Source organism: Lotus japonicus, chromosome 1 (genome assembly GCF_012489685.1).
Source record: "Lotus japonicus ecotype B-129 chromosome 1, LjGifu_v1.2".
Taxonomy (NCBI): Eukaryota; Viridiplantae; Streptophyta; class Magnoliopsida; order Fabales; family Fabaceae; genus Lotus; species Lotus japonicus.
The window spans coordinates 67,785,359-67,857,447 of record NC_080041.1 but is presented as its reverse complement, the minus strand read 5'-3'; the positions used below and the strand labels follow the sequence as shown (position 1 = coordinate 67,857,447).

At 38.6% G+C, this 72,089-nt stretch overlaps 4 protein-coding genes across 6 annotated transcripts; 1 reads left to right on the top strand and 3 right to left on the bottom strand.

The window, feature by feature from the left end:
• Positions 1–8,315: 8,315 nt before the first annotated feature.
• LOC130741642 (uncharacterized) lies at positions 8,316–12,480 on the bottom strand. 2 transcript variants are annotated; one of them, XM_057594418.1, is made up of 4 exons: positions 12,294–12,480; positions 11,995–12,204; positions 9,325–9,517; positions 8,316–8,895 (listed from the first exon to the last, which is right to left on the bottom strand). In XM_057594418.1, exons 1-4 carry the CDS (start codon positions 12,300–12,302, stop codon positions 8,777–8,779), a joined length of 531 nt encoding a protein of 176 aa, XP_057450401.1. In that variant the 5' UTR covers positions 12,303–12,480; the 3' UTR covers positions 8,316–8,776. The 2 variants fall into 2 exon arrangements, with proteins under 2 accessions (XP_057450401.1, XP_057450400.1); XM_057594417.1 differs by having other exon boundaries at positions 8,316–9,517.
• Positions 12,481–25,282: 12,802 nt separating this feature from the next.
• Positions 25,283–31,428, top strand: LOC130741600 (hydroxyproline O-galactosyltransferase HPGT1). 2 transcript variants are annotated; one of them, XM_057594414.1, is made up of 12 exons: positions 25,283–25,597; positions 25,671–25,734; positions 26,333–26,382; positions 26,520–26,713; positions 27,584–27,641; positions 27,725–27,797; positions 28,356–28,479; positions 29,680–29,767; positions 29,863–29,913; positions 30,401–30,472; positions 30,551–30,663; positions 30,938–31,428. In XM_057594414.1, exons 1-12 carry the CDS (start codon positions 25,482–25,484, stop codon positions 30,958–30,960), a joined length of 1,026 nt encoding a protein of 341 aa, XP_057450397.1. In that variant the 5' UTR covers positions 25,283–25,481; the 3' UTR covers positions 30,961–31,428. The 2 variants fall into 2 exon arrangements, with proteins under 2 accessions (XP_057450397.1, XP_057450396.1); XM_057594413.1 differs by having other exon boundaries at positions 25,301–25,597; positions 27,578–27,641.
• A 7,808-nt stretch (positions 31,429–39,236) lies between these two features.
• On the bottom strand, positions 39,237–43,508 carry LOC130741583 (uncharacterized). Its single transcript, XM_057594412.1, has 5 exons — positions 43,229–43,508; positions 43,015–43,067; positions 42,707–42,880; positions 42,400–42,501; positions 39,237–39,647 (listed from the first exon to the last, which is right to left on the bottom strand). Exons 1-5 carry the CDS (start codon positions 43,398–43,400, stop codon positions 39,513–39,515), a joined length of 636 nt encoding a protein of 211 aa, XP_057450395.1. The 5' UTR covers positions 43,401–43,508; the 3' UTR covers positions 39,237–39,512.
• A 2,079-nt stretch (positions 43,509–45,587) lies between these two features.
• On the bottom strand, positions 45,588–49,795 carry LOC130741567 (uncharacterized). The gene is made up of 4 exons (XM_057594411.1): positions 49,637–49,795; positions 49,155–49,198; positions 47,060–48,703; positions 45,588–46,269 (listed from the first exon to the last, which is right to left on the bottom strand). Coding segments are annotated over exons 2-4 (2,052 nt in total). The 5' UTR covers positions 49,156–49,198; positions 49,637–49,795; the 3' UTR covers positions 45,588–45,862.
• Between the last annotated feature and the right edge of the window lie 22,294 nt (positions 49,796–72,089).

Sequence of the window (72,089 nt, the reverse complement as noted above, 5' to 3'; positions counted from 1 at the left end):
GAAATGATTATGCATGTTGTTTAAATTGACTATAATGTAGTTTTGTGTTATTTTAAAAAATAATTTTAAATTAATTTGTGATTTTTCTTAATATTGATAGTAATAAATGTTTTTTGAACGTAATGATAGTAATAAATTATTGATGAATATTTTATGTTATTAACTATATTATTAACTATTAATTGTCAACTTTTCATTTTCTTATACAAAAGAAAAATTTATTATGTAGTACTTAAAAATAGTTAGAATATTAACTATCAATCATAAATTGGGAGAAAAAAAAATTAAGAAACATATTTATATGTAGACAATATTAATAATTTAAATTAAATAATAGTAAATATAAAATTTATTAATGAACAATCTAGAAAAATAGTTTCAAAATTAAATGAATGTCTCTGGAAGATATTTACTATTAAATATACTGCATGTGTGTATTATTTGAAAAACATAGTAGTAAAAATATTTTCTCAAGTTTTCTTATGTTATTAATAATATTTTCTTTTTCAATTTTTTTTATATTTCAGTAATATCGTTTATTTACATAAAGAGAATTCGAATACCAAGGTATCCCCACAGCCGATAGCCGTGAGATTAATCTCTCGCCCAAAAAAAAAAAGAATTCGAATACAAGTAATTTAATGCATCAAAAAAACTGTAATCCTATCTATTTCGATGTCTAAACACAATAATTTTTTCTGTTATATTTATATTTAAGAAATATTTTAATATTTATTATTTATATAATTACACTATAGTAATTTTCATATAATATTAAAAAATATCGTAAATAAACCTGTGCAACGCACGGGTATAATATCTAGTTGGTACCTGTTTGAGCAGCACCTCTTGTGCTTTGTGCTTTATATATTAATTATGGCTTATCCACAAAAAAAAAATCAAAGCTTCACAGGCAGCACCATGGAACCTTACATTCTTTTCTCCATTAAATAACCACAAATACCTTGCACTCCTAAAATGAATAACTGAGGTCAATGAATAGATTAAGTGAATGTTTATTTATATAACAAATATACGAAATATATCATCGTTTGAAATTTATGTTAATTTTTTTTTGGATAAACAACAAATTGATTAAAATGGCACAAGGGGTGCCCACCCAGTTACAACAACAAAAAAAAATAAGTAAATAAAAGAAGCTACAAAAGACATAAGAAAGAGTAAAGAACAGGGGAGAACAAACAGAAGGAACAACTCAAAAACATGACAACAGTACACAGGAGGCTTTCTAAATAAGCGACTATAACACCCTCAGCTAAGGATTAAGAAGGTGCCAAGAAAAGACAATCCTAAACGGTATCCATGGCTGATCGGTGACAGTCGCTTCGATAATGTGGGAGGCTGAGCCATCAGTGACGGCGAAGGTGAGGTTGTACCTGATGCCTGCAACTACTTGGCTTTCCCCCTTGATGACCCTTTGTAGTTTTAAATATTGACCACAACGCTTATCGTGTTCTCTGACGGCAGATTCTGCAATCTGCCTCACGTAGGGGTCGTTGATATTCTCGATGGGGGACCAACCGCCAGGAATCGCTACTGCCGAGGCTATGAGAACAACGAGCAGCAAAACAGCAAACGTGACAGAGCTCATAGCTGGGCAAACGGGGAAGAATCAAAAGATTGTCGGCAGATTGAGCTGACGGGGAAGTGGCACGGGAGCCTGAGGTTGAGCTGCGGGCCTGAGTCGTTTGTGAAGGCTTCCGGTGTCGGCGTGCTGGTAGAGAATTTCTAAGGGAAAGGAGAAACCCTAGCAGAAGAGAATAGGCGAGAAAAGAAATAGAGAGAGAAGAGATTTCTGAATAATATTCTTCTTACCACTTCCATTACTGTTCAGTACATTTAAAGGAAATGATACCAATATTTTATGGGCCAAACTTACAATGCATCCTATGTTTTCTAGGCCCAAGACAATATAGCCTAAGTGCTATTTAATTGAAATATAAACTAATAATATAAACTAATATTCTGCATAGTCTCTCAAGTACTTTGGTTTAATTGTTGCCCTTTTAGGCCTCATCCGTGGCCCAATATTAATGGGTGCATCAATACCTTCCCCTTGGGCCAAATGCTTGTCCTCAAGCCTTGAGGAATTGTGTGTTGACCCGGGCCCGCGTGAGTTGTTGCAAGGTTGAGATGAAGCATTGGATACTGCTGGAGCTTGGGGGAAGCGGCTGGTAGGTGGCAGGTGGGGTCCAGTGGTGCAGGTGGGTTGAATGACAAGGGGGCAGGTTTATCTAGGGAAGGTGAGCATGGGGACCCGCGTGTTGTTTGTGGTCCATTGGATGATGGGGTGGGGAGATCCAACGGACATGATTGGAGATCCGTTGGGGGGAGGCCATGTGCGCGCCAGCTGGCTACGCGATCCCCTGCAGCGCGTGAGTTGCACGCGCACGCACGCGCACGCACGCGCACGTCTCATTGGTTGGTCCAGGAGCTAGTGTTGACTGATGAGGAGGAGAGGGGCCCGCGAGAGGAGTATCACGTGAGAGATTAGAGTCAGAGGCTTCAGAATTTATCTCTAGGAGTTGGGTCTTGGTATTAACAAGTGCACTTGTGTCTTCTTCAACCAAATTGGAGTTCCTCTCTCTTTCTTCAAAGCTTTCATTAACACTAGTACTCCCTTGCTCAAAAGTTGAGTTCCTCTCTTTTTCTCCTGAACCATCATTCACGCCAGCACTTCTGCTCTCACAAGATGATCTCTTTTCTTTTCCTTTCTCAGATAATGAAGTAGCCTTCATCCCTGTGGCTGGAAGGGAAAAACCTTCAATGACCTGAGAAGCTGGTTCCTGTGGCTTGGGAGCTGGTGGCTCTGGGTCTTCCCAAGTGACTTCACTATAGTCAGCATTGATTGGAGGGAGAGGCTCGTAGTGAGCATGAGGATCTCCAATGAACCTTTTCAGCAAGGAAACATGGAACACCGGGTGAATCCGAGAAGATTATGGGAGTGATAACTCGTATGCCACTGCTCCGATCCGTTTGAGAACCTGGAAAGGCCCATAATACCGGCGGGAAAGCTTCTGAGAAGGACGTTTGGCCACAGACAACTGCCTGTAAGGGCGCAAACGCAGCAAAACCCAATCACCTGTGGCAAAAGATAAGTCAGTCCTCTGTTTGTTCTTTTGTTCCTGCATTCGCTGTTGTGCTTTTGCAAGATTGGATTTGAGAGTGCTCATGAGTTGTGTTCTGAGTTGTAGGGCTTCCTCCAAAGCTGGGACCTTGGTGCTGCCAGAAACATAGTCAAGCAAGCCTGGAGGGTCACGACCATAGAGGGCCTTGAATGGGGACATCCCAGCGGCAGAGTGGAAACTGGTGTTGTACCAGAGTTCTGCCAAGTGAAGGTAACGAAACCAGAGCTTAGGTTGTTCAGATGAGTAACATCTAAGATATGTTTCTAATGTTCTGTTCAAAACTTCTGTCTGACTATCTGTTTCTGGGTGATAGGCTGATGAAAAACGAAGCTTTGTGCCATGTACTCGGAAGAGCTCACGCCAGAAAAGACTGAGGAATATTTTATCCCGATCGGAGACAATGGATCGCGGTATTCCATGAAGACGACAGATTTCAGCAGAGAAGCGGGTTGTCAAGGATTGAGCAGTAAAATGTGTTGGTAGCCCGATGAAGTGGGTGTATTTGGACAAACGATCAACCACCACCCAGATCACAGTATGGCCGCAGGATGAGGGTAAACCTGTGATGAAGTCCATTGCTATGTCCTCCCAGACTTGTGTTGGAACAGGTAATGGTTGGAGAAGACCATATTTCTTTTTAGGTATATATTTATTGAACTGCCAATTTGCACAATTCTGAATGTAATTCTTTGTGTCTGTGGTCAGTCTTGGCCATTGAACAGATGCTGCTAGCCGAGTAATTGTGGGTTTATACCCTGAATGGCCTGCGCCGGGGGAAGCATGGAACTCCCAGAGTATCAGCAGACGAAAATCTTCAACATTTGGTATGAACAACCGACCCTTGTAGTGCAATATACCATGCTGCTGTGTGAAGTGCTTTTGGGTTTTCTGTTCTTCTTCTAACTTCTTCCCTGTTTCTGTGGTGTAGAAGTGTCTCAACCTGTCCAGTATGGAAGGAATTGAGGAAGAAATAGACGCCAATAAAGGAGGATCCTTCATTTCTTCTGTCCAATAGCGGGAGAGTGCATCAGCCACGCGATTGTCTTTCCCCGGTTTGTAAAAAATTTCATATTGAAATCCTAGTAACTTAGTAGCCCACTTTTGCTGCTCTGGGGTTTGATATGCCTGGCTCATGAGAAATTTTAGGCTCTGTTGGTCTGTGTAGATCCTGAAAGTATTTCCTATTAAATACTGCCTCCATTTTTTAACTGCCTCAGTGACTGCATACATTTCCCTTATGTAAGTGGACTGAGCTTGCATCCTAGGGGAAAGTTTCTTGCTAAAGAAAGCCAGAGGGTGACCCTCCTGAGAGAGAACTGCTCCAACAGCCAACCCTGAGGCGTCTGTTTCTATGTCAAAGGGCTGATCGAATTTGGGCAAAGAGAGAACTGGAGCACTAGTGGTCAAGTCCTTCAACTTCTGAAATGCAGTTTCTGCTGAATCAGTCCAAGAGAATTTGCAGTGTTGTTCCTTCAGTAAGTCTGTCAACGGTGTTGCATGTGCTGCATAGTGGCAAATAAATCTTCGATAAAATCCAGTCAAACCTAAGAATCCCCGGAGAGCTGATAGGGAACGAGGTGTAGGCCACTCAAGAATAGCTTGCACCTTGGACTTGTCAGGCGCGACCCCGGCTGAAGAAATAACATGTCCCAGGTATTGTATAGTTGTTTCTGCAAACTCACATTTTGACAACTTGGCAAAAAACGAGTTAGAAGACAGTAAATCCAAAATAAGCCTCAAATGTTGTAAATGAGAGTCAAAATCTGCACTGTAGACCAATATATCATCAAAGAAAACTAAGATAAATTGTCGTAGGTAGGGTCTCAATAGGTCATTCATAGCAGATTGGAAAGTTGATGGTGCGTTTGTCAAGCCAAACGGCATGACTAGGAACTCATAGTGCCCGTCAACTGTCCGGAATGCTGTTTTGTGTGTGTCGGAGGGTGCAACTCTGATTTGGTGAAAACCTGAACGCAAATCTATTTTTGAAAATATTGTTGCACCACCCAACTCATCGAGGAGCTCATCAATTGTTGGTATTGGGAATTTATCCTTAACCGTAATTGAATTTAAACTTCTATAGTCAACACAAAACCGCCAAGTCCCGTCTTTTTTTTTTTTATCAAAAGGACCGGTGAGGAATATGGGCTAGTACTAGGAATTACAATTCCCTCCGTCAACATATCTGATAGGATTGTAGACATAGCCTCCTTTTGGGTGTGAGGGTAGCGGTATGGGCGGACGGAAACTGGGGAAGAGTTGGGTAGGAGGGTTATGTGATGGTCATGAGGGCGAGGAGGTGGTAAACCATGAGGGGTAGAGAACACATGGGAGTAGGACTGAAGAAGTGTCAATAAGGCAGAGGAAATTGTGGGGGGCTGGTCGGTGAGGTTGTCCAAGTGAAGGAAGGTGGAAATTGGAGTAGGGTCTGGTGTGAGAAATGTAACAGTGTGGAATTCTGATATTGCATCTGTGTTAACAAGGCGACAGATTTGATGAAAGGTTGCTGGTTTGGGCGGTTTTAGTGGTATCCCAACAAGAGTGCAAAGGGTGTCATTAACAGTGAAACTCATAACGGGAACTGAAAAATCTGAAGTAACTGGGCCCAAAGTCTTTAGCCAATCCAACCCCAAAACAACCTCAACCCCTTGGACATCAAAAACATAGAAAGGAACCTTAAAAGTATGCCCCTCAAGTTTAACCAATGTGTTAGGACAATACCCTTTGCATAATATTCGGGCTCCATTGCCCACCATGACGGGAAATGGAGGGGCTGGTTTGATGGGCAGATGTAGGAAGTGTGCCATGCGTGGGGTAATGACATTGTGAGAGCTTCCGGTATCCACCAAAATAATCACGGAAACCCTGTTTATGCTGCCTTCAAATTTAAGGGCAGTAGGTGATGGTGTGCCCTCAATAGCTTGGGTAGACAATTGGAAGTGGAAAACCTCTTCCTCAGTGGCTGTGTTCTCCTCCAATAAAGGTACTTCCTCACTAACTTAACATTCTTGTAATGTTTCTGAACTGCTGTTTGCTTCCTCATCGACCAATAATAAGAGAAATGGCTTTGTTTGACAACGATGGCCAAATGTATATTTCTCATCACAATTGAAACATAGGCCCTGCGCCCTACGCTCTTGCATTTGAGCAGAATTGAGTTTCTTGATAGGCATGTGAGTGGTTTTTGGTTGTGATATTGGTTTTGGTTGGGTATTTGTTGGTGGGGCTGTTAGTTGTGAATGGGTGGTTGTGTTTGTGGGATTTGAGGGTGTAGTGGTTGAGGAGTATGTGGGTGAGCAATTATAGCGAACAGGTGGTGTGCGTGAGTCCTTAAGCTTAGATTCAACTAGCTTAGCTAAGCCAATGGCTTGTGTCAAACAATAAGGACGTAAAATAGCTAATTCATTCTTGATGTCATTATTCAAGCCAGAAATAAAACAATTCAGCAGTACCTCTGGTGTCATGCCAACCACTTGGTTGGAGAGGCGCTCAAAGCGGTTCTGAAATTCTGCTACTGTAGATATTTGCTTTAATTTGAACAGTTCTTGCTGTGGATTTTCATATAAAGAAGGTCCAAACCTAGTAGTGAGGGCTCTAGTGAACTCATTCCACGAAGTGAGTTGTGAGTTATGAAACATCCACTTAAACCAACTTAATGCCTCCCCTTTCATGAAAAAAGAGTTGTAGTCTAACCTCTGTTCTTGTGTTATTTGATATAGGGAGAAGTATTGCTCAGCTTGAAATATCCAGTCAAGGGGATCTGTGCCATCAAAGGTGTTAAGCTTCAGAGATGGAGGTTTTGGAGCCACAACAGGAGCAGAAGGCAGTTGCAGCATGTGTAGCAGCAACAGGAGTGGAGGTAGAAGCCTGCAGGCCGTGAAGGACTGGTGGTGGGCGGCCAAGAATAGATCCAGAACCAAGGGTGGGAAACCCCGGCGGTGGTTGAGGAGGGATGGGTGGTGGCTGTTGTACTGACAGCTGCTATACCTTGTCCATCAACCCAGAAAGCACAATGGCAAAAGCATCTTGTCTGGACTCCATGGAAGTATGAAATTCTTGCTGCCTCTGAGAAATAGAAGACAACCGGGCATCCAAAGTCTCAAACAGATCTGAATCCATAACTGGGAGGAAGAGAAGCAAATGAAAGCACCAAAAATTGGTAGAGAATTTCTAAGGGAAAGTAGAAACCCTAGCAGAAGAGAATAGGCGAGAAAAGAAATAGAGAGAGAAGATATTTCTGAATAATATTCTTCTTACCACTTCCATTACTGTTCAGTACATTTAAAGGAAATGATACCAATATTTTATGGGCCAAACTTACAATGCATCCTATGTTTTCTAGGCCCAAGACAATATAGCCTAAGTGCTATTTAATTGAAAAATAAACTAATAATATAAACTAATATTCTACATAGTCTCTCAAGTACTTTGGTTTAATTGTTGCCCTTTTAGGCCTCATCCGTGGCCCAATATTAATGGGTGCATCACGTGCAGAGACAAAGTAAAAGAGGACCCAAACCCGTTGGAAGGGAAAAAGAAGACAAAGTAAAGAAGCTGCAGAGATTGTCGGCAGATTGTCACTAGTAAACTTAAACTTGTGTACCCTTGCTGTACTGTTGGGGTTATATATAGGGAGATATTGCTGTCGTTGCTGTGATCTTTGCTTTCAATTCAATAATCATCTTCATCTTTGTAATGGGATCTGTGTCACTGCTTGGTAGTTCCTGAGTAGGATACAGGGAAATACACCTAAGCAGCTTACTTCCACTACTAAAAAACGGAATCAGTGACGGACAAATTCCGTCACAGAGTGTTAAAATTTCCGTCACAAAGCATGTTAGTGACGGAATTTATGACAGAATATCAACCATAGCAGAAAGTCTCGCTAATCGTTTGTGACGGAAATTTTAGTTCGTAACAAATTAGTGACGGATAAATTTCGTTAATAAACAGTGACGCCGTGTTCCGTCACTAATTTTGTTATGGACGGCTTTCCATCAGAAATTTGTTACGGGTATCTCCGTCATAAAATTTGTGACGGAAAATTCCGTCACAAATTTACAACTTTCTTATTTTGGTATTTATTTGTAATTATAATTATACTCAGTTAAGAAACCTGTAAAATTTGAAAGTGAATCAACAAAAATAAATTTCTAATAGCCATCTAATGTGTAAGTTTAACAATTCATTCAAATAAGCAAGTTCAACACACTATTTGCTATGTCATCCAACACAAAGGTAAACTCCATTAAAGTACTTAATCAACTAAAAACAAGCGTAAGGTGTCAAAATACTCTTCCATCAAGTAAGTCAGATCTAACACAAAGTTAAAAACAAGTGTAATGTATCAAAACAATGCTCTCTTCATATATGTTGGTGCTGCTTTGTGCTGTGGAAGACCCTTCAGATTTCTTATGACCTTCCCATTTGTGGCTCAAATAGTAAGTTCAAAACTAAAATAACATTTCTTATGTCATCAGAAATCCTTCAGTAAATCCATACTCAGTGCACACGCCAGCCAAGGCTATACATGAAATTAAGTTTAATGTCTAACAACATAAAACAATTTTTTTAATATACCTAAACAATGAAATCTGTTTATGAGGTACCATGGAGATACTCATAAGTCATATGAAGATGCTCCCAAGTAGGAAGAGTATCTCCGGTCTAGGTTGCAGCATACCTTTGGCTTCATATAAATCCAGCTTGCCATAAGCATGCTCATTCCATGAAGAGAAAATATAAACTATAACAGTAAAAGATGGTCAATAAAAAAAGCAGAATTCTTGGTTTGCATAATTTAGGCACAAGAAAAGTACAGGAATAGTAATTCAGTGCTACTTTGTTTCTTGCATGTGCATTTACAGCATCCTTCAAAGTAATTAAAATCTTTATCTTCACTTCTAAGAAAAAAAGTAACACCTGAAAAATCAAGTTTTCGAATCCACATTCTCCAAACAATATGAAAAACTGAGCTCTTTTCATTGTCACATTTTGCAAAAAAGAAACACAGTTTGCTTTTTTTATCTGGTTAAATTAGCATTTTCAGTTAAAATAGAACAACACCCTGACACAAACACCAAAAAGGATAGAAATTGCAAACATTTCATACAGATTGCCTTAAAAGATAGTCCCATACAAAAGAGAAATTGGAAATAGATAGGAAGTGAGATACCTGAAGTGAAACCAAAGAGAGATTTCAGAAATATCTTCGTCTGAGTTCCTTTTTCCTTGACAAAAGGGAAGAAGAAAATGAAAACTTGAGTAAACTGAAAAGAGAAGATTAAGTGAGAATTATTTGGAACTTGCCTAAAATAATGAAGAGAAGCTACGAAGAACGATGTCATCAGGCGTCGATGATCTTTTAACTGTATGCAGAAAGCAAAACAACGTGACAATGGTCATTGAAATTTAAAAGGTAAGAGTAGCAAAAATACCACAAGAGGCATGAGAGCTTTTGGCATAATCCTGTACATGTAGAGGGAGAATTGACAACATCTATTATCAACTATCATCCATCTCATTCATCAAATAACAGCAGCAAGCATAACATGACTACAGATGAAAATTGAGAAACAAAAATACTTCTAATTTTTGTCGCTAAAGGCAAGAAAAACAACATCAGCGTGCAGCTGGAATCAACCGAATGGTATCACTATTATATCATCAAGTTCATATAAGATTGTAAATTGATTGTGTCGTAAAGCCACAAAGATAATTAACATAAAATGTTCTTCTTGGAAACATCATAAATAAAAATTACCAAATAAGATTCCTAGAAGCAAAATGTGGAAACACCTTAACTCCTTACTGATGGAGGGAACTAAACTATTGATGCACCAAACAATGGAAATAATGCTGCAAGGGATAAAGTCAAAAAGGTCCACATAGGGTGAGTAAGTGACTGTGAGAAGCCTCTATTTTAGAAGGATGAAAACAGAGTAATAGATCAGTGAAGTAAAGTGAATGGAGTGAGTGAGTGTGAAGTCCCAGGTTCAGAAAATAAAAACAAAGCAGTAGAATAGTCAAATAGGGTGCATTTAGTTGTGTGCTTTCAGTTTTTTTACATTTCACAATTTAAACATGTTATATTTTTCACTTCTTTTGACAGGAATTGGTAAAAGAGAAATAGAAAAAAAAAATAATGAATGGTTAAATCATGTGGTTCATAACTTCATATAGATGGAATCACAATGATTATGTATATACTACACAATTCAATGCCATCTATGATTAACCGTGTGATATTAATCACCAGCTTGCCAAATTGAATTGAATTGAGCGGTTCTACCAACTACAGCTACAACTTTTACAAGAACACCAGGTTTGCGATGGCATAGAATTTGAGTAATACACAATAAACCATAAACACTGTTTCAGATAAGCCAAATCTTCAATACACCTTTAAATAACGAACCATAATGATTTATTTAGTTATAAATAAATAACCTGCTTCTGGCAATGGTAACGCTTGCGAGCAGGGGCGGAGGCAGGAATTTTATTGGGTGGTGACGAAGATTTAAAGGAAGGTAATTTATAAAAAAAATTTACTTTAGGTAATTTATAAGAAAATTTTACTTTTTCTCATAAAGCATGTGCAAAAAAATCATATATAACTAGCAGTTTTTTATAAGCATAAGAAATATATAATTAGTTTTAGTATAAGAGATACTAACCAGCTCATAAGCATTCTGAGAAGGAAAAAAAAACCAGACTTCACAAAAAAAGAACAATTTGAGCTTTTGAGCCAGCTCATAAGCATTCTTCATTGTCTATCTCTTTTTTCTTAAAGAATGAGTCAATAGTTCTCTTCTTAGTCATCTTTCAAGAAAGGAAGAATTTGAGCCACACACTACTTCAAAGTTCAAATATGTAGATTCACTAAAAATACAAACAATTTTTTTAGCTAGGTAATGGTTAGTGTCAAATTTATAGTAATATAATGACTACAAATCAATAATTTCATAAAGCCCAAATTCATAAATTTTATGATGATTAAATAAGGCTATACAGTCTCTCAAAATTTATTTCCTTGCAGAGAACAAAACAACAATGGATGAATGTTTCAGCATCTGATTAGTCCTAACGACACTTTTTTTTATTTGCTACTCCACTCACTTTAGTCCCCTGTATTCTTGATTATGTTTTTCAGTTTCTCATTTGCAGCCACAAGTTCACACTAGCTACCAGTGCCACACGCCCACACTTATAGTGAATGCAAATCTATGAAATTATACTTGATAAAAAATATTAAAAAATTATGCAACTCATCAAAACTAAAAAAGAAATGAATACAAAGAAACAGAGGGAAACGGAAGCAAGAAAAAGAACGGATAAAAGTTGGGGTGCTAAAAAATATTTTTTTTATATGTATTGGTTAGAAAATTTCCAAACTTCGGGGTGACTGGAGCATGAGTCCGTCACCCCACTCCCTCCATCCCTGCTTGCGAGAGCAATCAATGGAACAAGAGTTGCAATGTTACTCAGAAGCATTCTACTGACAACAATATGATAAAAACAAATGCAATTCAGAATATGCAGTATGGTTTCTATCTTTTCATACTTAAGAAAGTTCTGATAAACTAAACAGAAATACTCAATCAGTATACATACAGTTCTTGTCTTCTTTACACCTATCTACAAAAGACTACACATTCTACAGACTATCAAGTCGAAATCTCAAGAAAAGGATTGAAACAACAATAAATGGGTGACTAAATCTATAACATTAAGAACAAACACACACAATTTCCTGCACCAATTCTAATACTACTGTAATGTAATTAAATTAACGAACGGAAAAAGAAACTACAATGAAATTAATGCAATGAAATTGGAAACGAACCACTGGTGCGAAGAACGCTGGCTTCGCCACTGCCATGGTGATCCTCGACAACCCTAACCGCATGGAAAGAGAATCAGATTTGGAATTTCCGAAGAAGGAGCAGTAAACGTCCCTGAAGAATGCTCCGACTGCGGCAACTTCGAATTGATGGCGAACACATCGCAGACAAGAACACTGGCTTCGCCGCTGCCATGGCGATCCTCGATAACCCTAACAGCATGGAAAGAGAATCAGATTTGGATTTTCCGAAGGAGGAGATGAAAACGTCCCTGGAGACTTCGAATTGAGGGCGAACACACCGCAGACATTGCTGATGGGATCAGATCGGAGGAACGAGAGCGTTGTGGAGGTGGCGGTGGGTGGATACCGTTGAGCCAACCATCAGATCGGAGAAAAGAGTAGTTACAACATCTTCCATGGCGGCGGAGAAGGGTGAGCTAGCAAGAGAAAGAGGAATCGCGCGAGTGAAAACGCTGAAAATGTGTAAACGCCGAACACTGAAAACGTGAAACAAGTTTTAAACGGTGACTAACCCATTATGAATTAAATTTAGTGATGACACAAATCCGTCACTATTTTCATCATAAATTTATCAACGGAATCAGTGACGAAATTATTTAGTCAAAGTTAACTTCGTATCAAAATCCGTTACTAAACACAAAATTTAAAATTTTAGTTGCGAAATTAGTGATGAAATATTTTGCGACCAAAGATTCCGTCACTAATTTTGTCACTAAGTACATGGAAAATTAATCTGTAACAATTTTATCAAATCCGTCACTAAAGTCTAGCTATGAACTATAATCCGTCACTAAATTCTGTCAGTAATTTGCACTTTTTTAGTAGTGTTCATGTATAAGTTTACTTACTGATTTAGCTTACTTCTTATTTTCCTCTCTTTTGACAAAATAGTGAAATACACATAAGCACATTCTCTTGCAATTGCAAGAAACAAATTAAAATGACTTCGTCAACCTCATTAATATCATCCCTCTCTTTTGTATCCTATTCTTAGCATTCTCACTTTCATCTCGTAAACTTTGCACATGATTCACTCCATCACACTTTTCCCTTTTTTTTTTACTTTTCAATCCTTACTTATGAAGCATTGCTGATACGGGCTAATTCTTTCTGACGTTTAGTTGGTGGGTTTTGGGTCTTTAGAAAGTTTAGTACTTAGAAATAGAAGTCCATTCACTTTCCCTGAGTCATTGTATTTGTACACACACTATTAAATAAATGAATTCCGAAGATGCCTTTGTATATGTTTCTCTCATTTTCTCACACTTTCTATCACTTGGTTTTTAACAGTAGTGATAGAGTATTTTTAAAAACGGGAGTGTCTTCACTCCATAATGTGTACTAGACTTGATAACAAAGAAAGCCTATTAGTATTAGTCTGTATTGTTTTATATTTTAATTACGGAATAGACAACTCCAATGGGGAGTAACATTTTACAAAAAAAAAGTACTTTAAAGTTAAAATTAATAAAAATATAAAATTCGAGAGTGAAATATTTCTACAAAGATTAGAAAATATATATATATATATATATATATATATTTTGTGTGTGTTCTAATTACATAATAAAAAACTCCCACGAGGAAGAATGTTTTACATGATAATACTTACATATTGAAGTTCTTGTGGAATAGTTCAATTGGTAAGAGCTGGGGGATAGATGGGTTGGGAGGAGAAGGTTCAGAGATCAATCTCTGGTGGTGTAATTTATCTTTTCGATGTACCAAAAAATACTTACATCTTGAAATTAATAAAAATGTTGCTGGTTCTATTAATTTGTAATGATATATGCCGGACAAGAGTTTTTTAAAAGTGTTATAAAATTTGTTTTTCGTTAAGAAATTTGATGTTTAACTATCATTGACAATTGAATATGTACAATACATTTATTCATAACCTTCGTAGCAAAATAAGGACGTCATCTAGCCCTTAATTGGCCATGATGTTTTTTTTTTTAATCTCAAGTCAGTATTGTCTTGTGTATCTTCCAATATTTATGTATCTGGCCATTGTTAATGTAACGTCCCGATTTCTCGAGGGTCACTTTAGTAACTTTTTTCAAAAAATGTGCGTAAATTTTGGCTGGAACAAAAACTTTTAAACAACAGTAAAGTAAATGATGAATAAACCTCATTTTATTAAACGGAAAAACTTTTTATTACATAATAATTTCAAAAGAAGGGAAACTAATGCTCTCAACCTTGCTTAAGCTCATCGACATACAATGATGGCTTTAAGTTGGCTTCGAGCCCTAGGAACAAAACACTCGATCTGACCCACAGTACATACACACTTATCACACCCAATACCTGACCCATAGTCCTCGCGCCGCAAGAGCCTTCCTCGTAGCGTGAACCAGGTAGTTCCCTACTGAGGCGGGCGAATCCTGGATGGGAGCCTCATCGGTGATCCAATCGATGTCAGCTACGACGGGTAGTACAAGTCGAGGTGGAGGATATGGCATCCTGAGAATCCTGTGATAGCAAGTGAGGATGAGGGATCTCCTCTGACGTGTGCGCCTCCATCTCCGGACACGGCAGGTATAAATATAACGTCTCCGATCGTGATCAATATCCCAAGCTGCATCGTCATCCATGTCGAGCAAGTGTAGGGTCTCCTCCCGAGTAATCACACGCATGCTTGTTGTCTAGGCGTTAAGCGCCCCAAACAACAAACAAGCAAACAAGCAAGGGTCAACTTCTAACACACACATATCATAGGTAGGGTATACTTCCTGTCCCCCCAAAGCCATATAGAAAAAAGAATCCTTCATTACCATTAAAAATTAATTCCAGAACTTGATCATATACTCCTTTTTTTTATAGTTAACAATTTCACAAATTCATCATAAGTGTTTTGAATTTGTTCCCTATTGTAATTCAGCTCGTCTGCAACAAATCTGTTCTCAAATTGCATAATCTCAGAATAATTAGGATATGGAAGACATGGAAATTCTTTGAGTGACCTACCATTGGATTGGCATAACGTCTCAAATCTCAATTAAGCATAGATTCATCAGCTCCTTAGCCTCTATTTGAAGCCATGCACCAGAATAGTCATATGAACAAAGCTATTTATAATTTTATCTACAAAGAGATTAGACACCAACCATGGCTGCATCCTTGTTATATTTAAAGGACTAACAGGGCTACCTTTAATCTGAGAAAATGACTCATACTAATAGAGGACATGTACTTTCTTAAATAGAGCATCAATTAGTATTCCCAAGATACTTTCATGTTTCAGGTTAAAAAGGAACCATTAAACCAGCCCTTAATCAATTAATGCATATAAAACATTTAGACATCGAAATCATTTTTAGCACAATTCAATGTTAGTTGCCACCACCCTTTATTTTTCTTTCAAGGAACATTTTGATGATAATTAACTAACCACAATGGCGTCCATGAAGCTGGGATCTAATTCTGAAATGTTCTACCTCTTTGGTGGAAGAACGAAAAAAATGCTTTATTCTATATGCTCTTCAATTGAGTTAAAAATCTAAGAATCTTAGACTGTTGCAATAGATGAATCTGTTTTATAAGTAAATTCTAGATAAGGTGTATAGAAATAGATAATTGGATATTGCTAGGCTTCATGTTCCCAAACTAATAAAGGTAGCATAGTCACTTGGAAGTTATTGAGTGAGAGAGCTATTCACAAAATGAACTATTAAACAAATTCACAAAAAGAGTATGGGAATTGCAAAAATTTGATTCTAAGCACACGTTGGTCTCTCATCTCAGAATGGGATGCACAAATATGGTTCCTTCTCTATTAGTTGTGCCCACGTGTGATTATGAATCCAAAATACACATATAAGAATTTTTTATATATATAACCCCTGGTCTGCGTGCCAATAATTGATGTGAAGAGGACTCATAGTAATCCATTCTACCACAGAATCAGAAGGATTATACCACATAAAAAAAAACACAATCAGCAAAGACAAAACTCTGTTTTTTCCGTTCATTATTTATCTGCTCACGCATTCATACTAGCACACATCTAGAGGCATTCATAAAAATAAAAAAACTCTTTTATTCATATCATTTGCATCATTTGCATTACATCTTAAAACGGAGGATTTCTTTTCATAACCTTACATTGACGAAGAAACTCTGTTTTCTCAAGCTCTAGACGGTGTTGTTTGTACTCCAACCGGACCAAGTTCTGGCGAACCTCCTGCCTCTTAGGACTCTCCGCCATGGCTTCCAGCGAAGCCTCCACCGCTCGAATAGCGGCATCATTGTCCAGCTCTCGCTGGAACAGATCCAGAAGCTCCTCCACAAACACGAGGAATTCTCTGAGTTTGATGTCCATCTCTGGGTTTAGGCCCATGCCTAGAACCTGATTGGTCAGTTGATAGACGCTCGGATTCTCTGGATGTCTAACGTAGATAAAAAGATCCTCATTAAAGGCTTTCTTCCTCAGCTCACTAATGCAAATTTCGAAGGATGCCATCGTGATGTTCGAATTCAGAAACAGAATGAGATGTGAAGACTGTTATGGTTTAACTGCCATCTATACACTAAGTTCAGTTTCCAGGAGTTATTAGCGGTTTCTCGAGGAGTTTTCCTTGAAAGATGAGGCAAATCGTAATGAAGTCATAAGTGCTCCTGGCCGGTGGTCAACGATAAACCTCCGTTGGAGTTTGGGAGAAAAGCACTTAAGGGCGGGGGTTGGGACTCTATAGGAAAGATGACTCGCGTGACTCACAGTCTAAGAGTTTCCTCAGTATGGTACGTCCGCCCAAGGCTCATAATGGGTACGGCGTTGGTGGAGAAGGAAGGCCTAAGCTCGATTGAAGTCAAAAAAAAAAAAAGGAAAAGAGAAACATAGCAAGGCAAAACACAAAGGGAACTTGGAATTTTCATTAAAGGATAACAGGAAAATAGATCGTTATTACAAGATCGACTTAAAAACTGCTAACATTCTTCGTTTCCCTCTACATCTTCTTCATTCAGGAAACGCTCAGCGACAAAGCCGGGAGGATCGTCGAGACCGACCAATCCGGCAGGAGTCATCTTCTTGAATGCTCCCATCTGGCTGAGATCAATTTGGGGGTTGAGGCGTTGAACTTGGGTTTTGGCGAGGAAGAATCCACGACCACGCTCGAAGACAGCGGCGGCAACGACATCTGACCTCATCTTCTCTTCTAAGGCCTTCGCGTCAGACTGGGCCTGGGCCTTCACTGCAGACAGAGCCTCATTTTTCTTCGCCAGTTCGGCACCGAGGGTTTCAAATTCCTCGCCCATTGAAGAAATAGCTTGATCCTTGGAGGCCACCAAATCTTCGCGTCAGACTCCAACTTCGCCACCTGCTGGAGTTTTGCAAGGGCCCCTTCCAGTTCCGAAATCTTCCTGTCTCGGAACTCCAAGCTAACCTCAGCACAGTTAGTCTGCTCGGCCAGCTCTTTGGAAAACGATGCTTCTTTGGCATTTAGCTGAGCAAGGAGCGCTTTGCGCTCCTCAACAAATTCAGCATTGAGGGCGCGGAGGCGCACTACCTCTGATCGCAACGCTCCGACATCCTGGGCGGACCGCTTGTAGCAATGAAAAGCATGGAGCATTGTCGCCAACGCGCTTTCTGAAACTCTGTCCAAACCCGGCTGCTTGACTACTTCATCCATCCTCACAACTTGCGATGGCGTCAAAGATAGGGAATATGGCAATTCCTGGTTTGCAGAACCCGAGGGCGGGGCGGGATTATGACTCGACGACGGTACACTGGCAGATGGCATTAAGTTTTGACCAGGGGACGGCGGGATTACCTTCGTACCAGGGAAAGATCTGTCAACAGGATCACCCCGGGCGTTGGGCGAAGAAACTGGAGTCACCTTTGGAGGCTCGCCGGGCTGGTTCGCCTCGAGAGTCTCCTCAGACTCATAGAAATCTGTGAAGGTAGCAGGAGTACTCTCCCCGCCAGGGGGTAATGCGACAGTAGCGGGGTGCGGTTTCTTGGGGGAAGGGCGAGGGGTCTCCTCGCCGAGAAGTCGTTTCCCACTCGGCTGGACCTTCGACAAGGACGTCTTGTCGCCCTTCAGATTAACCTGAGGGGGAAATGAGACTTTTCTTTTCTTCCCAAAGGCGTCCAGAAGACCTTCACTGGCGTGGCGCATTTTTCCTGAAGCAAAGAACAGCAAGGGTGAGTTAGCAGGAAATATGAAATACGAAGTAAACAAGGGAAAAATTTACCAATCACATGAGCGCAGTCTAAAACCGAGAGTCTAGCCAGGAAGCTGATGACAACTTTGTCCTTGGGGGTTAGGGAATCCTCAGGGGGGTCAACTACCTGGAGCACTTCTTGGGTCCAGTAGAAGGGGAATCGGGCGGTGCCGTCCCTCTGTGTAAAAACCTCGGGGTACTTATGGGACACCACGACCCTGAAATACTTTCGGGCCAGATCAACGGTGATGTTGGACCAAAAAGGGTTGAAGTGCTGACGTCCGGGTCTAGCTTCCAGGGAAACCCAGCTGCGTGGCGGCGATAGCTGGGCGAACACACGATAGAAATAGAAGAAGTGGGAGGGTGCAAGCTCTTACTGGATTGCGTCGCAGATGATTTCGAAGCATCGCAAAAAGGCCCAACTGTTGGGGTGAAGTTGACTGGGAGCGACATTGATCCTATGGAGCACGGAGCAAACAAAGGGAGAAAAGGGAAACCCGATTCCCAAACTTGTGAACATGTACTCATACACATAGAAGAAGTGGGAATCACCCACGTGATTGTCTTGAGGACGGAGCCAAGGGCGCTCAAAGGCTGAGCAAACTCCGTAGTACATAAGGTTGTCAAGGGGTTTCTCGTGACAAAACCCACCGGATTCCGAAGAAATTTCACAAATGGATGACCACTCCTCCAAACTAGACGGTTGGTTAGGCATCGTCCCGGCGGGAAGGGCTCTTACTGCGGGAACTGGCAAGGACTCCCAGGTCCTCGTTCGAAAGGCAACAATGTCTTTTTCCTCGAGCGGAGCTCCCCCGAGGGGGGGTCAACAGGAGGAACACACCGTAAAGGGGTGGCGACGGTGACGTTGCGATTGGAGTTTCTGGTTTGGCGTCTCGATGTCATTTCGAAAAGAGGATAGGAAGTAGAGGTTATTTTGACGTTGGGAAAGCTCGCCGGAAAAGAGGGCGGCGCATGGGAAGCTGTGAAGGCAGAGGCAATAATCTATGAAAAGGGGCTCGCGCGTGAAGAAGAAGGCAAGAGGTCGTGGTCATTAAAGGATTAAAGGGTGACGGGAGCAGCACCTGTATAAGCAGGGAGTGGTGATTGAGGGGAAACGTGTGAAGGGAAGCTGGGGGCAGTTGTTGGTAAATGCGGAGGAAAGGTGGGAGATCGTGTCCCATAACGGAGGAAAATGATTGCAGTTGCGAGATTTCGGGAAGTGGGAATGACACAGTGAAGTGGAAATTGCAGCGGTTGAAGGTAATTGGTCCAGTATCCAAACTGACATGCTTTATGGGGATTCGAGGGGACGTTTTGGTAGGACAGTTTAGATTTGGCAGACCTCGACTGCCACGTGTCATATGCCCTATGTGCATCAGAATATCACAAGTCAGAGTACGCACGTAACTGTGACAAGGCAAGCAAACCAAGCGCCATCGCCACAAGCCCACTTGTGGACTCAAGCCACTAGGGGAACACAGCAAGAAGTTCAAAATGTTAATTTTTAAAAGCTTTAATTACCAAGCCATGTTGGCAGTTGTTCTCTGTTGTTAGGCCTTAAGTTTTAGCATTAATTAGCTTCTCATGGTCGTCGCCTTAGTTTTTCTACTTAAAGACACACTGAGCTCTCATGCTTCGAGCTCGGTGTCTTATGGACTTGTGGACTGGGCGAGACCCCAGGGTCCCTCGCCCAAGAGCGCCAGCTTAGGGCGACGAGCAGATCAGGGACTTGGGCCTCCTCCTAGAGGCCCAACCGGCCCATTAGGAAGGGATGGAGGCGCCAAGCCCAACTCCACATCTATAAATAGGGGATGAATACCAATTGTAAAGGACTCTTGGCTCATTTGAGAAATAACAAGATTGAAATTCAGTTACTTTCTCTCTCTAAAGCGGTTACGCTCTCATCCTCTCTGGGAATCTCACATCACGTTCCTTACACTCTAGGTATTATACCTCATCTCAATGTTCATGGATAGAACAAATATAAAGTGAAAATGATGGGAAGACAAATAGGCATATAGATGTTGTGCTACACGATTCAGCGTGAGTCTTTTTCATACATTGATTGATTAAGTTAAGTCTTTTAGACTCTCCTAAATCATTAGGTTTATTTTGTTAAAATTAGAATGAAAATTGCAGAGGCAATCAATCAACTGGTGTGTACACTTTGAGGCTCATAAGCAGACCAGATGGTGGTGTACTTAAGCCAAGAAAATAACGAAGAAATTTTAGTTGTGATATTTCATCTGTGTAAGACAAAAAACTTGCGATGTTGATGATGAAGTTCGAGATTGGGTACACAGTTGAAAGGAACCATGTTTGGTGGAAGCATATTAGGAATTGAGCGTTAAGTAGCTTAAGTGTAAGCTCTGAAGACCTTGCAACTGAGATTAATTCACGGTTCAATGATGAAGGAATTTAGTCAATCAAGGGCGCCAATTTGTTCTAGGTAAGCTCTTCTTTTCTATGTGAGATTCATATACATACTCCATAGTAAAGTTATTTGGATATCTAAGTAAAAACCTTTTTCTTGGCTTAAAAAGAACGCAAAAAAAATCCGCCAGAACTCCATGATGCATAAACTCCCAAGAACATCCACTAAACTCATCGGCTTCAGGCATGACAGCACCGATGTGAAGCACATTCAACAATTTTTATATTTAAAATGAATTTTATTCTTTTAATTCATGATTCTTCTTTTAGTAAATCTATAAAAATAACTAAGAATATGAAAAAATACACATTATAAACAAAATTGAATATCTCCATGTATTTCACGGGTCACAATACTAAGACTTGAATTAAAACTTCCTGAGTCAAAACCTGTTTATATATTCCATTTTTTTTAATGTTTTTGTGCTTAATCAACAATTATTCCATATGAAAACTATTGTTACCTCCACACAAATAAAATGAAAATTACTTTCTTTTTGGGTAAGACGTCTTTGAAGGAAATCATGTTCGAGACGAGAACATCCATATCATTGTGAGGTTATCTCTCCTAGGGGAAAGGGGAAAGTTACTTTCATTCTACACTAAACAAAAAATAAAAATCTTAATGAAAATTACCTAAATGCACATCAAATTTACGTCACATAATTTGTCTAGCTTAACACTCTCATGTATTTTTATTTTTTCTCTCTTTTTTTACTCCCTTTTATTTCTTAGATTTCTTTTTATATGTTTATTGATTAACATAAATAAGGATGAAGAACATATATATATATATATATATATATATATATGAGAATGCTAACTTACCCCCACTTATTTTTTAGAAGGAGTAAGTTAGCACTCAACACTTTTTCTTTTGACAAAAAGCTCCAACCTTTTATTGTTAAAAGTAGATAAAGTTAAGGGCTTTCATGTAAATTTCTTCTCATAATTTTTAAAGTCAACAATTTCTATTTCTCTCTCCTCATTTATCACATTTTCCCAATTTCTCTCTCTTTCTAAAGGAACCAACACAGATCTCAGATGAATTCATGGCTTCACCAACATAGTTCCATCTCCTCTTCGTCGCACGGCCACAACAAATTTCTTATTTCCATCTCATTTTACCACTTCTCAGTATTTTTGTTTTTCATCTCCTTTTACCACGAATTAAGAAGAGAAGACAAGAAAGAAATAGCGTGGTAGGAAGAATATATCGTAATCCAGAAATGTTTTTGGATGGGTGGAGTTGAAGTCCAATGGAAGGGGAAGAAACATCACACAGTACAGACAACATGAACCGCATTCTTAAAAAAATGGTGAAGTAAGTTGCAGATGTGGGACATGTACTTGGGGAAGGAAGCTTGAAGAAAGTTAAGCAGGAGAGAGAAAACAAAAAGCAACACAGGTTTTTAGAAATAAATAAATAAATAAGGGAGAGCCCAATTACTAATTGCCCAGTAGGTGAAGTTCTTTTTAAGCATTAGAGAAAGGTTATTTTTGTCCAAGAAATAAAGGTGTTGACTGCTAACTTACTCCTTCTAAAAAACAAGTGGGAGTAAGTTAGCATTCCCCATATATATATATATATATATATATAATAGTTTCTTTTCTACAAGACAAAAACAAACACATTTATCATGAAAAAATGTTTACAAATTAATATTTTCTTATATCTAAAATTAAACTATATCCTTTATTAATATGAAAATTATCATTGTTAAAAATACTACAACACCCTTATTAATGCACCCTAATGTGTGGTGGTAGTGAAAATGTAACACACTTTAAAGTGTGGTACACGTGGGGATGATAATGATAGGTGTGGGTGATATGAATATCAATGTCCATTATCTTTTAATACATATAATAACAATAACACATATTTTAAAATTTTACGCAATAAAAAAATGAATATCCCCGTGCATCGCACGGGTAAAAAATACTAGTAACTTTAATATCATTGTAGGACTTTGAATAAAGGATGACACTCTCATGAACCTCTACTTAATTGAAATTGAGAAACTTATTCACTGCAATGGGAGGTCACTTAAAGAATTCTCATGTATGTCATATCCCAGATTTTTTGAAACTCTACAATTTGAAAACAAGTTTGTTGCTGACGAGTTGAATTACAGTAAACAAGAAATGCGTGTTACACATAAAGCACTATTAAAGTCTTTAATTGTTGAGCAACATGAAGTGTATAAATAAATAATGAGTTCAGTTTTGTCCGATCATTGAGGGTTTTATTTTTTACATGGATTTGGAGATCCAGGGAAAATATTTGGGTAAAATACATTGTCTTCAGGTTTAAAATCACAAGGACTTATTATTCTAAACATGAAATCAAGTGTTATTGCTTCTTTGTTGTTGCCTAGAGGGAAGACTGCTCATTCAAGGTTTTCTATTCATATGTCAATTAATGATATATCGACATGTTATATCAAACAAGGATTTCAAAGGACTGAATTACTTCAAAATTAAGCCAAGTTTTATCATATGGGATGAAGCACCAATGTTGAACATTGTTTTGAAGCATAAGATGAAACTTTAAATGACATGTTGAAAACCTATTTGAATTTTGATTATGATCAAAGCATTTCGTGGTAAAGTTGTGGTTCTAGGAGAGGACTTTAGGAAAACTCTTCCTGCTGTTCCAAAAGGTAGTTGAGCAGATATCATTGAATCTTCAATTAATTCTTCATACTTATGGAACTCATGCAGAGTATTGAAATTGAACAAAAACATGAGATTACAAAATTCTTCATCATCATCAACCAATGAAGAAACCCGGAAGTTTGCAGAATGGATTCTACAGGTTGAAGATGGTACAGTCAACACAATTGATGTAAAAATTGATGTATTGGTTATCTTATAAAACAAATATAATCTATACAAATTGATGTATTTCAGCTTCCTGAGCACAAAACTTGAATTCCCGAGATGGCCAACATTAATGAAGATTTCTATCAACACATTCATCTACTCATCAAGCTAATCATATATAATATATGGTAGTTGATTTTAATACTTTATCATTCATTAATTGTTCTTTGTTTGTTTATCTGTATTGAAATCTTCAATTTACAATTTTTTGTCATTGTTATATTACAATCACGAAAGTCTTATTTTCATTTTCGTGCAACTACTATTTCTTCTATATCAATCATCATGAGTAAAATTCGGAAATAGAACTCCATCGTGCAAAACATGGGTAAACACACTAGTATATCAACCAATCAAAAAATCTGATTATTCAGAAGCTGACACATAAGCAATGGAGGCTTATAACTCATCCTGCTTTAATAAAGTTATAGATAGATATTTATATTATTAAATTTATAAGTAAATTACTATGCGAGTCTAAAGATTTCAAATTCAATAAACATGCTTTTTTTTGTTACCTCGGAAAGATAAATTGCACCCTCTAAGGATTCATCCCTGAACCTCCTCCACCCAACACATATGTCGCCTATCTCTTGCCACTTGAGCTATCATTAACTATACTTTTAAAATTATATTATTAATGTTTAAATAAAAAATTATAGTCGGTTGCAGATGCACTAGCAAAGCTTGCTGTGAATGAGGATTGGGATTGGAAACTCAGGTCACAACCACCTGCATCAATGATTTCTTTGCTTTGTCAAGACGTTATTAGCTGATTTTTATTTTCGTTTTGTTGTTTAATTTCCCACTGTAACAAAAAAAAAATCAATGTTAAGTTATAAAAATAAATTCAATAGTAAGAAATATTTTTATTTTATTATATATATTCTTTTTAAAAAATTTAAATATCAAGTGGTAAGAGCTAGGGACATAAGGGTTGGGTGGGGTGAAGGGTCCCGGGTTCGAACTCGGAGAATGGATTAATTTACTAACATTTATAACAACTAACATTTGCCTATAAAAAAAACTTCATATTAATGGACCATTAAATAAAATTCATTTATTGAAGATATTATTTAATTATTATTTGATTTTGAAAATTTTAAATTATTTGAAGATATTTGATACAAAAACTAATAATTTTTAAAGAATTACTTAAATAGTTTAACATTAATTTGATTAAAATGTTAGTCAAAGATTTTACTAGTTAATTATTAGTTTGTTTTTCAAAATATTAACTAATATTTTATTTTATCACATGATTAATTATAAGAATGAGGAAAGTTTGTGTCACGTCTCAATTCCACCTACATCCAAAGAGAGAAAAATAAAAAATATGATTGGTAATGTGATAGAAAAAACTTGGTCAATGCACCACAGCTGTTATCTCTTTCTCTGGGACTAGGACTACACCATTCTGTCTCGTTGAGCTTCCGTCTCTCGTATGCTACTGGGTGTCCCTCCTGGATCAAGACTCTTCCAAATTCCAATGGTATAGTCTGATGCTTCAGTGTGCACTTCGAAAGGTACAAATATAGTCTGACAACTTCAATACATGTTGTCATTTCGTGGGTTTTGTTTCGCACGGTATAGCGCTACTCTCATTTTTTCTTCATCGGTAAATAGCACTACTTTTTAACTTAAAAGTGTCCTTGTATGATGGTTTAAGTGGTAGGAGCTGGGGATATATGAGTTGGGTAGGGAAGGTTCAGAGATCAAATCTTGGCGGATGCAATTTATCTTTCCGATCATAAAAAATATTTTTTTGTATTGTCATATGCTGAATCCCGAATATAGGGGTAATTGATATACTTATCCCTAAAAAGAAAGAAAGAAAAAAACTCACTCACTTACCCAGTGGTTGCTGCTGGTGGTGGTGGTGACTGGTGAATTGTCTCACCAGCACAAACTTTGCTAACTTTGCTTCTTCCGAGTTCTCTCTGCAAACCGTTTTCGTCGATCATTTGCAGTTCAAAATGCAAAGCAAGAAGGGATCGAGCCATAGACTGAGCAACATGGCTCATCGATCCCGCATATCTTCACTTCTCATCTCCATGTTCGCCACTTTCGCCTCCATCTACGTCGCCGGAAGGTTAGCTTCCTTCCTTCATCTTCTCTCACGCAGAGTACAATTTTCTGTACTTGATCTTAATTTTCTTGTTCAGGTTGTGGCAGGACGCACAGCACCGTGTTTATCTCATCAAAGAACTCGATAGAATCACTGGCCAGGTCACTCCCTACTCTCTCTCTCTCTCTCTCTCTCTCTTGATTCGTCCTCACTTCAATTTCAATCACGCTTTTTTGATCGCTTCTCACTCTCTTGCACCGGATTTGCTATGAATCATTGTGAATTCAGTTACTTGAAGTTAGGGATCCGATCTTCGAACTGTGAATGCGTTTTCCTTGTTTAGTGTAATTGCAGTATCAATATTGTTGCATTTGAGTTTGATCTCATAGTATGATTTTGAGAAATAGTTTATTTCGTTGCTGAATGACTCACTGTCACAGTAGTTTACTTGAGCAAAGCTATGTGGCGCGATCAATTCGCAGATGAAACCGGCGAAAACCACATCCAATGGCTTAAGTTAAATAAGAAATTGACAACACAGGGATAAAATTGCAAGCTGAAACTTAAACACAGGGATATATACTTAAGTCGTGAATGGAATCCATCGTGGTATTTAGTTTTTTCCTATTTACTTTGACCTATTTGAGTTGAGATCACTCTGTCAGGGACGTATATATATGTTTGACACATTAGGATATGGACATGTGTTTCTACTTATTTTTCTGGCTAAGTTAACCACAAGATTCTTACTTATTCTAGGGACAATCTGCTATATCAGTGGATGATACATTGAAGATCATAGCCTGCAGGTGAATTAATTTTTCTTGATAGAAAATTGCAAAAAGTTATTGATTACTATTTCATTTTTTTTTTTATCTGCTTTTGTGTTGATATAAGCTTCTTAACTTCTTTCATGATCGTACTGTTTAATTATGTGATCGTTCAGGGAACAACATAAGAAGCTTGAATCCCTTGAGATGGAACTTGCTGCAGCTAGGCAGGAGGGTTTTGTTTCAAAGCCCTTGATACAGACTAATGGGACTTACTCTGAGAGAAGGCCCTTGGTAGTGATGGGTATACTAACAAAGTTTGGCCGCCAGAAGAATAGAGATGCAATTCGCAGGGCATGGATGGGAAGTGGTAATTATATTCTTTGCTTTCTCTTGCTCAGTGATGAAAGTCTGTAACATTGTGAATAACCCTGCCTCAAATATATCTAATCTGAGTCTTGAGTATACAGTTACGTATATAGTCATTTAAAATGAACAATAAAACAGAAAATATGAAACTTTATGTAAAGAATGCTTAGTAAAGCCTGAACTCTGAACACTTAATATATCATGATGCTATATGGAAAGAAAAGTTCCACAGGGAAATCTAATGAATGTGTAGTAACCAATCAAGAGAGGACTGATAGGAAAACATGGGTATGGCCGTACGGGTGAAAATACATGGGGAGGTTTGAAAATCAATTTACACTCTTTGTAGTATTGTATAGTTTCGTCCTTCAAATCTTTGTGCCATCAAGTGTTTTTCATCACTTATTACTTACATCATGAGCTGATGCGAGTACAATAATAAAATTATGGTCTTTTTTTCATTACAGCTGCACGTCACCCATTGATAATGAGTTAAGGTACAGATAAAAAGACATGAGGACCTTGGCATTTTTAGTTTCCTACCTCTATGGAGAATGCTTCTCTCTTTGATTTCCATACTAGAGAGGAATCAGCTTCTTCTTATTATAATATTTTAATTCCTTTGATACCTGATATCTGATATTAAATAAATAAAATCAAATGTAACTCTGTTTTATAGTATATTGCGTTCAATGATTTATTTCATGGATCCTGAACTTAGTTATTTCTTTGGTTCATGATATATTTAACTTTCTAGTGTATTTTGGATTGTTTGTTTACAGCTTTTTTATAAAATGGGTTACAGCTTTTTGCACTAAGATTGTGGTTTAGAAGAGGTTTTAATTTTAAAGCACTATATTTGTAGGTACAGCTTTGAAGAAAATAGAAGATGGAAAGGGCATTGTTGTGCGATTTGTTATTGGTAGAAGGTTTAAGTTCTTACTTTAGACTTGTTGGGGTTGGGGGTGATTCCGTAGGAACCATCACTTATGAATTACGAATGACTTTGCAGTTCAAATCGCGGGGACAGTCTGGATAAAGAGATTGATCGAGAGAATAGGCTGAATAATGACTTCTTAATTCTTGTATGTTTGACCAATTTATGAATTTTATTCCTTAATGTGCTTACAAACTTTCTATATTATCCAGACAGAAAATTTTACAGGATTTGATTTTATACTTATATCATTTGGCATTCACTTTTCTGTAAAAAGCAAGTAAATTTTCTCATTCTGAATTTGACCTGAAGCTTCCAGAACACTGTTGCAATCAGTTTGTCAGCAGTTTCAGAAACCACTGTTGTGTTTTGATAAATAGTTTTAACACTGAGCATTTTATATTTTATTCTTCTAGTTCCAATGTTAAAATTGCACTTGTTGTATTGAAGCATTAGAAAGCCAAATACTGATCATATTTGAGATGAAATCAATTTGAATGGTGTACTCATTGTGTTTCTTTAGAGTAGTTTAAATTAGCAGGCAGATATGAGGTTAAAAGTAATACATTGGCACTTATAGTTGCCTAACATCGTTAATTCTTAGTTCTTACTGCTTACATAACGTTTGTGATTTGCTTCCTCTGAGTGGAGCAGGTTCAAGAGCATTAACTTGTTACCTCACCACCTTCAACAATTATGTTGGCAGGATGATCATGTGGAAGAAAATGCTGGATACCCAAAGAAGGCTAAATTGTTCTTTGCTCATGCTGCAGACAAATGGGATGCGGAGTTTTATGCTAAAGTCAATGATGATGTTTATGTAAATATTGGTTAGTTTTTCTTTGACTGGTTGAGATGATAACTTTTTCAATGCAATTTACCTATTATTTCACTGTTGTTGTTGTAATATGTTCCTTTTATTTGTTAATTGAAATCCACTGCTAAATCATTCCATGTTTTAGAGAACTCCATTGTTGCAGATGGAAAATGATCTGCTTATAAAAAAAAGATGGAAAAATGATCTTATGACATTGATTTTCTGGTCAGCATATAGAAAGTAGTGGCAATCAATGATCATTTATTAAATTATGGATAATTTTACCATTTTTTAAGTCCTAGTATAGCTCATGTTGATGGGTTTCTAGGAAATAGCAGAAATCCCTGAAAATCACTTTTTCTCATAAGCTACATTTTGAAGCTTCTTAAAAAACCCACTGTGATTGAAGATGGAGATGAAGATTGGGAATCAGGTTTTGAATTTTTAAGGACAATATTATCCAATATGATTTTTCATATTTACAACCCCCGTCCTCACCTCTATGTTCCTCTCTCCTTGATAGTTCCTGGAAATTCTCTAACAATTTCTCATGGATTCCTCTCTGCATCTTGACTTGGAATCTTAGCTAGGTCCATTTATTCTTCAATTTTTCAATGCCCTATCTCTATTTTTGTTTTTCCAGCAGCATATTTTTTTATTTGACTTCTGCTTTCTTTGCCATATGTTTGGTTGCTTTTCCTAGTCATGCCTTTGTTTTGAAAATTGTCGTCTTCTTTTCCGAAAGAGTGAAAGTATTGAATTTTTATTGGATTTACCTGAGATGATGTACCCATTATCCCGCAAGGAGTTGTTTACTGTATTGTTTTCTTTCGCTCGGTCGTGGTTTTAGAGAATAATCAGAGGCTGTAAGCTTGGTCTGTTAACGTACTAAATTTTTCTTAGTTACATGAAATTGTTTACATAGATCATCTTGCAGTTGTACATAATAAAATTTTGCATTATGGCCTTAAAGTAGCTATGGAACTGGGGGTTACTTTTCTGTTAAGTTCATCTTTAAAGCAGTTTAACTGGAAAATATCAATCTTTTGATGGCAAAGGTTTTTGCACTGCCCTTGTAATAGGTTTCTGTCTTTTTATGGTTTCTACTTTCTAGTCTGTCCTTCGTTGCCCTATTTAATAAAATTCCAAAGAGGTTGCTTCAAATTTTCAGATGGATATATGTCTTGCAACTTAATTGATTCTTCCTTTGCAGATGCCTTGGGAGCTACACTAGCAAATCATTTGGACAAACCTCGGCTTTACATTGGATGCATGAAATCAGGCGAAGTTTTTTCTGAGCCGTGAGCCCCTTATCTTGTTCAAACTTTGAAACGTCATTTGCTTTATGAAGAATTCATTTTATGGTTCTCATACTGGTGTCTGTGAATTATGGCAGGAACCATAAATGGTATGAACCAGAGTGGTGGAAATTTGGTGACAAAAAATCGTAAGCCAAGAAACCAGTTGTTTCATTTGATTGAACAATTGCACTAATTTTACAGCATGTCAAACTTAGATGAATTAATCATGTATGATACAGTATTAACCAGTTTTGAATAGCTGCATGTGGATCCATGTTGAGTCCTTGTTTATTTTTCTTGATTATCTGCAATGCTATGCGTTTGTTGATCCCATTAGTAAAAAACTGCATTATGAGTTTTGATTTTGCTTCTCCAAACAATCTTTAGTGGAGAAGCCTATTATGTTACATTATCATACTTCTGCCAAAATCCTATGGCCTTGCAAAATAGAACTCAATGTATCATCTATCATGTGATAGTTGAGGATTTAAACCAAGAGTTGGCCAGTTCAATATTTCGTTTGTCTGGTATTCTGGGCACAGATGTGGGTGCATTGATGTGTTTTATGTATCACAAATACTTATCTTCATATCTATTTATCTCGTAATGATTATTAAATCTCCTGTTTAACAGATATTTTCGTCATGCATCAGGAGAGATGTATGTCATATCACGAGCTTTGGCTAAATTCATATCAATAAATAGGTCAGATCCACTCTTTGCTTCGATTATACTGTTAGTTACTGTTCAATGCATCAATCTTGAATTCGTTTGAATTGGCAGATCTATTCTTCGTTCCTATGCCCATGATGATGTGAGTGCTGGATCCTGGTTTATTGGGCTTGATGTGAAACATGTTGATGAGGCAAAGTTTTGTTGCTCATCTTGGTCAACAGGTCTGTCTCTGTCTCTCTCTCTCTCTCTCTCTCTCTCTCTCTCTCTCTCTCTCTCTCTCTCTCTCTCTCTCTCTCTCTCTCCCCCCCCCCCCCATGTTTGTGTGTTGCATGTCCACATGTGCTAGTTTAAAATTCAAGTTCATAACATAGTCTCGTAGCCACTGAAAAGACGGCCTTTGAGTAATGTGCAGAATTTACTTGACATGAATGGTTGGCATATGTGTCAAATTTAATTTGCAACTTCAAGCTAATGCAACATGGTTTTGTTTTTCAGGAGCAATTTGCGCAGGAGTTTGAGTTGATTCCAGTGCGTTCTTGTGAGAAGATTACCATCGTACCGAAGAGTCGCCCATTGTTAAAAGGTTTTCCTAAGATCTTTTCACCTTTATTGGAAGCTGAGTGATTCCTGTAGATTTTCGCTGGAAAATTGCTTCTAGATTTGAAGTCTATTCGGCAATATAGTTCCACTAACCTGCGACCATAGTAAATTTGTGGGTTGAAGGCTTACTTGCAGTTATATGGCATGCAATATTGCAATATAGTACAGCTGATAAAGATTTGCCTTTTCAGCCATAATATAAGTTCTATCATTTTATAGTTGATTCATTCATTCATGGGCATAAAGGAAGATGGCTTTTCTTGTTGTAGATCCATAAATGTTACAGTGAAAGTATTTATAGGAAAGGTATTTGTACATGGCAGTGGCAGGGAATTTTGAGTCATGGTGATGCTCTATTTATAAGTAAACAGTTTCTGTTGACATTATCACACTTACATTATAGATTACGCGGGCCATGAATCAGTGCTTTAGATTCGTAAGATCTTAAAAGAGTGGCAGGGTGCCAGAATCAAGCACAGTCCCGATTCAACAATCTATGCTGTCCCAGTAACCCACGAATCTATTTATTATATAATTTTTAAAGTGCGAGTGATGATGTTGACACTTCCATATTGCTTTGTTTGAGGGGAATGGAGGGAAGGGAAGGGGAGGGGAGGAGTTTTTTTAAAGTTAGTATGTTGCTTCATTTTTTAGAAGGGGAATGGAGGGGGCAAAAACCCCTCCTCTAAGTCAATTTTGTGTCCCTCCAAAAGTGGAGAAATTGGAGGGGAGATTTTTTATTGGACAGTAATACCCTTCTTTAATTTTAAAACTCTTCTTTATTTTACTGTACTGTTTCTTTTTCCCAGCCTTCGTCCCTTGACCGTTTTCATCGTCCTCCTTCTCTGGTTCTACCAAAAGTTCCCTTCCATTCTTTTAATTTACAACATGGTTAAATATCTCTCTCACATTAGAACCTGCACACCCTAAATAAACGACAATCCCAGTGATATGGATTGATGCTGAGGAGAAATAAAAAACGGCAGAATATTTACATTTTTGCAAATATGTATCCAGGAAAAAGATATTTGGTACGACCAAAGAGCGTACGAACCGGCACGAGACGTGCAATTGTTCAGTCCGTTTCCCTTTCTCTTTTAGGTGGCCTTATTTTTCCCATTCTCTGCTACTTTCCAAAATTACTCGTTTTTCTCTTCCACTTTCTATTGTCTCAAACTCTCAATTGCAACCATTTTCTTCTATGGACTACAAAGACCCATATCAGTGGTGGATTGGGTGCAGCGTGACCACACAATACACCTACAGCTCTTGCTGGAAAAAAGAAAATTGCATGTGAAGAGTGAATCATGATTGACAATTCATGATTGGAATTAACAGAATGAAAATAGGGAAATGGAAAAGAAATGGGAAGGAAAATACAGGGATGGAAGTGGAAAGGGGAAGAAAGGGCTCACCAGATCTGATGGTGTAAAAGGTGGGTGGCGGTGGTGGCGTGAAAACGGCGGCAACAGCGGTGACTCATCGGCGACAACGGCGGTTATGTCGAAGGGAAGGGTGCGCGTGACTCTGTGGACTGTGGGTGTTGGTTCCCAAATTATTTCACTGTTTTGGTTTTGTTAATTTTTTTTTGCTTTTAAAAATGGCAATTTCTTTGGAACCCTTTCAAAAATAGAGGGTTCCATACCTTTTAGTCGTGTTTTCTTCATAATAGACTTTTTAAAATTTACAAATACGACCTTTGTATGGTAAAAAATGAACTAAAGGGTATTGTGCCCTCTTATTTTCAATGGGTATCGGAGCAATACCCTTTAAAAATTCTATTTTTAAATCCTCGTGCCCCCTCGTGCCCAGATATCTCGTGTCATATAGCGGTCCTCATGTATCCATGGATATATCTATCTTACTTTTTTTACTAGTTTCTTTATCTAATTAGGTTTGGTTATTTTTGTAATTTTTTAAAAAATGGATGTGTATTTATAGGAATAATTAGTAACGATAAACATAATATGTTTTAATAGTTAACAATTTAAACTTTTTAAATCTTTTTGGTGAATGGGAAAACTAACAAATGACTAAAGGACAAGAGCTAAAACATCCCAAACAAAAAAGGCACAACAACATCTGGGGGATTATCAAGACTAGTAAGTTCACTCGGCAAACAAGCACCAAAACTAGCAAGGCCATTAGCTTCTCTAGAAATATGGTGAATATGGACGTCCCAATTCCACACCAGAAGGAGATGAATATCCACAAAGAGACTAGCAACACTTGAAAATGGAAACCCTCCTTCCTGATAGATGCCACAACTTCCAAACAATTATACTCACAATGGGCTTTCTTGATGTCCTTCCGCCAGAGTAATTGAAGACTCGTCCTCACGGCATGAAGCTCTGCTAGAAAAGGATCGCCACGTTGTAAACCCGCATACAAACCAAACTGCCAAGTACCCCGAGAGTCCTGAACAACCCCACCCATCCCCATGCGGTTTTGGGTGTGACTATACGCATCATCCACTGTGAGAGAAACATAGCCCATTGGAGGTGCCAATGAATGATCACGATACAAGAGCTCCAAAAGGAAGATTAATAGCAAAAACCGACTAGCTAATAGCATCTAAATACGTAGATGCATAAATAAAGGAGGGGGGATTCCTCCAAATTTGAGTTAGTGACCCAGCTCTACTAGCCTCACGCGCCAAGTGATTATTTATACAGTTAATCCTTGATCATCTATTAGTCTTTTTACTACCCTAATTGAGAAATTACTTTTATATCTCTTAGTATATTTTTCCCCATTTTTTTGTGACATGGAGGGGCTAGGCCCTGAAACAAAACTAAAGCTAACCAGGAGCCAGAGCAGGCGAAGAGGGCTCAGAGCTCGACCTCCTCTGAATCCGGGCTAAAAACTTAAGACACTTTCCCATGGGGGATCTAAACAGATGAAAACCGAAAAGAAAGTTATGCCCAACATGGGCCAAATAATCTACAAGCGAATTCGACTCTTAAAAAGTGTTTGAACCTAATGCAACCATGGACGTTACTCTTTTGAATGACAGGCATCACCACGTATGCAAGGATGAAACTCATCCAGAGGAGAGGATAATATAGATGACCTCAAGTGAGTCTTTATCACCTGTGGGATATCCAAGTCAAGGACCACATCTATAGTCATAGACACCGCCAATAGTTCAATCAAGAAAACATTAGTTGTACTAAGATCACCAAAGTTTGTACAAAATCCAGAGACAAACTCCTCTAAAGGGTTCCTCAACGCTCCTCCAACACCGAACCATCAACATTAAACTCCATCCAACCTTCCACCGGAGGTATTTTCCCCTATTTGATAGTACTTCTCTCATTTAGTTGTTTTCTCCATATAAAAGTTAAATCCTATCTAATTTCATTCTTTTGATAATCTATATTGGAATTATGTCTATTTCCAATAAATCATTATTCCTTATTACAATTTCATAAGTGAAAGGAACCTTTATAAAAGTGTTTGAGTTGAAAACAATTAGAGAATTAGGTGAATGCATTTCTGGATACGTGTTCTTTTTTCTGTAAACCTTCTTTTACCGTTTTCCTTATACTGGAGTAACAATTCTATATATTTATATATGTAGCATCTCCATATCTAAATCATCTAAATAGATCATTAACTTTCATTTTGATCACTATGATTAACAAATATATGTTTACTCGAATTTGAACAATATGTATATGTTTGAAAATGAAAAGAATGATAAATCACATTTTACCTTAGAGCATATTATTTACCAAATTTTCAACTATATAATTTGTGAATAAACATGCTAGAAGAAGAATATATATTCAGAAACGCAGATAATGTTTCAGATTAACTTCAACATTTTTTTTACACAGTAGAAATTGTATGTTGCAGTAGATTGTAAAACTAAGTGATTTAACCATAATTGTACAATTTGGTACTTAATCAATATCACACTAGCTTATCAGTTTTTTTTTTTTTTTTGTAAAAAAACATATTATTATACATCAAACTAGGATAAAAGAAAGTTAAAATTTTTTATTTATGATTAAGCCAACTGGGTAGACACAAGTTTAAATGTAGTAATATATAACTTCTGTGACACGAGATATTGCATTAATACATCAACTCATTTATTTGTCTAATTTACAACCTCAGTAAATTATATTATGTGTCGTCTATAGTTCAACCTATCATTTTGATAAAGGTTTTTTCCTTGTTGATTTGTTTTTAATTTGTTTTGTTTTGGAACTAGATCCTTATGATTCAATCATAGTAAATCAAATACGGGTTTATCGTCCTCAGGAATTGTGTGAACATTGGTTCTGCAAGCTAAATATTGATTCGAGGAGATGAAAATATACTTGAAGAATTTATTTTTGTGATTTCCAATATAAGGAAGACGGTAAAAGAAGGTTTACAGGGATAACAAAGAAGAACACGTATCCAGAAATGCATTCACCTAATCCTCTAATTGTTTTCAACTCAAACACTTTTGTAAAGGTTTCTTTCACTTATGATGCCGAGAGTAATCCACCTAACTATCCTTAGCTTAGGTGAATCTAACAATTGGAATTCCTAGACGTAATCTCTTACAATCTAGAAAACCAAAAGGAACACTAAAAACCATATTCTCTCTCTAAGACATTTGCAACGGCAATCTATCCTAAGACAAGGTAACCTAGGCTTGAGAATCTGCGTTGTCACTCCGGAAACTCCTGTTAGAATTCAGAACCCCACCTTTCACATTGAAATCCACTATTGCTCCTACCCAAGATATTCTCACCCTAAGACAACTAATTCATTGAGTAGTTTCCCTCTTGAACCGGACCCGCAATTATATCTCGATCTCATGCTAGTTTATAAAAATATAGGGTTAATCATCAAATTGGTCCATGTCTTTGTAAGGCTGTTTGATTTTGGTCTATCGCTGAAAAATATTGTGCTTATGATCCCCATGGTTGTAGCATGTTTGCATTAGTCCTCACCGGAGGGCGGAGCTCTAGTGAGCTTGCTGAGTGGCATCTCGGAGCTTAGATGTCATTATCCACATCATTTTTCAATAAATTTTCATTTCCACATATTTAATTAAAAATTAATTAAATTGTAAAAAATTAAAATTAATTAAAATTGAAAAAATACAAAAGCTGAAATTTCTTTCACTAATAAAGAAACAAAAAAACACTCTAATTCATCGATTTCAAAATAAAACATTTAATTAATCTTCAATTTGGATAGAGGATTTGACTCTTTGGTATATCTCTCAGACGATGAGTACTTTTCTTTTTCTAGCTTGATGAAGTAATTATTCAGATAAAAATTCTAGCTTCTTTTCTTGAGTCTGAACATCTTCAAGTCCTCCTTTTATAGTTCAAGTACTTCAAGGGTTTGTTGACAGTCGTTGGACCATGTAGAGCATCTTGAGTTCTAGCCGTTGGATCAAATGGTCTTCCCGTCTGGTGCATTTAATGCCTTGTACTCTTTGACGGAGACTTCTCGCTACAAAATGTATCTTTGTCAGAGGTTGGTAGCATTTTGAGCTTTGTTCCAATCCTTGTGTGCGAGAAAAAGGATATTTTATTTTGACAACGTTGTAGTTGTTTCCTTGATGAATGTGCTTTGTCAGATATCATGTGATTCCTTGCACTTGCTTTCTCTTCTGGAATGTCAGAGATTTCAATTTGAATGTGTCGCTCATTCTCTAGACATTTCTCTTCAGTTCTTGAGATAGAAGATGATGATCTACATTGAAAGTTGTATTCTCGGACGATCCATTAGCTTTGTTCTTTCTTGCATAGCTTGTCTTGACGCTTTAACTCTTATCATCTTCTTGACCTTCTTCTCTATTCTTGATCAGACGATTTAGTAGATTAGACTTTCCTTTGCTTAGGTAGTTTGCCTTGGTCAGACGATTCAACAGATTTGACTTTTCTTCATTTCGGGTAGTCTGCCTTGTTGCTTTGACCTTTCTTGTACGTTGACTGGGTTGATCTTTGAGCATAGTCTTGTACTTGGTCATCAGACGATGGGAACGTGAATCATGAAGAATATTTCCTGAAAAGAAATAAATATTTAAGCATTTCATTCATGCTCTCTGAAAATTGTTATCATTCAAAATGTGATAAACGATATATTCAGCGTTTGAACTTAACAGAGAAGTCATGACGATAAGAGCTACTTGTATTTGATTTTCATCCTGACCTCAGTTTCTTACCTACATATCAGTGGCTTTCAATTCTATCATCAACTCATCCCAAACACCAAATCTAAATATAACGTTAAATTCTTCTCAGAAACATCATCAACCCAAAAACCAGCGACATCAACTCCCCACCCCCACCTACAACATCACTCCCACCCTCAACCATCCACCTGCAATCTCAACCTCACCCCCAAACGAAACCCCAACGCCACCTCAACCTCAACCCCAACTCCCACCCCACCTGCAACCTCAACCCGACCCCCACCCCAGGGCCGTGTAAAGCTTTAAAATAAGTAGGCAATTGCCTAAGGCCCCAAAATTGCTAAAGGCCCCAATTTTTTTATTACTTATATAGTATAATCTATTGAGATTTAAAAGAGGTAATGGAACAATAAAAAATCATGTTATTTTAATTGAAATGTGGGCAATGAAATGTGGAAACTCGAAAGTGAAATGTGGGAAATGCAACTTTAAAAGGTATTAGTAGTAGTGTTTTAAATTATCAAATTTAGATATTCCAAAAAACTAATAAATAAAATATCCGTTATTTTTACATTTTCAAAATTAAAAAATTAATTGTGTTTACTCGTAATCGTTAGTTTTTTTACTTATATATTTGTAGTTTCACCCATTGTTTTTTCTCTAAAAAAAATCCATTGTTTCTACCTTGAAGTGAATTATCAAATAAGATATTTGATATTATAGTGTTGCAAAATCTCTTACTGTTACATGTCTTACGTTTCAAGTTCTATTAAAACTTTAGATTCTTTTCTAAATGTATATATTGTCTATCGAGTTTTACTGGCAATCCTTGTAACGATTTCTACTGCTAGAAGAAGTTTTTCAAAATTAAAATTGGTTAAATCAACATCATTGTAATAAGATAGATTAAATATTAACTATCTTATTTATTGAAGCGAAATATTAGAAATATTTATTATAAAACTCTAATAAATGATTTCTCAGCTTTGAAAACCTAAAAGATTAATATAAAAATTAATAATTTACATGATACATTAAATCTCATCAAAATTCTTGTCAAAATAAAATAACTTTAACATTTTCGCCTAAAGCCTCAAATTGTCTATACACGGCCCTGCCCCACCCACAACCCTCCCCCAACCTGCAACCTCTCCCACCCGCAACCTTAACTTGACCCCCACCCCAACCTGCAACCTCTCCCACCCCAACCTCAACCTTACATATTGTGGATGGACGACCTACATAGTATATAAAGGAGGCTTACCATACTCACTATAACTCAACTTTTATCAATATACCACTCTCAGATCATGTTTTACTCAGCTTACTTAGTCTTGGGGTTCTTTTCAAGAACAATTACTATTTATTTATGGTAGTGCATACTTTAATTATAGTTGTTCAGCATATTAACATCAAGACCAGATTTAAAACCCCCTAAACACCACCCTCTTCCTCTTTCAAACTCTCTACATCTTCCCCACCTTGTATCTCTCTTCCTCTCTTCATCTTCCTCCCATCTTTGCATTCCATTCTCAACATCTGGTAAGTAATCTCTTTATCCCTTCATCTTCATTTTTCTTTTCTCTTCCCATAGTGTCTGCGCTAAGCTCTTAGCCATGGGCAGGGCGAAATATAAATGGGATAGTCTTAGAGTAGTTTCAAATTACAACATTTGTTGGTGTAGTTTTAGATTAATACTTACCTCATTCTAAAATCCGTTATTCATAAAATGCAGACCGCATTTTAGGATGCATACCGCATTTTAGAATCAGACAGCGTTATGTTCCTTTTACAAATCAGCACTACCTGATTCTAAACTCTGGTAGCTTATAATGCATACCAGATTTTAAAATCAGGTTGCGTTAATTTGTTAAGCATAACCGATTAAATAACGGTAGTGTTAAATACAATATACCGGATTCTTAAATCTAGTAGTTGAAAATTAAGTACAGCCGTACAGGATTTTAGAATCCAATAGTATGATCATTAGAGAAGGTGTCAGTTTTAATCTCCAGCAGACATGCACTATAAGAAGTCAAGATCTTAGCCAAAAGGAAACGTAAAATCTTTCTGGTAGAAAGGTTAAGGTCTTTCTGAAATAAAATCTTACAGCTGGATTATAATATGGGTAAAGTAAAGATCTACTCTATGTGTTCTCTCTGTAACACCCAATACCTTCAAACCAATATTTACCACGACTGACAATAGCAGAGTGCCCATTACCTTAACTATATTTAACCATTATTTACCATTACAACACCAAAGGAACTTACATTTCTTCATCAATAATGAACCTACAACAAGCATGCCTCTGGAGCCTCATGATGAGCCACTTAGAAAATGCGCAAGTGCCTTGTCTGTATCATTGTCATGCATAACCAAGGCTTCAGCAACGCTGCTTGATGAAAATCCCATTTCACGCAAAAGGGTGTATCCATTGACAAATTCCTGAACCTTCAGATGAATAATACATTGAGTCAGAGAAACAAATTAACCAGTAAAAAATGCGACATATCATCTGCCTACTGGTGTTGCATGCAACTGGGAATACAAAATGAAAGAATTTCAGCACTCTAAATAAGAAAAAAAACACTAGGTCACCTAAAGCTGGTTTGGAAACCAACAGAGAACATCATGTAATGACTAAATAAAACCATAAACATGCAGTAAATGAGGTCAATAAAAATGAATTGATCACTAAAGACTGAAACAAATCTGTGGTTAGTGTTGCAACCAGGAAACAAAAATAATATAATTTCCGCGTTAGTCTAAATAAGAGAAACACTAGACCACCTGAAGGTAGTTCCGAACCTAACAAAAAACACCATTTATTAACTAATTATAAAACAAGGAACATGCAGATGCAGTCAATACAGACAATACAAAGAACCCTCCGACGTATGTAATTTTCAGTATGATACCACTTGGGGCAGTTTAATATAGTTTTCGTCATAAGAATCACAAAGTGAAAAGCTGAGAGATAAGATCCAAGGTGGGAAAAGTTCCTAAGGTAGCGTTTGGCCCAGCTTTTTTTGAGCTTAAAAGTTACTTTTAACTTAAAGTTTAAAACAAGAGCTTTTAAAAAAAGGTAGAAGTTGTTTGTCTGTTTTTATTTTTTTATAGTTTGAAAGTTACTTTTAAGTTAAAAGTTGTTTGGTAAATGATTTTCTAAGCATTGATTTTATTTAAAAGTAGTTATTGAAAATTAATATGAAAATAATCTAATTGATTTAAGGGTTGTAAAAAAATTAAATATTTAAAGTTTGAAATTTTCAAAAATTATTTTTACCTTTCAACCTGTACAATGAGTTTTTTTTAGGTCAAAACCTGTACAAGCTATGAAATGAATGAAACTATGAAAGTATGAAACCTAGAGCACGATTATGACCAAATTCAAGATAGGAGAAATCAAGACTGAAGGTGCCGACACGCAAGTAAAGTAAGGAAGCTTGAATAAATAAATAAAATTAGGGAATTTTAGGTGAAAATTTCAACTCAGGTACCCTATCAATTTAGGTGAAAATTTCCTTTTTTTTCTTAAACATAACAGACGACCATGGTGAACGATGAAGCAATGATTTTATGAATCCGTTCTATACAATTTTGGTCATCGATTCAGTTCATTTGGTCTCTGCTTTCAACGTTTTGATGAAACTCATCTAGTTCTCAAAAAAACTAACTTGAAGTCACAAAGAAATATAGATGGAGTAACATGGGGCATAGAAGCAGGAAGGAGAAGAAGAGCGTAAACTATCTTGGAAGCAGGAAGGAGAAGACAGAAAGAAAAAGAAAATTGGAAGAGGCAAGAATAAGGTCGATCTGTTTTCTATCATATCAGCATAGGGTCGAACGAGAGAACAATAAGCTGCGTCTTTTTCAAAAAAGCTCCCTTTTTTTTCTTTGACTTAAAAGCTCCTTTTCAATATTTTCTTTGTAAAAAAATAAGTTACTTAAATTTTTAGAACTTATTGTAAAATCTGTTTGGCCCAACTTTTACTTAAAAGTAACTTATAAGTTAGAAATAAGCTGGGCCAAACACTACCTAAATGCTCTCATGCTAAGGACATTTCAAGCAGACTCCAGATGACAGGAGGAAAAGCTTTGACAGAATGCACTTAGCAACTTGTCTACTTGAATAGAGACTTAGTTTGAAAACTCTTATATTTAGTCTCAAAACACCACCAATTGATAATTGGCCTTTGTCAATAAAAGAAACCAAAAGACTCCATAGAAAAACAAAGATACTCCTTCCCAATACAGAGGGAGGGGTGGTCAGAAGCAGAAGATTATCAGATCAAACAAGGCATGCAAAGTTGTAAACAATGTTCAGATAACTATATAAATGACAACTTTGTATCATTATTCATAAAAAAACTAGCAACTTGACAACAATAAGTTCATAGTAATAATTTGGAGGATAAATTCTAGTATCAAGGAAAGATCCATATGAGATTCAAAGAAATATTCAATCTGAATGGTCAGTACATAGAAAAAGATATCTAACATATATTATTATTCAGTGGTAACATTGGTATAAAAAGAGTGAAAGAATTGTTTCTTATGGCATACAATCCTAATTTCCTAATCTGCTCCAGCTCCATTGTAGAACCGAGCCAGGAACAGGGCAAGAATTTGTAATGATCTGATTTTAGTCTCTTGATTTTATTTTAGATAGTACTCAGTTATATCCTCATCATTGTTCAGTGTCCCTGTTGTTAAAATGGATATGTGGCAAACATTAGGCCACATGCCCACATCTTTATTGTCATATGTCCAGAGTAATCCAACATGTCTCTGTCACCCCCACCTCCTTCGGTCTTCCTCCCCACCACTATCTCACCTCACCTTCCTAAGAACCGTAAACCCTAATGCCTCCCACTTCCTCTTCCGCTTGTCTCCTCATCCACTGCCCCCACTTCATCCGAAAGTGTCTCGATAGCAAAGAACCGCAAACCCAACATAGAATAAGATCTGTCACATCATAAGATCTTAGCACTAACTAACTAACAAGTAACAGCCTCTATCTAGTTAGATACAATAACAGCCTAACAGCCTCTATCAAGATTATGATCCCCTACTTTTACTCTCCTAGACTCTCCCAATTGAAGATCTATTCCCATCATTCAGAAACATAATAATCATACTTTTAAGCAATACTAATCTCTGAGCATCATGCCATTATGAGTTACAGGGATCAAGAACATACTTTGGTTGGATTATCACCATAATGCCCAATAGCAATGGGAACAGCCTCTCGATTAAGCCCCATGGCTATATATTTGCTCACAGTGGGATCTGAAGAAGTAACCTGGAAAAAGAAGTTTCATTTTACACCGTGAGCGTTGGAGAAAGCAACAGATTTATATATATACAGAAAAATATTGTACCAAATTTATCATGAACTAGCAAACAGTAAGTTATAACCTCTCCGTAATTCATTCAGGGAAAAAATCATTAGCACAGGCTTCAATAGCATTTATAGGAACCTCAAAATGAAGGGGAAAAAAAGAAACCTTTGGTGATGATGATGATGTATGATCAGAAACTTTAGTTGGAAGATTTTCCAACCCAAATTTGCTCCAATTTGGGTTATCCTTCTCGCCTTCAGCCAAAACTTTTCTCTCCAATCCAAAATCAAATTGAAAGTTACTCCGCGGAATATCCACCACGTGTGGTAATAAATGAGGCTGCAAAATTGTCAAAACCACTCAACAACTGTACTCAACTATCATAACATTTCTATTCACAAAGGAAGCATGTCCATTAAAATTGCTCAATTCACAATAGTACCACCATAGACAGCAAGCAAAACGAAACTTACCGGCGGCGTGATCCTATAATCTGGCTTTATAGCAACCCTAATTCCCAATCCTGCTGCAATTTCAACAAGGAAAATCAATATCATTCCTCTAGAACTGTGATTCAACGTGACTAATTCAAGTTCTTGTTTTCTACTTCAATTATTGAAAATATGAATCCCTAATCGTCCTCTGGTTGCAATTAATTCAACATGAGAGATGGAATTCGTTACTTACAAGAAGATGGAGGAGCCGGATTCTGGTGGTACGATGAGGGACGGCCGACGGCGGCGCCGGGAGGGTGGGGGCCAATCTTGGGGTAGATAGACGACGGAGAAGACGACGACGGTGGCGCACGGTACATCGGAGGTTGTTGTTGGCCGGACCTGGTTCTGAAATCGTAGTCCATGATCGATCAAACACAGGAAACGTAACTAGCACTTGCGTTGTTGCGTAGGAAGGAAATGGAACACCAAAAGCGTGTGCGTGTGCCACTTGAGATGTCATCATCCTTGATGTTGTGAGTTTAAGGACTAATTTGCTAATATTTCAAAAACCTTTGAAGTTAATTAATTTTCTTTGGGATAAATTTGAAGTCGATAACAAATCAAAGAGATAAATTTAGTAGTTTATTTTTTGTAAGTTTATTTGATTTGGTTAACATTAAACATGATAACAAGGGCTACTTTTCTTAATAGAAATTTAGATGAGTTTCTCTTCGATCAGGGCATGCATTCGGAAATAGGTCGCTTACAAAAATAATTACAAATGTCCACTAACACATCATTTATATTGACAGTAGGAATTAAACACACAATCTTCTTCTAAGAAGAATATGAAATTATTGAAGTTCCTATTAATAATTTTGATATAAAACATGGAGTTAATCAATCCAATTAGTTATTAGTAAAATAATTTAAATAATATGATATGGCGTATTTATTTGAACTCATCCATATGTGATATGATATGCCGGTGTTTGCCTTTATTTTAAATAATATACAATTTGTAAGATTAAAGTTGTGCAAACAAGTCAAATATATTTTTAATAACAAAACTATTTTAGTTAACTAATTGGATTGTGTATTATCTATATTGCACATGCACACTACAATATTATTAAACCAAGGCTATGTTTGACATGTCATTTCAGCTAGCTTATAGCTTATTTGACTAGCTTAAAGCTTATTTTATTAGCTTAAAAGCTCTATAAAAGTGTTTGGTGAAGAAGCTTATTTCAGTAACTTAAAGCTTTAAGCAATAAGCTATCTCAGGTAGTTTAAAGCTTATAGCTTATTAAATATATTTTCATTTTTATCCTTATTATATTTATTAAAATTCCACCTTTAGTCTTATATGTTTTTTACTAAACTTATTTACTTATCTGTTATCACACTTGTCTCATATGCACAATGATTCCGCACACAAATAATTACTACTTTGGAATAAAATAAAATAAATTTAAAATTACAATTTACGTCATTTTATGTCATTTTACAGTTTCAGCTTGTTCAACAGCTATTTTTACCAAACACGTTTGTTCCAATTACGTAACTTTTCAGCTAGCTTATTAGCTTTCAGCTTTCAGCTAGTTTTTCAGCTATCAGCTAGGCGTGTCAAACATAGCTTGGGGTGCACGGTAAATTGATTAGAGACTGAGTTGGATTAGATCAAATTTCACATTTTTTTTATAACCAAATTGGCTCGGATCATCCCCCAAAAATAGCTCAAGTGGTAAGAGTCGGGGAGCATACAGTTGGACTGGATTGGAAATATTTAATAACCAATGTCTGGAGGGCGTCATTTATCTTTTCGATGTAAAAAAAATTGGTTTGAATCGGGTAGTAGGATTGGTATTAGAATAATAATGAAGTTACAATTTTTTATATTATTATTATTACATTTTTTCTATTTTGAACCTATTTTAGATGGGGCAACCCACCGGCTTAAGATAGGTCAACCCGGCTCATTTATAGAGTGGAATTACTCTTTTTTTTTTTTTTTTGAAAAAGAAATTACTCACATTTATACTTCTTTTATTATTTTTATTTTCTGATAGTCAATCCACCTGCTGTAAAAAAGGTTGTCTAAATAATCTATGATAAAGTTTGGGTTAAATAACCCATCATCCAATCACATTGGAGATAAGTGAGTTGAAATTTCTATATTTTATTTATTAATTTATTTCTAACTCATTTATCTCCAATGTGATTGGTTCATGGGTTATTTAACTCAAACTTCATCATGGGTCATTTAGACAACCCCACTATGGAGCTGGGAGCATTATCCAACCCACTTCTCAAATACATGCAGGACTGGTTGGCCCATTTAGAAGGGCCGGGGTGGAGGGTTGGCCTTTATCATCCCTATGTATTATGTCAAAGAGGGAAAACAATGTATTATGTTAGAACAGGGAAGACAGGGGCAGGGGATCATGGGAAATTCTTCCTTAACTGGGAGCATTTCTAAGATATTTCAGTTTCTTGTACTGTTTGATTCAGTAGTAGAGTTCTACCATCATGCCTTTTACTTCAAAACAAATGACAATGTACGGCATGCTAATTTCTACTGGCCTTTTTGTAATTCCCAAGCCAAATCTGGAAAGTGGAAACAGTTGAATTTTATATTCAAACACAATAAAAATATATTACATTGATTACTGATCCTATGCTCCCACAAGTATGGGAGAAGCTGGTTGATATTAGACAAAGGTGACAAACAATAGAGTCCTGTCTTTACAACTCAGAAAAATAAGACCTATTTCATCAAGGATGAACACCATCTAGAACCAGAAAGGTAACTTGCTAATTACTGCTTATAAAAAAAAACACTTGCTAATTACTATCTACACGTAAATGATGGGATACAAAACTATAATCCAAATATGGGGTCATTTGCACCAAATATAGAAGAACCAAACTGTCTCGTATTCAAATCATTGCCATCCAAAGTTGGACCAAAACGATCCAGCCACTGGGTTGGACTTGAAGTTTCATTCTCCTCCACCCACTCAGAAGTCATGTCAATGTCATCAAACTGAAGCAGATCAACTTCTAAAGACTTTGCATTCATCTGCCTAGCTAACTTGAGATTGTAGTTTATATAAACAAGGTCGTTCAATGTTTCTCTATCAATCTTGTTCCGCTTCTCTGAGTGAATCTGCCTGAAGGTGCTCCACTGCCTCTGAAATGACAAGGTGCTGCAAACTTGACTTAATATTCTAATGGCAACTCGTTGCAACCCCGGCGCAGAGTCGCCGTATTGTTCCCACCAAAGCCCTGCAATTAATAAGCAATGAGTTTGCAGAAAAACTAACCCTACTGCGTAGCGTGTAAACTACAAACAGATTTGCATAAGAACAATCAAATAAAGGTAACATGGAGAAACAAAAAAATCACATTACTATGAAGTAATGAATTAGTGGTTGAGTTTATGATACAGTACATGCACATCCTTAACAAATTGTTAAATTATTAAAGTTTTGCACTTCATTGTTTTTTTTTTTTGGTCAAATTTTGCACTTCATTGTTGAATGTGTACTTCTCTCACTATAGACGAACAAAATTCTAATAACTTCATGATCTATTATAAATTATTAACTTTTCTGTATTGTATCACAAACTAAACCATCCATCAATAATTACATTATAATCAACGGTTATCCTTGCATTTTATCCAGTAAAATGTATATCTTCACTTTAGAAGAGACAAATGTTGCAAGTGCTTACTACTAGAAGTAGGCTCTGTAGCGTCCCAGATGCACATGAAGCCAAATTTTAACTAATCCCATATAAATGCAGAAGTTATCACTTTCCAAGAGCGAAACAAACTCCAAAATTTTCTAAGAACTTCCCTACTGAAATACCCTATTACAAAAGAAGAATCCTTTCAATCTAGAGGAAGCTAGATGTCCATTTCCACTCAAAATACATGGTTTTCTTTATCTAAAGATCAATGCTGGAGTCAATCCCTAATTTGGGTTGAAATGTGTTGTCTAAAATGAACTGTTATAAATTTTGCTCTCTGAGTAACAAAGTGGATGATTAAGGGGCACTATTTAAAACTTACATGGCGCAACTGTGCTTCTTGCCTCCTTTGCTAAGCTACAACCAAACATCCCATGTGCCTTTGCGAATGTATAGATTTGATTGGTGATGTCGCGCCTCATATCTGGTATAGGAAGTAGTTTCTCCAGAACATTAAAAAAGTCTTCTTTAATAGAGGAAAGGAATTTTATTTCAGGATTGTATTGGATACTGGGGTTTAAAAATGCTGCAGCTGCATGCAGAGGGGAATGAAGTTGGTCCCGCCACTTTTTATCTACAATATCTAAGAATATCTTGCACTTGCTCTCATCCATTATGTAGTATGTCCTGATTGATTCTTTGGCCCTGGTCATTAGTTCATATATGGAACCTACAGTTGGTTTCCCTTCAGAGACTTCTCTCAAAACTTTCAAAAAAGGCTCAGAGATTGCCACACACTCTTCCACTGTCCTCCAGAAATCTCCATCTTCAATAATTGCAATACAAGAAAGGCTCTGTGGTTTATTTACATAGGAGGTGCTCGAGGCATATTCGGTGCTGTTGAACATATGCTTCAACCTTGTTCTCAGCTTCAACATAGACTGCAAAGACAGGAAAGTGGATACAGACTTTGTGATCCCACTCCTGATAAGCTCCTGGCCTCCGCTGTACTTCTTCATAAGATCCAGAAGTGAAGCATTATTGTATATCAACTTTGATATGGTTTGTGCTTGGAAAATGCATCTACTAATCCAATCAACCTTGGAAAAATCCTCCAAGATCAGGTTTAAACACTGAAATGCACAAGGAGATACAAATATAGATCCATAGTTCTGCACAATATGATTAGCAATGCCAGTGTAGCTAAAACTGCTATCCATAATAATTTGCACAACATTTTCCGGGCCAAACTCCTGAATCACAGAATCAAAAAGATCAGCAAGCCATTTTGTGTTCTTGAAATATGCAGAGGCATCCACAGATTTGTGGAAAAAAGTCCTGGATGGTGATGAGACCAAGAAGTTAATTATGGCCTTCGATTTATAATCAGTCCATGTATCTGCAATGATGGTACAACCTGTAGTAGCCCACTCTTTCTCGACATCTTTCGACTGCAAACCCACTTCTGATTTTATCCTTTCCAACCATGTTGTTTTCAAGGCTTCTGCTGATGGACCGAAAAATCCAGGGCCACATTTCGCAATGGCATCAATCATCAACTGATAGGATGAAGACCGCGCAACACTGAAGTCAAGCTTATTCTCAAAAAAGAATAGAGCAATACTTCTCTCTGCATTCTCTTGATTGTTCGCAGAGGAAGGGGTCATAGGATTGCCACCACTAGGGAAAATCTTCACAATAGGGGATATCGCATCCAAAGATATAACAGCTTTAGTTGCAGAAAGACTACCAGGGGACTTGACTTCTGCTACTGATAGTTTCGGCTTCTTCACACTGGAGGTGGTTTCTTTAACCTCTTCCTTTGATGCTATTATACCCCTTACTCTATCTGTAACATCATCCCTGACCTTGCTACAAGGATTCACCCCTTTACTTGGGAACCGAGATAAATGATGCTTCAACCTGCTAATTCCACCGTTTAGAACTCTCTGGCAAAATTTACATTTAACCTTGTTTCCATCTAACTTCTCTGCATATTCCCAACAGACATCCTTCTCTCTAACCACTACCATTGTATTCAAAAAAGGAAAACAAAAGTCAGCACATCATATGATAATCTGTTCTTAAATTCTATTAACTATTACATTGTGCATCAAAGAAGCTAAGAGTAAGGTTAAGAAAATATTCAAAAGGTAATGATAATGTTAGGAAGCAAACTAATAATGCAAAAGGTAATGAAGCACTAATGCTAGATTTTTTTTCCCAGTGTTAACCAAGGTATTACCACAGCCGATAACTACGAGACTAATCCTTTGCCTCACTTTCAGCGCATTAAGCTGTAGGAGGCTGACTAATGAGTTTTTTTTCTTCACAAGAGTTGGGAATCGAACCCACAACCACTTGCTTAAGGGACGAAGTGTTGAACCACACCGACCCACTTAGTTTCTAATTAATGTTAATGATACTATCAGCATCAGTTACAGTATAAGAGTATTGGAAAGTAAGCTTTTACTTACTCAGGATGCAGTAACCTCACTCCTGTGGCACAATATATGACAACCTACACAAAAACACCAAACCAGATAATTGAAACAAGCACCAAATCAGAAACAACATACAGTAACATGAACCCATGATCATTATTCAAGCACAACAATAATCATTCAACAATCAATGCAAAAAAAAATGCATAAACTCAAATGAATTAGTGAACTTTGTCAAAGATACACAGAATCATCAATGCATAAACTGCATTAACTAGGGGAAGCAAGCAATTATCAAGTTCAATTAATCTTCCATTTACTCATTTCTGAAAATGGAAAACACACGAGAAGTTCAAAATAATTCGAAGCAGCGATAAATTGAATTGAATTGAATCATTCGACAAATTAGGAATGAAATGAAATCTGGAATAGATTACAGAGATCCAGAAAATATTCGAAAATGAAAAGGGGGAAAAAGATGCTGATGAGAAAATAGCGAGAAATTAGGCGCTTACGGAGTGAGTGAGAGATTGGTGTTTGACGACGGAGAGATAAACGGAGATCGCAGATTTCAAAAAGATTTCCGATTTATCGCGAGATTTTGGAGCTAGGGTTTGTGGTGTGTTGTTGTGTCGTTCTTATCTTTCTTTCATTTTTTCTCCTCTCACTGACTTTGTGTTTTTATCTTATCTTCTCTTGTGGAGTATTTTCTCGTTTTTTCGAATTTTTTTATGACTGGTTTGTATATTTGCAATTTTGGAGACGATATCTCGCGTACCTTTTTAAGGTAAGTATTGTTAATTTCGTGCTTATTTCCGTGTGTTTTGAAGTTTTCTTTGTGTTTTTAAGAAAAAAACATTTAACTTTAAAAAAAAAGCATTTGATTAAAATTATTTAAAATGATCATATCAGTTTTAAATAGCTCAAATGGTAAGAGTTGAATGACATATGGATTGGGGATGAAAAGGTCTAAGGATCAATCCTGGATAGTGTAATTTATCTTTTCGATGTACCCAAAATATAAAACAAAAGTTTCAAAATATTTTAATATTCTTTATATTAAAAATAATTTCTAAAAATACATAAATTTTAAAAAATCTAACTAATGAACTCTATGTCAATATTTAGGTGATAAGTATTTACATGTATGGAGAAACATTTGTTGAGAAAAATCTACCTACCGCGTTGTTTGTCAGAAACAATAAATCGGATTCACATTCGACTCTACCATGGTGACTATTACAAGGCATTATAGAAATCATACTCCTCCGCGGGAAGAGCATGCAATTACGATCAACGAACAAGTTATCAACAATAGTAATCGTGTAGAGGTATAGGTGAACTATACGCCCCACCGTGACAATAACAACCTCCCAAGAATGAAGTCGCGCTCATTGCCCTTGATATTCACCAATACTCGTTAGAATGTGGTAAGAAAAGTTGTGGCGCTAATGAGAGCACAACCAAATGGTTTTGGTACCTCCTTGAGACGACGTTAACGTACTAGCCCCACTTTCTCTTTCTCACGAGACAACGCGGTCATCCAGAGGCGTATTCAAGAACTATAGCTTCTAGTTCTACCCGAGAATGAAGGGACCCATGTGAATATCTTAACAGTTAGCCACAACAAGAGTCTGGCTCCAAGAGGAACTCACCTGCGAAAGGTGATGCTATATCATACCTCAAAAACAAAGGGGAGTCCTATCTTGCGTCCTTATTCCGAGCCTTTGACGGCCCTACAATTAGCTAACAAGTTTCGAAAAGCGCTTGTGTCAAGTCCTACACATGAGATTTTGATCCATGTGAGCATCTCAATGCCTTTAAGAGCAGGATGAGTTGTCTCGAGGCCTCATGAGCAGTTATGTGGATAACTTTTCCTCGGACCTAACGCAAAGTCATTTGCACATGGTTACAATCCTTGATACTAGAGTTCGTTACACGGTGTAATGATCTTTCTATGCAATTCGTCCATCATTCTACAAGCGTAAAGAGTAAAGGCAGTGTGTGTCGATATATGTTGTCAGAGAAATTACCAGAGGTGGTGCCACATACCGACAACTTAAATTGTCAATAAATTGATTTTTTTTCATAAGAAAATGTGGTTTTGATGGTTGAATTGTTAGTAGATCAATCTATTATGATGAATTTGTGGCCATCAATATTAGTAGATCTAACATGTTTCTTATAGTGACCACTCTACACTTAGCCACTAGGGTAGGGATGGCAATGGATCTTGGACCCATTGTGTACCCGAAAAAAATACCTACAATGGATAGGGATAAAAACCCGCTAGATAGGTATGAGGTTGGGCATGAGTAAATACCCGCAAAAATTAATGGGTATGAGTGCGGGTATGGGCACTATAGTACCCAACCCGCCCCCCGCACACATGCACATAATTAATTAATAGTATATTGATAAATTTAGAGGGTAACTTTCTAACTTCTTTTAAAAGAAGTAAGTGAAGTAAGTGGCTAATATTATATATATATATATATAAAGTTATTAATTTACAATTTTATAAGTAGTTTATTAGCAATCTAAAATTATATATTTACAACCTAACTTTATTGCTTATTCTTTTAAAAAAGTTTATACTTATTCGGATGATTTTACTGTTTAAATATTTAGATGATCGTTTGTATTTTTATTTAATTTTTTTTCTTATAAAAGCAGTTAACTATTGAAGAAATCATGAAAGTTAAAACTTTGGTTGGCTAAATCGCTGGTAATACGCACGGGTATGGGCATATAGGTACTCAAAGGGTACGGGGACGGACACTCATATTGCTACCCAGGCGAGTATAGGGACAGGTACGACAGTGACGAATTTAGGTAGAACAGCATGAGGGCATGTGCCCTCACTTAAATTTTAAAAAAATCATTAGAAAAAAATTGAGTAGTAAAAGTATGTGGTTTTTTGTGACTCTTTTGATAAAAAATGCTATCACTTGTGTTCTACATTACTAAATGTCCTCACTTGTATTCCACATTTCTAAATGTCCTCACTTGAGTGGTAAAAGTATGTGGTTTTTTATGACTTTTTTGGTAAAAAATGTCTTTACTTGTGTCCCTTTTTGGTAAAAAATGCACTCACTTCTAATAATATAATTAAATTTTTTTATACGAATTTATATGTATATATTGCCCTCAAAACATTAAATTTTTGGATCCATCACTGAGGTACTAGTATTTTTTAAAAACTCAGCATGAGAATGAATACTATAGTACCCTACCCAGACTGTACCAATTGTCATCCCTAAACTAAGGAGACCTATACAAAATTGGCCTTTGGAGTAGGAGCAATTATATATCCCCGAAGAGATTTTGAGATGGTATGGTACCAGCATGTTGAGGGTGACGAGGGGTCATGTCCCATGCATTTTTCAAGGTTTTTACTTTTGTGCACTCATTTTTCATGGCATTAAGGGGGCACCATCACCAGCTATATTTTTTTATACATCGGAAAAGATCACCAACTATATTTTATTACAATAAGTTCATGCAAGTTATTTGACTTTTTAGTGCCAATTACTCAGACCATCTCATAATTCATACTTCCTCCATTCCAAAAAACTATTGTAGTTTAAGGTTATAGACAAAGTTTAAGAGTTCATTAATTGATATTATAATTTGACTCAAACACCCTTATTTAATATGAGGTATATGAAAGAGAGAGAATGTGCATCATTGGTCAACTAATTGGTGAGAATTGCGATTGGTGAAAATAAAAGGTGGTACTTGGGAAATACAATATTAAATGAGGCATGAATGAAAGAGAATGAGATTAAGTGCTTTGGATATGTAAAACAACAATGGTTTTGGAACAAAACAAAAATGCTAAAACTACAATAGTTTTGGAACGGAGGGAGTAACCACCACCGATTTTTAAGAAATAGGACATGCATGCATAGGAATATTTATTATATTCATTTTAAGTTGTTATGATGATAATGACTATGTTTGACATGCTTAGCTGATAAGCTAGCTGAAAACTGAAAGTTGATAGTTGAAAAACTACCTTATTGGAAAACAGTGTTTTGGTAAAACTTGCTGCTAAGCACGCAGAAATTGTAAATTGACATAAAATAGCAAATTTGTATAATAAAAAATATATGATATTAAAATATTTATCACTTTAAATATTTTAATTTAGCTTAAATTATTTATCATCTAATAAAAAATATAATATTCATTTTTAATTATTTTCGTTTTTTTATTTTTATTAATTATATTAAATAGAATAAATCAAATAACTTTATATTTTAATTTAATAAGTAACCTTATATTTGTCTAAATTAACAAAATTAACAAAATATTTTTTAAAATTTCATATAAACAATAGAATAGTAATTATTTCAAAATAAAAATAATTAGAGTTCAGTGTGTTTTTATGAATATAAAAAGGACAATGATAGAGTTTTATTAAAATCATAAGGATAAAAAAAGAATAAATTCAATGAGCTTTAAGCTATAAGCTATATCAGGTAGCTTATTAAAAAATATTTGAGCTACTGAAATAAACTCATTTGCCAAACATTTTTAAAGAGCTTTTAAGCTAGTCAAATAAGCTTTAAGCTAGTCAAATAAGCAATAAGCTAGCTGAAATGACATGCCGAACATAACCAAAGTATTATAATCTATTTCTTAATATTGAGCTTAGGCTTTAGGGAAAAGCATGTGCCTAGCAATTTTCATTGTCCAACTTGGTTGCACTCCATTTCCACTAGAGTGATGTAAGCTTATGAAAAAAAACTAGAGTGATGTAAAAAAATTGAAAAGTTAAAAATATGATAGTAGTGTGATAGGAAAAGAGGATAGAGATGGAAAGAGGAAATATGTAGAATTTGCATGAAAAATAAAATTGAGTGGACTGGGCGAGCCCCTAGAGGGGCAACGCCCAGGGTTCAGCCCGCCTGAAGGCGAGAGCTTGGCCTTAAGTTGGGCCTCAACCTCAGAGGCTCAATTGGCCCAATAGGTAGTACCCACGCCCTATAAATAGGAGGTAGATACCAATTGTAAGGGACTTTTGCTCATTTGATGAAATAACACATGAAATTCAGCATTCTCTCTCTCATTCTCATTCTCTCTCTAGCACATTCTTCCACTCATTAGGTACTATCCCTTCCTTCAATGTTCATTCCCAGAACATTTGGCGCCGTCTGTGGGGATCGATAAACTTTCTATTCCCATTCACGTGGACTGATTGTGCAAGAGGCGATCTCTGGTTACGATTTGGCGATTCTAAAGTTTGCACGCTCGAATTTGTGTCATTCTTGATTTAGATGGAGACTCGACGCAGGAGGCAGCATCATTCTCCAGAGCGACGGCGGATTTCGCCGCCTCGGCGGCCTCAACGAGTGGACCTGGACTCTCCGGTGCGAGCAGCAGGCAACGGCGGAGTTCCTCCTCCATCACCACCACCATTTCCTCCGTCACCTTCGCAGATCGGATCCCCGGAGCACTCACCGGAGAACTCACCTACTCCGGAGCGACAACCGGCTGTAACGCAGGAGGAATGGCGCCATATGATGCGCAGCATTGGCGACATCCAGCGACGGAATGAGCATTTGCAAGCTCAGTTAGATTTTTACCGACGTGAGCAACAGGATGATGGAGGCAGGGAGGCGGATTCTGTAGCTGAGTTTCGTCCGTTCTCAGAGGATGTTGAAAACGTGGCGATTCCAGACAACATGAAAACGTTAGTCCTGGACTCCTACAGCGGAGATTCCGATCCAAAGGATCATCTTCTGTATTTCAATACGAAGATGGTGATAATCGCGGCATCTGACGCGGTGAAGTGCAGGATGTTTCCATCGACTTTTAAATCGACGGCGATGGCGTGGTTCACAACTTTGCCGCACGGATCGATTTCAAATTTCAGAGACTTCTCATCCAAGTTTCTAGTACAATTCTCGGCGAATAAGAACCAGCCGGTGACGATCAATGATCTATACAACATTCGCCAACAGGAAGGAGAGTCACTGAAGGAGTACATGGCAAGGTACAACACTGCATCGGTCAAGGTGGAGGATGAGGAGCCTCGAGCTTGTGCTCTAGCATTCAAGAATGGTTTGTTACCGGGAAGGTTGAACAGCAAGTTGACACGCAAGCCTGCACGTTCGATGGAAGAGATGCGTGCTCGTGCTAGCACTTATATTCTTGATGAAGAAGACGATGCTTTCAAAAGAAAGCGCGCGAAATTGGAAAAAGGCGACACGTCACCCAAGCGCGGGAACAAAGATAAGAATGGCGAAGTTAAGGGGGATGGCAAACAGCAAAGGGAAGATAAAGGAAAGGCGGTATTGAAGCCGACCAAGGCGCAGTTGTATCCACGACGCTAGGGCTGAGCATGGTGTAAGATCAAGTTTTGATCTAGTAGTACAACTCTATGTTTTGATGATTACAAGTTAACCTTTTGATATGAACAATTGTGGTACTCTAACGTGTTTTTCTGAGTGTGCTATTTACAGGCTCTGACCTCAACTCAATCTCACACAAATCAGAAGCACTGTGTATAAAGGGTAACCCAAGCAACGCTTTCGCATTCACCATGTTCAGTATGAACAGTGGAAAAGCTTCAGAAGTTCTGAAGCTATACAAACTCTGATGTGGACTCAGTCGCTAGAAGCTCTGAAGATCCAGAAGTTCTGACAACCAAGAAACACTGAAGGTTCAGATGTTCTGATGGTGTAGAAGACTCTGAAGATCCAGAAGCTGAATAGTGGAAACTCTGATGTCCAGAAGCAAGAAACTCTGAAGGCCATGTTCTTCCCTCTGAGTTCAGAATCAGAAGATACAATGGTCAGAGGATCTGTGCTTTCCCTCTGACTCTGATCAACCGGCTTCACAAGTTCCAATATGAAGTATTCCCCTGATCAGAAGTCTCCTAGGTTAAAAGGTCAAGTCGCTATCCAAGTACAAAAGCAAGTGTACCTTCCTGACGACCTACCTAACGTTCTCAGCCACAGCAGAAGCTGGATTTTCCAGAACTGCCCTCCAACGGTAGCATTTCCCATGCAACGCTCAACCCTAATCCTTGGAGTATATATAGAGGCTGAAGATTGAAAGAAGCGGCTAGAAGAAACTAGCAAGAAGCAATACACACGCGCAAGACATATTCAAAAATATTCTAAGCTTTCTTTCATCTTGTAATTTATTTAGTTTACACTCAGCTTATTTAGAAGCAAACTTTTGTAAACACCAACCTCAAACAGTTGTTTGATTTTCCTTAAGGGACCGGGTAGGTCAGTATCCTTAAGAAGACTAAGAGAGTGAATCTTAGTGGTAGTTCCTTTAGGAGATCAAGGTTGATCGGATCCTAGAGAAGACTAAGAGAGTGAATCTTAGTGTGAGCTAAGTCAGTGTAATTGTTAGTCACTTGTAGGTTTCAAGTGCAGTTGTAACTCTTACCTGATTAGTGGATTGCCTTCATTCTAAGAAGGAAGAAATCACCTTAACGGGTGGACTGGAGTAGCTTGAGTGATTTATCAAGTGAACCAGGATAAAATCCTTGTGTGCTTTTCTATCTCTTATCTTTAGCACTTGAGTTCTCGAAAGATTTGCCAAAATCTTTAAGGTGGAAGTTTTGTACTGAAAACGTTATTCAAACCCCCCCTTTCTACCGTTTTTCATACCTTCAATTGGTATCAGAGCGCAAGTTCTGATTACCACACCTAACAGTGTTCAGTGATCCGGGCCGGTGTGAAAAACAATGGCTGCCACCACCAGTGAAACTCAAAGAGATGGTTACAACGCAAAGCCTCCTATGTTCGATGGTCAAAGGTTCGAATATTGGAAAGATAGACTGGAAAGTTTCTTTCTGGGTTTCGATGCAGATCTCTGGGATATTATTGTGGATGGCTATGAGCGTCCAGTTGATGCAGATGGCAAGAAGATCCCAAGGTCAGAGATGACTGCAGAACAAAAGAAGCTGTACTCACAACATCACAAAGCAAGAGCAATTCTTCTAAGTGCTATTTCCTATGAGAAGTACCAGAAGATTACAGATCGTGAGTTTGCTAAAGGCATTTTTGATTCTCTGAAGATGTCTCATGAAGGAAACAAGAAAGTCAAAGAATCAAAGGCATTGTCTTTGATCCAAAAGTATGAATCCTTCATCATGGAGCCAAATGAGTCCATTGAAGAAATGTTCTCCAGATTTCAATTGCTTGTAGCTGGCATACGACCTCTCAACAAGAGCTACACAACAAAAGATCATGTCATAAGGGTCATCAGGTGTCTTCCTGAAAGCTGGATGCCTTTGGTGACTTCAATAGAGCTCACGAGAGACGTTGAGAATATGAGTTTAGAAGAACTCATCAGCATTTTGAAATGCCATGAGCTGAAACGCTCAGAGATGCAAGATCTGAGGAAAAAGTCCATAGCCTTGAAATCCAAATCTGAAAAGGCTAAGGTTGAGAAGTCAAAGGCTCTTCAAGCTGAAGAAGAAGAATCTGAAGAAGCATCAGAAGATTCTGGTGAAGATGAGCTGACTCTGATCTCCAAGAGACTCAACCGCATCTGGAAGCACAGGCAGAGCAAGCTCAAAGGCTCTGGAAAGGCAAAAGGCAAGTATGAGTCCTCAGGCCAGAAGAAGTCTTCAATCAGGGAAGTCACATGCTTTGAGTGCAAAGAATCTGGGCACTACAAAAGTGATTGTCCAAAGTTGAAGAAAGACAAGAAGCCAAAGAAGCACTTCAAGACCAAGAAGAGTCTGATGGTGACATTCGATGATTAGAGTCAGAGGATGTTGACTCTGATGGTGAAGTCCAAGGACTCATGGCCATTGTCAAAGACAAAGGAGCAGAGTCAAAGGAAGCTGTTGACTCTGACTCAGAATCAGAAGGAGATCCAGACTCTGACGATGAAAATGAGGTATTCGCTTCCTTCTCTACCTCTGAACTGAAACATGCTTTGTCTGATATCATGGATAAGTATAACTCCTTGTTGTCTAAGCATAAGAAGCTGAAAAAGAACTTATCTGCTGTTTCTAAAACTCCTTCTGAACATGAGAAAATCATATCTGATTTGAAAAATGATAACCATGCTTTAGTTAATTCTAACTCTGTGCTTAAGAATCAAATTGCTAAGTTAGAAGAAGTTATTGCCTGCGATGCCTCTGATAGTAAGCATGAATCTAAGTATGAAAAATCTTTTCAAAGATTCCTGGCTAAAAGCGTAGATAGAAGCTTAATGGCTTCAATGATCTATGGCGTAAGCAGAAATGGAATGCATGGCATTGGCTATTCTAAACCAATTAGAAATGAGCCTTCTGTGTCTAAAGCTAAATCCTTGTATGAATGCTTTGTTCCCTCTGGTACCATATTGCCTGATCCTGTACCTGCTAAAGTTGCTAAACATCCTCTTAAAAAGGGATCTTTCTCTATGACTAAATATCATGCAAATATTCCTTTAAAATATTATGTTGAGACACCCAAGGTGATCAGAACCTCTAGGGTAACTAACAAAAGAGGACCCAGAAAGTGGGTACCTAAGGACAAGATCATCTATGTTGCAGATATCCTTGATAGCTCCACTGAAACACCAATCATGGTATCTGGACAGTGGATGCTCGCGTCACATGACGGGAGAAAAGCGTATGTTCCGAGAGCTGAAACTTAAGCCTGGAGGCGAAGTTGGCTTCGGAGGAAATGAAAAGGGTAAAATTGTTGGTACTGGTACTATTTGTGTAGATAGTAGTCCATGCATTGATAATGTTTTATTGGTAGACGGTTTAACACATAACTTATTGTCTATAAGTCAATTAGCTGACAAGGGTTATGATGTTATATTCAATCAAAAGTCCTGCCGGGCTGTAAGTCAGATCAATGGCTCTGTTCTGTTTAACAGCAAGAGGAAGAACAACATTTATAAGATCAGATTATCTGAGTTGGAGGCTCAGAATGTGAAGTGCCTTCTGTCTGTTAATGAAGAGCAGTGGGTATGGCATAGACGGTTAGGGCATGCCAGTATGAGAAAGATTTCTCAGCTGAGCAAGCTAAACCTTGTCAGGGGCTTACCCAATCTGAAGTTCGCTTCAGACGCTCTTTGTGAAGCATGTCAGAAAGGCAAATTCACAAAAGTCCCTTTCAAGGCAAAGAATGTTGTCTCAACCTCAAGGCCGTTGGAACTTCTGCATATCGACCTTTTTGGACCAGTGAAAACTGAGTCTATAGGTGGCAAGAGATATGGGATGGTTATCGTTGATGACTATAGCCGCTGGACATGGGTAAAGTTTCTAACCCGCAAGGATGAGTCTCATGCTGTGTTCTCTACCTTCATTGCTCAAGTGCAAAACGAGAAGGCTTGTAGGATTGTGCGTGTCAGAAGTGACCATGGTGGAGAGTTTGAGAATGACAAGTTTGAGAGTCTGTTTGATTCCTATGGAATTGCACATGATTTCTCTTGTCCCAGAACTCCTCAACAAAATGGTGTTGTTGAGAGGAAGAACAGAACTCTTCAGGAGATGGCTAGAACCATGCTCCAAGAAACTGGCATGGCTAAGCACTTTTGGGCAGAGGCAGTAAATACAGCATGTTACATTCAGAACAGAATCTCTGTGAGACCAATTCTGAATAAGACTCCTTATGAATTGTGGAAGAACATAAAACCCAACATTTCTTATTTTCATCCTTTTGGCTGTGTTTGTTATGTTCTCAATACTAAGGATAGATTGCATAAATTTGATGCTAAGTCTTCTAAGTGTCTATTACTTGGTTATTCTGATAGATCTAAAGGTTTTAGATTTTATAATACTGATGCTAAGACTATTGAAGAATCTATTCATGTTAGATTTGATGATAAGCTTGACTCTGACCAGTCAAAGCTAGTTGAAAAGTTTGCAGATTTAAGCATTAATGTTTCTGACAAAGGCAAAGCTCCAGAGGAAGTTGAGCCAGAGGAAGATGAACCAGAGGAAGAAGCTGGTCCCTCTAACTCACAAACTCTGAAGAAGAGCAGAATCACTGCAGCTCACCCTAAGGAATTGATTCTGGGCAACAAAGATGAACCAGTCAGAACGAGATCTGCCTTCAGACCCTCTGAAGAGACCTTGCTGAGTCTGAAAGGATTGGTGTCATTAATTGAACCCAAGTCCATAGATGAAGCTCTTCAGGACAAGGATTGGATTCTGGCCATGGAAGAAGAACTGAATCAATTCTCCAAGAACGATGTTTGGAGCTTAGTGAAGAAGCCTGAGAGTGTCCATGTTATTGGAACGAAATGGGTATTCAGAAACAAGCTAAATGAGAAAGGAGAAGTAGTCAGAAACAAGGCAAGGCTAGTTGCTCAAGGCTACAGCCAGCAGGAAGGAATAGACTACACTGAAACATTTGCTCCGGTAGCAAGACTGGAGGCAATTAGACTGTTGATCTCCTTCTCAGTAAATCACAACATAGTTCTACATCAGATGGACGTAAAGAGTGCCTTCCTAAATGGTTATATCTCAGAGGAAGTCTATGTTCATCAACCCCCAGGTTTTGAAGATGAAAAGAAACCAGACCATGTGTTCAAATTGAAGAAATCACTCTACGGTCTGAAGCAAGCTCCCAGAGCATGGTATGAGAGACTTAGCTCATTCCTTCTGGAGAATGAGTTTGTAAGGGGTAAAGTAGATACAACTCTTTTTTGCAAGACTTATAAAGATGATATCTTAATTGTGCAAATTTATGTTGATGATATTATATTTGGTTCTGCTAATCAATCTCTATGCAAAGAATTTTCTGAGATGATGCAGGCTGAATTTGAGATGAGTATGATGGGAGAATTAAAGTACTTTCTGGGAATACAAGTTGATCAAACACCAGAAGGAACATATATCCATCAGAGAAAGTACACTAAAGAACTTCTGAAGAAGTTCAATATGCTGGAATCTACAGTGGCCAAGACTCCAATGCATCCTACATGCATTTTGGAGAAAGAAGATAAAAGTGGTAAAGTATGTCAGAAGCTCTATCGTGGAATGATAGGTTCACTTCTATACTTAACTGCATCTAGGCCAGACATATTATTTAGTGTTCACTTATGTGCTCGTTTCCAATCAGATCCAAGGGAAACCCACTTAACTGCTGTTAAGAGGATCCTAAGGTATTTGAAAGGCACCACTAACCTTGGCTTGATGTATAAGAAAACATCAGAGTATAAGCTTTCAGGTTATTGTGATGCTGATTATGCTGGAGATAGAACAGAGAGAAAAAGTACTTCTGGAAATTGTCAATTTCTGGGAAGCAATCTAGTCTCATGGGCAAGCAAGAGGCAATCAACCATTGCACTATCAACTGCAGAGGCAGAATATATCTCAGCAGCAATATGCAGCACTCAGATGCTCTGGATGAAACATCAGCTGGAGGATTATCAGATCCTTGAGAGCAATATCCCAATTTATTGTGATAACACTGCTGCAATCTCGTTGAGCAAGAATCCTATCTTGCATTCAAGGGAAAAGCACATTGAGGTAAAGTATCACTTCATTAGAGATTATGTGCAGAAGGGCGTACTTCTTCTGAAGTTTGTTGATACTGACCATCAATGGGCAGATATCTTTACAAAGCCCTTAGCTGAAGATAGATTTAATTTTATTCTGAAAAATCTAAACATGGACTTTTGTCCAGAGTGAAGATGGATCAGAACCTCTGACTATGATACTTCTTGATCAGAAGATGTCTAGTCCAGAAGGTAACTCAATCAGAGTGTGTGTGCCCACTGGTACTGACTCTGAAGCTGAGACAACAACACGTGCGTCAGAATTTCTGATGCATAGTTCCTTGTGCCCGTGTGACAGTCTGTTATGATTGCATGTAGATATGCTTATCTCCTGTGTGTGATTGTGTATTTTACTGTTTCTATCTATCTTTAATTTTCAACCGTTGATCTTAAAGTGCTTTTTGAATCAACAACGGTTATTTGATAAAACTCACTATACACACACGTTCTCTCTCACTTCCGGTTTTCACTCTCGCACTCTCTGCGTCTCAAAACCGCCTCCTTCTTGATTTCTCTCTCGATCTCTCTTCATCCTTCAAACTTCATCTTCTACCTCAAACCTTCAACCTCTTCAAAATGGTGAGACAAACCAGAAGATCTACTGCAGATGCACCTCAGTTCCCTCACATGGTAGTCGGTTTGGCAACGGGTCAACGAGGCTCTGAGAACCCGGCACAAGAACAAGTTCAAGCTCAAGAGCAGGTTGTTCCTATTGCAGAACGGGGCTGTGCCGTTCACTGTGTATTTCCTCCTGAGGAACTCCAAGTCCTGGCAGAATGGAGATTCAACCTCGACAACTTGGCTGCAAATGGGTTTGATCTTCGTCCTGAAGTCCAAGCTCAAGGTTGGGGAAACTACTTCAATCGACTTCGAGGACCGGTGTATGAGAAATTGGTAAAGGAATTCTGGAAGCACGCAGACTGCGATGACACTCAGGTGGTCTCTCACATTCTTGGCAGGAAGATCATCATCACTGAGAAGTCATTCGTGAATCTGCTAGGAGCAGAAACTGCTTATGGGTATCGGTTCCAACTAACGGAATCCAAGCTGAAACCCAGCACCAAGGACATCGTCAACAAGGCCCTGTACACCACCTTCAAACCGGGCAAGACGAGTTACAAGGTGATGGACCTTCACCCCAAACTGAGAATCTGGCACAAGATCCTGCTCAACTGCATCAATCAGAGACCGAAGGGCAGTTCTCCAGACTACATCAACTTTAACCAGAAGGCGATGCTGTTCTTCATTCAGAACAAGGAGAAGATCTGCCTTCCCTACTTCCTGTTCTCCTACTTAAAGGAATGCATCCGGAAGTCTCGCACCACCGCCTCCATCAAGTCTGCAATCAAATATATCCCTTTTGGGAGGCTGCTCTCAGACTTTCTCATTGAAAGCAACTTGGTGCAAGATTTGATCGATGCTGGTTGCACAGAGGATTTAAGCACAATTGTCAGTGATGTCTTCACTGCAAACTCCTTGAAGAAGATGGGCTTAATCCAGAAGAAGATTGCTCCTGCTCATGAAGACTCATCTTCTGAGATCAGAGGAAGAAGAATGCCTCTGAATGACTACCCTCTGTGGACTCAAGCAGACCATCCTGACGCCATCAGATGCTATGTTGAAGACCTCAGGGCTCAAGGATTCGAGATTGACCTTGATGATTTTGTCAGCAGACTTCCACCAGCACCAGAGTTTCCTTCTCCTCCCAAGAAGAAAACCAAGAGGAAGATGGTTCTGGAAGAATCCTCAGAGGAATCTGATGTCCCTCTGGTCAAGAAACCGAAGAGCAAGCCTGATGATGATGATGGTGATGATAGTGAGGACGGTCCTCCAAAGAAGAAGCAGAAGAAGGTCAGAATTGTGGTGAAGCCTACTCGGGTGGAACCAGCTGCTGCAGTGGTCAGAAGGACTGAAGCTCCTGCCAGAGTGACTCGATCATTAGCACATTCAAGTAAGTCTGCACTTGCTTCTGATGATGATTTGAATTTATTTGATGCACTTCCTATTTCTGCCTTACTTCAACACTCCTCAAATCCCCTCACTCCTATTCCTGAATCCCAGCCAGCCGCACAAACCACCACTCCACCACATTCCCCAAGATCTTCCTTCTTTCAACCTTCTCCTTCTGAAGCATCACTCTGGAATCTGCTTCAGAACCCAACCTCTAGGTCAGAAGATCCAACCTCTCTCCTTACCATTCCATACGACCCATTATCTTCTAAACCAATAGTCCAAGACCAACCCGAACCCAACCAAACAGAACCACAACCCAGAACGTCTGATCACCCTGCTCCCAGAGCATCAGCACGTCCTGCTGTCAGAACCACGGATACAGACTCTTCATCAGCCTTCACACCTGTATCCTTCCCAACCAATGTCATTGACTCTCCTCCCTCCAATACCTCTGAATAAATTAGAAAATTCATTGAGGTTAGAAAAGAAAAGGTATCTGCCTTGGAAGAGTATTACCTTACCTGTCCAAGCCCTAGGAGATATCCTGGCCCTAGACCTGAACGTCTAGTTGACCCAGATGAACCTATCTTGGCCAATCCTATCCAAGAGGCAGACCCCTTAGTTCAAAAAGCTCATCCTGTCCCTGACCAACAAGAGCCCATTCAACCAGACCCTGAACCTGAACAATCAGTGTCTAACCAATCCTCGGTTAGATCACCTCACCCTCTGGTTGAAACTTCAGACCCACACCTTGGAACCTCTGAACCCAATGCTCCCATGTTTCACATTGGTTCTCCACAAGGTGCCTCTGAAGCCCATAGCAGCAATCACCCAGCCTCTCCTGAACCCAACCTCTCCATAATTCCCTATACTCACCTTCAGCCCACATCTCTCTCTGAGTGCATCAATATCTTCTATCATGAAGCCTCTTTGAGGCTCCGCAATGTGCACGGTCAGACTGATCTCAGTGAGAATGCTGACAATGTGGCTGATGAGTGGACCAATCTGAGCACTTGGCTAGTGGCTCAAGTTCCAATTATGATGCAGCTCCTGCATACAGAGGGCAGTCAGAGCATTGAGGCTGCAAAGCAAAGGCTTGCTAGGAGGGTGGCTCTTCACGAACTAGAACAGAGAACTAAGCTTCTTGAAGCTATTGAAGAAGCCAAGAGAAAGAAAGAACAAGAAGAAGAAGCTGCACGTCAAGCAGCAGCTCAGGCTGAACAAGCCAGACTTGAGGCAGAGCGTCTTGAAGCTGAGGCTGAGGCAGAGCGACTTGCACCAGTTGTGTTTTCTCCTGCTGCTTCTGCTTCCATTCCAGAACCTCAAGCTGCTCAGAATGTTCCTTCCAGCTCTACTCAGACAAGCTCTTCCAGACTCGACATCATGGAACAACGTCTTGACACTCATGAATCCATGCTGTTTGAGATGAAGCAAATGATGATGGAACTTCTGAGACGCACTGACAAACCTTAGTTTTTAGGATCTCTTATTTTTCTTCTTTTTCGTTAACTTTGTTAAACTTTGTTTCCTTTTATTTATTTATTCTCTTTTGTTCGTTTGTGATTATATATGCATACATAACTATATACTTATGCCACATATGTTTGCTCAACTCGTTTTATTCATAATTGTTCTATGTTTACATCATAATTCTTTCCATCATACATTATTCCCTATATCTAGAATGGAGGATCCTTCCTCATTCTTCTGCATTCTTGGCGCTGCTCCACTCTTTCCTTCTCCAGACGATCCAGTGTATACTCTATGTTGCCGAGTTTGATGCTCAGCTCATCTCTCTCTAGACTATCTTCTGTCGTCTTGAGTCTCTTTTCCACAGTCTCCTTCTCTTCCAGCAGATTCAGCTCCCGCTGGCAAAGCTCCTGAATCTCCTCCACGAAGCAGAGGAACTCCTTCAGATCTTTCTCCATCTCTGGACCAAAATCTTCTTCCAGCAGTGTCTTCGTCAGCTCTTGTATGGTCTTTGTACCATCGGGATGCCTAATATTGAGGAACATATCTTCCTCAAAAGCCTTCCTTCTGAGCTCTTCTAATGCCATTCTGTATGATGCCATTTTTTTTCTTCTGAAAATTATTCGAGGTGTGAAGCTTACCTTTCTCTCCAACGCTTTTTATAGGCTTCACTTTCTCTCTGAAAGTTAATGCTATTACAGTTTCTCGAGGTTAAGTTCTTGGTAACTGACCCTTCTATTTACTCACTTGACCGGTGGTAAACGTTCATCCCTTGCATTAACTCTTCTATTTATTTTCGCCTAACTCTGATTCTTACATCGTTTTCTTTTTCTTTTAAACTTAGACCTTCTCTAAGGGGGAGTACCTTGTACTTCAAGCTGAGTTTTTCACACCCCAAGCTTTTTGCTTATGACAAAAAGGGGGAGTACACCCAATTTTTGATGTGTAAGATGTGTTAGTGTGACTTATTTTTCTTTTGGAGATTTTAAGAGTTCCACCTTCATGACCATAGATGTGTCACTGGGCAAATACAAGGAATACATTTCACTTCTTCTGAAGTGATTCTAAGTTGACTCTGATACCCAAGACTCTGATACCTTGTCCATGACTCTGATCACTTATGCGCTCTGATTATTCGTTTTTCATCTATGTCATAAGCTTTTCACTCTGAACTCTTATATGTTTTAGCTCAGAATCTAGACTTTACTAACGTTTTCATCAAGTATTAGATTCAGGGGGAGCTAAGCTCAGAATCAAGCAGTGACTTGAATTCAGAATGAGCAAGATAAACTATTCACATCAGGATAAGTCTTATTCTATATCTCTAAACTCTGAGTGAATTCAGTTTAATGTTTAAGAATTGTTCATCAAAAATCTTAGTTTTGTCATCATCAAAAAGGGGGAGATTGTAAGATCAAGTTTTGATCTAGTAGTACAACTCTATGTTTTGATGATTACAAGTTAACCTTTTGATATGAACAATTGTGGTACTCTAACGTGTTTTTCTGAGTGTGCTATTTACAGGCTCTGACCTCAACTCAATCTCACACAAATCAGAAGCACTGTGTATAAAGGGTAACCCAAGCAACGCTTTCGCATTCACCATGTTCAGTATGAACAGTGGAAAAGCTTCAGAAGTTCTGAAGCTATACAAACTCTGATGTGGACTCAGTCGCTAGAAGCTCTGAAGATCCAGAAGTTCTGATAACCAAGAAACACTGAAGGTTCAGATGTTCTGATGGTGTAGAAGACTCTGAAGATCCAGAAGCTGAATAGTGGAAACTCTGATGTCCAGAAGCAAGAAACTCTGAAGGCCATGTTCTTCCCTCTGAGTTCAGAATCAGAAGATACAATGGTCAGAGGATCTGTGCTTTCCCTCTGACTCTGATCAACCGGCTTCACAAGTTCCAATATGAAGTATTCCCCTGATCAGAAGTCTCCTAGGTTAAAAGGTCAAGTCGCTATCCAAGTACAAAAGCAAGTGTACCTTCCTGACGACCTACCTAACGTTCTCAGCCACAGCAGAAGCTGGATTTTCCAGAACTGCCCTCCAACGGTAGCATTTCCCATGCAACGCTCAACCCTAATCCTTGGAGTATATATAGAGGCTGAAGATTGAAAGAAGCGGCTAGAAGAAACTAGCAAGAAGCAATACACACGCGCAAGACATATTCAAAAATATTCTAAGCTTTCTTTCATCTTGTAATTTATTTAGTTTACACTCAGCTTATTTAGAAGCAAACCTTTGTAAACACCAACCTCAAACAGTTGTTTGATTTTCCTTAAGGGACCGGGTAGGTCAGTATCCTTAAGAAGACTAAGAGAGTGAATCTTAGTGGTAGTTCCTTTAGGAGATCAAGGTTGATCGGATCCTAGAGAAGACTAAGAGAGTGAATCTTAGTGTGAGCTAAGTCAGTGTAATTGTTAGTCACTTGTAGGTTTCAAGTGCAGTTGTAACTCTTACCTGATTAGTGGATTGCCTTCATTCTAAGAAGGAAGAAATCACCTTAACGGGTGGACTGGAGTAGCTTGAGTGATTTATCAAGTGAACCAGGATAAAATCCTTGTGTGCTTTTCTATCTCTTATCTTTAGCACTTGAGTTCTCGAAAGATTTGCCAAAATCTTTAAGGTGGAAGTTTTGTACTGAAAACGTTATTCAAACCCCCCCTTTCTACCGTTTTTCATACCTTCACATGGGTCGGTTTCGGTCGGTTACGGGTGAAACACACCGGGTTTGGACGGTTTTCAATCAAACATATTCACCACCGTTTCCGCCTGTGGTATGATTCGGGTGTGTCAGATCCGGGTGATACGGGTTAGCGGGTGCCTCGGGTGGGTTGGGGCGGTTTGAACTCAGAAAAAAAAAAAGAGAGAAAATTAAGAAGGAGAACCAATGTAGAAGATGAGAAGATCAAAGAAAAAATAACCTAAAAACAGACTAGTTGAGAAGAATACATGAAGAAAACAATACAATTCAACCAAAAATTACAGAGAAAGATCCAGTTGTTCTAGTCACTGAAGCATGAGAAGAAGCCGTCCTTCTCGACTCGCTGAGTGAACTTGACGGGGGAAGTGGAGGCTCTGCGAATAGCGGAAGCGAGGGCGGCGGCGAAGGATACAGTGGCGGCGGGATCGCCATCGGAACCAGAGTTTGGGTTGGAGTTGAGGGCTTGGAGGAAGCAGGAGGGGTTGGGTTGGGGTTGCAGGAGGGTGAAATTAAAGAGAGGCGGTGGTGGGGTGGGGTTTGGAAGCAGAGAGTTGTTTGTGGTCTGGTTGATTGAAATGGGAAAGGGACAAGGAGAGAGAAGTTGAAGGCTTTGAATGAAGCTTCTAGACTAGTAGACTTGATGAGAGAGTTTCTTTTGACAGCTAGCTTTGCTACCATGGGTCACGTGAATGCTGCAGCCTGCAAGGCTACTTTTTTTTTTTAACACTGAACACTGCAAGCCTAAAAAGTTGAAATATAAAAGTAGAAATACACACAGTAAGCGGTCGGGTTCGGGTACAATTGGATTTTAAATTTCCAACCCGTACCCGTCTGAAACTATCTTCCCATTTCGCCTTAACTGTCTATCCGACCCGACTCGACCCATTGCTTCTTTTTTTGTCGGTTTTTTCGGGTTTGGGTCGGGCTGGATAATCTTGCTCAGCCCTACACGGCGCGATGATTATGACCAACGCCGGCCTTGGCAATCTAAGTACCATCGCCAGCGGGAGGAGGCTGACATGGTGATGAACACGGATTTAACAGGTATGCTCCGTGAGGCGAGGGACGCACATCTAGTGGATGAGCCAGAAGCCCCAAAGTATCAACCACGGGACGCCAATCCCAAGAAGTGGTGCGAATACCATCGATCCATCGGGCATGACACGGACGACTGTTGGACTTTGCAGCGGGAGATTGATAAGTTGATTCGGGCGGGACACTTCAGGCGAGGGGACGAGCGTCAAGGCGATGGACATCAAGACAATCGTTCCAGCGCCGGACAATATCGAGGAAATCGCCAAAACCAGTGGCACAACAATGGCAATCGCAACAAAACGGATAAGCGAGAGGAAGAGCGAACAGACAATAAGGACGAGAAGAAGCAGGAATCAGCGGCTATCGCCACAAAAGGGGCTGAGGACACGTTCGCTCAACACTCAGGACTGCCCGTAGGGACCATAAACACCATCGCCGGAGGATTTGGCGGCGGAGGCGACACTCATGCGGCGCGGAAACGTCATATTCGTGCAGTTAACTCAGTTCATGAAGTCGCTTTCGGATTCGTGCACCCTGACATAACAATCTCGATGGCAGACTTTGAGGGGATAAAACCTCACAAGGATGACCCAATAGTAGTGCAATTAAGGTTGAATAGTTTCAACGTTAGAAGGGTACTCCTGGACCAGGGGAGTTCAGCTGATATCATCTATGGCGATGCATTTGACAAGTTGGGACTGACTAACAGTGATCTGACTCCATACACAAGAACCTTGGTGGGTTTTGCATGTGAGCAAGTAATGGTGCGAGGATTCATTGATCTGGACACCATATTCGGGGAAGATGAGTGTGCCAGAGTTTTGAAGGTAAGGTATCTGGTTCTCCAGGTGGTGGCATCTTACAACGTCATCATTGGGCGAAATACCTTGAATCGCCTCTGTGCTGTAATTTCAACAGCCCACTTGGCGGTCAAGTATCCACTAAACAATGGAAAGGTTGGTAAGCTGAAAGTTGACCAGAAGATAGCGAGGGAATGCTATAATAATTGCCTCAACTTGTATGGCAAGAAGAGTGCGTTGGTCGGACACAGGTGTTATGAAATTGAAACTTCAGATGAGAATCTTGACCCGCGTGGCGAGGGGCGAGTGAACAGGCCCACACCAATTGAGGAAACAAAGGCGATAAAGTTTGGCGATCGCACTTTGAATACTGGGACCGGATTGATGGACGAGCAGGAAACGCGCCTGACAAGGTTGCTAGGCGAGAACTTAGATTTGTTTGCCTGGAGCTGCAAGGATATGCCCGGAATTGATCCAAACTTCATCTGCCATCGATTAGCATTGAATCCAAGTGTCAAACCAGTTTCACAACTCAGGAGGCGCTTGGGCGGAGACAAGGGAAAGGCGGTTCAACAGGAAGTAGACAAGTTGCTGGCGGCAGAGTTCATCAGGGAGGTGAAATATCCGACGTGGTTGGCGAACGTCGTGATGGTGAAGAAGGCGAACGGAAAATGGCGGATGTGCGTGGATTACACAGACTTAAACAAAGCATGTCCAAAGGATTCTTATCCCCTTCCCAGCATTGATGGCCTCGTTGATGGTGCCTCGGGCAACGAACTGCTTAGCTTGATGGATGCTTACTCTGGTTATCATCAAATCCGCATGCACCCGGCAGACGAGGACAAAACAGCTTTCATGACCGCCAGGGTCAATTATTGTTATCGCACCATGCCGTTTGGATTAAAGAATGCTGGAGCGACTTATCAAAGGTTGATGGATAGGGTTTTTGCTGGGCAGGTTGGGAGAAACATGGAAGTTTATGTTGATGACATGATCGTTAAATCAGCGCGTGGCTCGGACCATCATCAAGATCTGGAAGAAGCATTTGGCGAGATAAGGAAGCACAATATGCGCCTCAACCCGGAGAAGTGCTCTTTTGGTGTACAGGGCGGCAAGTTTTTAGGCTTCATGATCACGTCTAGAGGGATAGAGATAAACCCAGAAAAATGCAAGGCGATTCAGCAGATGAAAAGCCCCTCTAATGTGAAGGAGGTCCAACGTTTAACGGGACGAATAGCAGCTTTATCTCGATTTCTTCCTAAGTCTGGTGATAGATCCTTCCCTTTTTTCAAGTGTCTTCGGAAAAATGTTGCATTTGAGTGGACAGCGGAGTGTGAAGAAGCTTTTGTTCGCCTCCAAGAACTCCTGTCATCACCGCCAATCTTGTCAAAACCAATGCAGGGACACCCGCTGCACTTGTATTTTGCTGTGAGCGATAGTGCTCTGAGTTCTGTGATACTGCAGGAGATAGATGGCGAGCAGCGAATTGTTTATTTTGTTAGCCACACACTCCAGGGTGCAGAGATTAGGTACCAGAAAATTGAGAAGGCGGCACTGGCGGTCCTCGTCACCGCCCGGCGGTTGAGACCTTATTTTCAGAGCTTTCCAGTGAAGGTACGGACGGATTTGCCACTGAGACAAGTGTTACAAAAGCCTGATTTGTCAGGAAGATTGGTCGCCTGGTCAGTTGAATTATCTGAATATGGGTTGCAATATGATAAGCGAGGCACGGTTGGCGCACAGTCGCTGGCTAATTTTGTGGTGGAATTGACCCCAGACCTGGTTGAAAGAGTGGACACCCAGTGGACTCTCTTTGTAGATGGATCCTCCAATAACAGTGGCAGTGGCGCGGGAGTAACGTTGGAAGGACCAGGAGATCTAGTATTGGAGCAATCGCTGAAATTCGAGTTCAAGGCAACAAACAATCAGGCAGAATATGAAGCTCTGATCGCCGGATTGAAGTTGGCGCGTGAAGTAAAGATCGGAAGGTTGTTGATAAGAACGGACTCGCAGTTGGTAGAGAGTCAAGTAAAGGGAACCCTCCAAGTCAAGGACCCCAATCTGATCAAATACCTTGAGCGAGTGCGATATCTGATGACACTTTTTCAAGAAGTTGTGGTAGAGTATGTTCCTCGAGTACAAAATCAGCGGGCAGACGCGTTGGCCAAGTTGGCGAGCACACGGAAGCCCGGCAACAACAAAAGTGTGATCCAGGAAACGCTAGCGTGCCCCAGCATCGAAGGCGAGCTCATGGCATGTGTGAACAGAGGGGCGACGTGGATGGGGCCCATATTATCTATCTTGGCGGGAGACCCGGCGGAAGTGGAGCAATGCACAAAGGAGCAACGGCGCGAGGCAAGCCACTATACTCTCATTGACGGACATTTGTATCACCGTGGTTTTTCGACGCCGCTGTTAAAATGTGTGCCGCCAGAAAAATATGAGGCGATAATGTCTGAGGTACATGAAGGAGTGTGTGCAAGCCACATCGGGGGAAGGTCTTTGGCCTACAAGGTGTT

Bases quoted from the DNA above. Each gene is read 5' to 3' on its own strand.
- LOC130741600 (XM_057594413.1), top strand. From the start codon at position 25,482: ATGCAAAGCAAGAAGGGATCGAGCCATAGACTGAGCAACATGGCTCAT. The intron at 26,714-27,577 runs GTAATTATATTC...CTATATTTGTAG, and splicing joins CAGGGCATGGATGGGAAGTG to GTACAGCTTTGAAGAAAATA. The intron at 28,480-29,679 runs GTTAGTTTTTCT...CTTCCTTTGCAG, and splicing joins TGATGTTTATGTAAATATTG to ATGCCTTGGGAGCTACACTA.
- LOC130741567 (XM_057594411.1), bottom strand. The intron at 46,270-47,059 runs GTAAGTTTTAAA...TATTAATTGCAG, and splicing joins AAGAAGCACAGTTGCGCCAT to GGCTTTGGTGGGAACAATAC.
- LOC130741642 (XM_057594417.1), bottom strand. The intron at 9,518-11,994 runs GTTCGTTTCCAA...TTCTGCATACAG, and splicing joins CAGCGTTCTTCGCACCAGTG to TTAAAAGATCATCGACGCCT.
- LOC130741583 (XM_057594412.1), bottom strand. From the start codon at position 43,400: ATGGACTACGATTTCAGAACCAGGTCCGGCCAACAACAACCTCCGATG. The intron at 42,881-43,014 runs GTAAGTTTCGTT...ACAATTTTGCAG, and splicing joins ATTATAGGATCACGCCGCCG to CCTCATTTATTACCACACGT. The intron at 39,648-42,399 runs GTATGTTCTTGA...ATTCATCTGAAG, and splicing joins ATGGTGATAATCCAACCAAA to GTTCAGGAATTTGTCAATGG.